Source organism: Choloepus didactylus, chromosome 12 (genome assembly GCF_015220235.1).
Source record: "Choloepus didactylus isolate mChoDid1 chromosome 12, mChoDid1.pri, whole genome shotgun sequence".
NCBI classification, from domain to species: Eukaryota; Metazoa; Chordata; class Mammalia; order Pilosa; family Megalonychidae; genus Choloepus; species Choloepus didactylus.
In genome coordinates, this window is record NC_051318.1 from 81,534,782 (window position 1) to 81,606,870 (window position 72,089).

A 72,089-nucleotide genomic window follows, 5' to 3' on the forward strand; every position below is an offset into this window, starting at 1 on the left:
ATGAATACAGATGCAAAAATCTTCAAGAAAATACTTGCAAATTGAATCAACCACCACATTGAAAGAACTATATACCATGATCAAGTGGGCTGTATCTCAGGTATGCAATGGTGGTTCAACATAAGAAAATCAGTTAAATAATACACCACATTAGCAACATGAAGGCGGAAAAACACATGATCATCTCAATTGATGCAGAAAAGGCATTTAAAAAATCCAGTATTTCTGTCTTCATAAAAACTCAAAAGATAGCAAAGGAAGGAAACTTCTTCAACACAATATAGGGTATATATGAAAAACCCACAGCTAGCTTCATACTCAATGGTGAAGACTGAAGACTTTTCCTTTAAGATCTGCAATAAGACAAGGATTCCCACTGTCACCACTGTTACTCAATATTGTACTGGAAGTTCTAGCCAACAGTTAGGCCAGAAAAAAAAGGCATTGAAACTGGAAAGGAAGAAGTAAAACTTTCACTACTTGAAGATGACATGACTCTTTATGTAGAAAGTCCCCCTAAATCTACAACAATGCTGCCAGAGCTAATAAATGAATTCAGTTTTGCAGGATACAAGTTCAACACCCAAAAATCAGTGGGGTTTCTACACACCAGTATGAGAAATCTGAGGAAGAAATCAAGAAAAAAATTCCATTTACACAGGAATCAAAACATATAGGAATAAATTTAATTAAGGATATAAAGGACTTGTACACAGAAAACTAAAAAACACTGCTAAAAGAAATCAAAGAAGACCTACATAAAGTTCCATGTTCATGGATTGGAATACTAAATGTCATTAAGATGTCAATTCTACCCAAATTGATCTATGATTCAATGTAATACCATAAAAATTCCAACAGGCTACTTTCCAAAATGGAAAAAAGCCAATTATCAGATTTATTTAGAAGCATTAAGGGGCCTCAGATACCCCCCCCCAAAAAAAAAAAAATGTCTTTTAAAAGAATTAAGTTGGAGGACTCATGCTTCCTGATATTAAAACATATTTCAAAGCCACAGTGATCAAAACAAAGTATGGTACCGGCATAAAGATAGACATATTGATCAACTGAATCGAACTGAGAGTTCAGAAATAGACCCTCAGATATATGGTCAATTGATTTTTGACAGGGCTCCAAAGTCCACTTAACTGGGACTAAACAGTCTCTTCAATATATAGTGCTGGGAGAACTGGATATTCATATTTAAAAGAATGACAGAGCTTCCTTATCCCACATCATACGAAAAATTAACTCAAAATGGACAAAGACCTAAATATAGGAACCAGTAACATAGGACTCCTAGAAGAAAATGTAGGGAAGCATCTTCAAGCTCTAGTGATAGGTATAGATTTCTTACACCTTACACACCAAAGTACTAGCAATAAAAGAAAAAATAGATAAATGGGACCTCCTCAAAATTGAATACATTTGTTCCTCAAAGTAGTTGAAAAAGGCAGCCTACTCAATGGGATAAAATATTTGTAAACCACTCTTTACAATATCTATAATATCGACAATATATAAAGAAATACTACAACTCAACAATAAACAGACTAACAACCCAATTAAAAAATGGGCAAAAGACATGAACAGACATTTTTCTGAAGAGAAAATACAAATGGCTAAAAAGCACATGAAAAGTTGTTCATTTCACTAGCTAATAGGAAAATGCAAATCAAAACCACAATGAGATATCATCTCACACCTACTAGAATGGCCATTGTTAAAAAAAACAAAAAACAAAAAACAGGAAAGTATGATTGTTGGAGAGGCTGTGGACAATAGGCATACTTATTCACTGCTTGTGTTGAAACAAACGGCGCATCCACTGTGGAAGACAGCCTGGTGGTTCCTCAGGAAGCTAAGTATGGAATTGCCATATATTCCGGCACTCCTGCTACTAGGTGTATACCTAGAAGAATTGAAAGTAGAGGCTTAAGCAGACATTGCACACCAATGTTCATAGCAGCATTATTCACAATTGCCAGAAGATGGAAACAACACAAGTGTCCATCAACAAATGACTGAATAAACAAAATGTGGAATATACATATGATGGATTATTATTCAGCTGTGAAAAGGAATGAGATTCTGAAGCATGTGAGAAGAATGAACCTTGAGGACATTATGTTGAGTGAAATGTCAGACACAAAAGGACAAAAATTGTATGATCTCACTAATAGGAACTAATTATAATAAGTAAACTCAAAGAGTTAAAATCTAGAATATACATTACTAGGAGATAGATTGAAGGTAAAGAATGGGGAGTGGATACTTAAAGTGGTCAGAATTTTTAACTAGGTTGAATTTAAATGTATGGACATGGATAGAGGTGATGGTAGTACATTCTGGTGAGTGTTATTAACAGCAATGAATTATGTGTGTGATTGTTTAGTGTTGTGTTTGTCACTAGAAGGAAAGCTAGAGGATAAAACATGGGACTATATAACACAGTGAATCCTGTGGTGGATAATGACTGTGATTAATAGTGCCAATATGAAAACGTTCTTTCATGAACTAGAACAAATATATGTCATTATTACAAGGAGTTAATAATAGTGTTATATGGGAAAAAATGCACCTATTGCAAGCTATGGACATAATACTTTAATATTCTTTCACCAATGGTAACAACTGTACCATGCCAATACTAGGGGTAAATAATAGTGGATAATAAGGGTTTTGAGAAATTTTTTTTTTTTTTGGAGTAATGAAAATGTTCTAAAATTCACTGTAGTGATGAATGCACAACTATGTGATGATACTGTGAGCCATTGATTGTACACTTTGGGTATGGTATGTGGATGTATCTCTACAAAACTGCTTTAAAAAGTATCTATAAAATAAAAATAAAAAATAAAATGAACCAGAATAAAAAAATAGAAGCCAACGATCTTCACTGCTCACTACATCTTTCTCTTGTATTTCCTTTTCATAAACTCTACATTTCTTTTAAGATCAGGGTCATGTTTCTTCATCCTTGTGAAATTTCTGTCTTCCAATCAGTGCTAGTCTGCTCTCTATTGGCATTTTGTTCAAACATCTATTATAATACTTCCATTATTAAACTGCATTTATTGACATCTATACCCTCCTCCATACACCCATGTCCCCATTCTGCAATTAGAACATGCATTATTTCATAGAAGCAGCAAGGCCTATAGGCTTATCGGGGTTTGGGTTTTTTGGTTTTTTTTTGCCCAAATTTGGGAAATTTCCAGCCATTATTTCTTCAAATATTTTCTCAATCTCCTCCTGCTCCCAAATTAGTCTCTCCTTCTAGGACCCTTATAGCACAAATATGAAATCTTTTATTATATTCCTACATGCTCCTGAGGCTCTGTTCATTTCTTTATTCTATTTTCTCTTGGTTGTTTATATTGGTTAAATCTTACTGTTCTAATTGACATCACTGATTCATTTGTATGTCCTTCCTATTCTGCTATTGAGCCCCTCCCTTGAGTTCTTTTAATTTAATTATTTTGGTTTTTAGTAATTAAGTATCCACTTTGTTCTTCTTTGTATCTTCTATTTCTTTGGTGAGACTTCTATTCTTTCATTTGTTCCAAGATACCCTTGTAATGTTTATTGAAGTGTGTTTTATGGACAGGTGCTTTAAAATCCTCATCATGGAATTCTAACATCTACGTCATCTCAGCGTTGAAGTCTGTTGATTGTTTTGTTTCATTCAATCTGAAATCTTCCCTATTCTTGGTATGAGTGATTTTGTTTTTATTGAATCCTGGGCATTTTGGTTTTACGCTATAAGACTCTGAATCTTATTTACATCTGGTGTTCTAGCAGTCCTCCTCAGACACTGGTTGGTGGATGAAGGGGAGGGATCTGGGTGGAATGGAAGCCCAGGTTTACCACGTGACTTCCATTCCCATCCAGGTGGTGAGGGGCTCCTGTTATTGCTGGGCTGGGGTGGGGTTCAGTATCCCCAGAAAGCCTCCGCTGAAACTACTCTGTGGCCAAGGGGTAGGAATACCTTATTACTGCTTCCCACTGTACTCAAAAAACTCTCGTATGAGGGGGACTTTTTACCTTCAGGCTGGGATGAAAGTCCTAGCTCTTCAATCAGTCTTCTCTGATACCATCCGGGTGGAGAGGTGAGTCATCTTGTTAACAGCCTAGCAAAGGAAGGATTCCAGGCTCTCAACTTGCTCTTTCCTGGAATGGGTGGGGTAAAGCCAGTTTTGTCTGTGGTATTTGACTGGAGTAGCGCAGTTGTTGTCTAAAAATCTTCTGTCTTGCTAGTCTGCCTCTTTCATAACTTTTTGCTAAGGGTAACTGGCTTTTTTGGGGACTTTATTTTGTCTGCATCCATTGTCATTTCTGGGGTGCTGTCTTCTCCAGTATCCAGCATATGGAAATATGATGTATATGCCTTATGATATATGGGGCAAAAAGGAAACCCAGAGAACTCACCACTGTGTCATTCCTTGGGTCTTAGGTTCCTAGCAGATCTGACATCTATTCACCTTTTAGAGTTTTGTGTTTGTTGTATATATAATATCCAGGATTTTTAGTTGTACTTAGTGGAAGAATAAGGAGAGGTACATCTACTCCATCTTCCTGAGTGGAGACAATGTCTCAAGAACTGTCCATGAAATTTTCCTGACATTTTACACAGTGGCTTCCAGGCAATAAATATTGGATAGTTGCTAAATGAACAACTTAATACCAGAACTTTATATCTACAATTTTGAAAAACCTGGACTTAGTTCCATCACTTCTGTTTCAGGGCCATATGAGGTTTCCAGAAAACTGCATTCTAGATTAAGAGAGGTATCAGTAAATTTCAAGAATTTTTATAATTTCTGTCACAATATTGTATTCAAATAAAATATTTGATTTGATATAGGATGAACTTTTTTGCTGCTGTTGGTGCCATCATTTGCGTTTTGAAATCCCTCACTTTACTCTTCAACTATGTTATTCTCTGTTGTGCTGATTTACAGCTTCTAAATAATTTAGAGAATGTAATTTGTAATTAAGGACATTCTCAGTTGCATATGCAAATTCTAATGACTACTTGTTATGATCTTGCTATTTTTATTAATGTTAGTACTGCTGGGCTGAAATTTGTTAAAGATCAGACTAATTTTAATAGGTCAGTGTTCTTTTTATAATTGCCTAAATCATTTATTTTATTTGTCATTGCATGAATATTGGTTTCTTTAATATTACAGTGCTTACAGAATATAAAATAAATACCTTGGCCATTTTGATGCACTGAGCAATTATCATTTACAGCCTCTGTAGTCTTGGGAACTAGAAACAGAGTTTATTTAAAAGAATCCTTCAGTGTAATGCTTTGACCCATGGGGCCTTGATTGTAGCATTTCTGTATCCCTCAGGGCCTATAACTAGTTTTAGTCCAATGTGAACATTTCAGATGATATTCTTAGCATCACCATTGAATAAATCAATTAAACCAAGTTCAGTTCAGGTAAGCTTGCTTCAAAGAAAATCATTTGCCAGAAAATCATGTGGTTACAGTGGTCATACTAGAATCAGAGCAGCAAAAGATATGTATTATATAAAAGATCTATATATCTTTTAAATATATCAAAATATAAATATAAATATTCATGAGATTTCAAGACCAAGAAAACACTGTTGCAAGAAGACATCTCCGTGGAGCATCATTAATGAGGTGATAAAATGTAAGCTGAAAATGGAGCGCAACTATTTCTCATTCTATAAATGGAGAAATAAAAGCACAAACACCAGTGTTTACCAGTGTTACTTTTCTAAAAATCTTAAAACAGTGGCACAATAATAAGAGTTGAATATTTACTTGGTGTCAGATGGTTTGTTCATTTATCTAGCTAGCAGAAGCCAATGAAGTAGATATTATCATTGCAATATACAGAATAGGGAACTGAATTTCAGAATGGTTAAACAACTTTTCACTACCCCACTGATAATAAATGTTTCTGTAGGCCCTATGGTTTTAAGCATAGGTCTATCATTTGCAGAATTTGTGTTCTTTCCATTATTCATGCTTGTTTGAAAGTACTAGGATTAGAACCCACTCACATTTTTAGATTCAGAATCTTTCCTTGTTGATGATGTCTCTTCTTTGTTTTTGTTTTGCTTTCTCAGATTCTGGGTCATGGTCTATGTAAGTGATCTTGGAGCTTTAGGAGCTCTTTTCACTGGCCAAGGTTATATTGCATCAAGTCTAAGATGCCATACACTTCAAGACACCAGGAAAGAAAGAAAACGCCTTGCCATTTAAATTATGGCACACCATCAATTGTGGAATACAGCCAGATATCATAAATGTTAACATGTAAAAAATGTGTCTTGGAATCAATAAAATACGTTTTCTTCCTGGCGGGTGCTTGGCCTTCCCATAGCACTGTTTATTGATGTAACCCTGTACAGAGAAGTAGCGACAGAGGGAGGAGGTGTCAGAGGACAATTTGTTTCATCTGAGGAAGTTCTCCAACAGAGGCAGATATTTAAAAATTTTTAAGATAATATTTTGACATGTTGTTAAAATCATGATAAAAACAGGGTTACAGGAAGCAGTGTTGCCTTAAAGCTCTAACACTTGAAGAGCATGACACTCTCTTTCCTCTAATCACACTCCCTTAACCAGTGGTCATTACACACACACCCCAGGTGCCCCGTCCCCTTGAACCATTCCTTTAATGTCAGGTCTCAGTTACACCTCTCATCCCTTGTCATTGGTTCCCATGGTTTTTTAGGGTGTTAACACTCCTATTGACTTAAACTGACTAACATGAATTTCTTCTTGACACCTGAATTAACCCAGAACAGTACATTCAAGAGAAATCTCAGTAAAATAAAACATTTCCTACTTAAAAATATCAAAGTAGTATAATGTTCTAAGAGAGGAATTTTGAGGTGCTGCCTTGGTTTACCCACAGTGTGCCCTGATAGTCCAGAGCCTGCCAAGCAGAGGTGACGCAGAGACCCCATGGTGTTTTCTTTTGCCAAAGACTAGTCCAGGGACTAAAAATTTTTAATCCTTGTCCCAACTGTGTTGTTCACAGAAATAGAGTGTTCTCTATATTTTTTAAGACTGACATCATCCTAATATGCTCAGTTATATTATTGTACAGTTAGTGAAAAGGGGAAATGCATTTGGTGATATATATCAAGGACAAGTAAAGGTTAAAGAGGTATGATGTGAATCAAGACTTGAGTCCAGCCCTCTAATTCTTAAAAGCTATCCTATATTTCTTTCAAGGATGCTAACTTCTATCCCATAGGGACTGCTGAATATCCTACAACATGGGGAGGTCAGGGTGATCCATGTAAACCAGTATAAGTTGGGACTTAGTAATTTTGAGGCAGGGACAGGCTATATTCTTAGTTAGATCTAAAAGGCTGCTGATGGGAAGCTGTGTCCCAACAGTGTTAAGAAGAGTAAATAACATGACCACTAAGCACGGGCTACATTATGTGCTCACTAAAATGTCAAATGATGTTATAGATATACTGGCTGAGCGCCTCAGTTCTCCCTGGCAATGGCAAGGAAGTGTTTGGGGAACTCTCACGGCTGACTCTTCTCCCCACAGACTCACCACTGTCCCCCAAAATTGGATCTCCTGGGAGGGCTATCCACAAAATGCCCCTTTCTCACTCCAGCCAAAGGCAGGGTGGTCTGGCTCTGCCTGGTTTATCTTCTAAACTCTTCCTATGCTTTCATTCATTAATAATTAATAAAGAGATTTCCTTTTTGTGTCCCCAAAGCCAATTGTGAGTCAAAAGTTGAGCACTGCCTGTCTTTCTCCTGAAATTATAACAACCTTAATTCACCTAGAACCAGTGTGGCTACCTCTGCCTAATTAAGAATAGGCTCACGTGCAGGGAGATAGGAAAAAAGACAGAGACAAAGACAAAGAAGATTCTTTAAAAAATGATCTTTCTACCTTCTCTCTAGTGAATTTTTGAGCCTCTAAAATGATCTTCGATCCCATCTAGGTGCCCTGTCGCCCTGTGCCTGACCCCTTCCAAGATGGAAGACATAAATAAGATCTCACACCTAAATCTGGTTGGGGAAAGGTAATTCTGTTTCTCCTGACCATAGAAGGAATAGATGGTCCTATCTCTTTGTAGACATTCAAAATTTTGACTATCCTTGGACATATTCCCTACCCCAAGGGATTCAGAAAAAATTTCTAGGCTCTGGATGAAGATTCTATCAAGAATTCCAGGTTATTATCTTTAGTTCTTCATTCTGACCATGGCTTGAATGACCATTTTTTTCATCAAGAATAAGGGATAGTGACTTTTATCACCTTGGAAGGCAGTCTCCATCCCATTTCTTAACTAAATAGAATTCAGGATAGGTTTTCCTTTAAATTTTCTCCTTAAATAATAGATATCCCCTCTAATTGTCTTTGGAAAAAGGTCTGACTATGGCTGATGAGCCATTATCTGCTTTCATCCATCAGCTTGTATCCCTTGGTTATTTAAATTAAGTTCAAGAGGTAGTTTTAAGGAGCCATCAGTTTCCAAAGGATATGATAAAAAGGAAAAATCCAATTCAGGAGTAGTATTTTTTTCTCTCTCCATGAATGGGATACTCTCTCTGTTCAGAGTAGAACAGAATGACCCATAGTCTTTTCAGGAAAGATCTAGTGTTATAATATGTGGAATTATTAACGTGAGATAGTATGTTGTTAATTAATGCTATTATACCTAAATCCTAGAGTTCTAATGCATCCTTCATCATGATGGTGTGAAAGAAAACTCTCAAATTATTCCAGGGAATAGGCCTAATGTAATGTATATGTGCACTGTACCCTAAGTTCCAGATTCCTTATATTATAAACCAGTGGTTTTCTCTGTTAGACTTGAGGACTAGGTATTATCTGGCTTTGTAAGATAGATAAAAATGCCCTTCTAAAACTTCAAACTGAAGTTTTATCAATTGAAAGAATACCACAAAATATGTTGGAGACTTTGCTCCTTTTCAGGAATGACTGGAAAAAAGAAAATAGACTGCAATGTTAGCCTATTTAGGTCATATGATTATTTACAGAACATAAGTGATGACACTTTAAGGAGGATTGGAGATGTCCTTAAATAAGTCCCGATTTTGCCAAAACACCTTGAAATATATAGGAGATGTAGTGGGACAACGTACTGTATAGTGGTACAACAGTGGCCTTAAAACAAAACAAAACAAAACAAAACAACCTTAAAATGGTTCATAGAACTAAATGTGAAACACAAACTATAAAACTCCTAGACGGTAACAAGAGAAAGTCTTCATGAACTTGGATTTTTTGATGAGTTTTTAGATAAAATGCCAAAAGCAGGATCCATGAAAGAAAAAATTTAATACATACGTTTTTCTAAGACACCAGAGGAGAATGAATATGTTCAGCTGAAATAATTTAAATAAATGAGAAGGTAAGATTTAAATTACACTTTGAAATAAATCAGCTCTATACTCCTAGAGATTAGTTAGGGTAAGAAAATTCTGACAGAAGATTACAAAAAAACTGTTCAGGCTTCCATTATAACTATATTCCATGTATTACACCTATTTTGAGTATTTTTGTTGTCTAGTTTCTATTGCTCCCAAGGTAATGAATTCTAAAAATGTACTAACATTTTGCTGTATGATTCCCCCATCTGTAAAAAATGGAAAGAATTGACCTAAATAAATGCCAGGACAGTAGGATTAGGTGAATAACACCATGTTCATATGGTTCATATTGGCATCTCACATTTCAAAAACATCACATCTTTTAACAGCTCTCATTTTTCCAGACTGCCTAATTTAATAGTGAGTCCATATCCTTGCCCACTGAACCATTTTTTTTTAATCATCATTTTATTGAGATATATTCACATACCACGAAGTCATACAAAACAAATTGTACTTTCGATTGTTTACAGTACCATTACATAGTTGTACATTCATCACCTAAATCAATCCCTGACACCTTCATTAGCACACACACAAAAATAACAAGAATAATAATTAGAGTGAAAAAGAGCAATTGAAGTAAAAAAGAACACTGGGTACCTTTGTCTGTTTGTTTCCTTCCCCTACTTTTCTACACATCCATCCATAAACTAGACAAAGTGGAGTTTGGTCCTTATGGCTTTCCCAATCCCACTGTCACCCCTCATAAGCTACATTTTTATACAACTGTCTTCGAGATTCATGGGTTCTGGGTTGTAGTTTAATAGTTTCAGGTATCCACCACCAGCTACCCCAATTCTTTAGAACCTAAAAAAGGTTGTCTAAAGTGTGCGTAAGAGTGCCCACCAGAGTGATCTCTCGGCTCGTTTTGGAATCTCTCTGCCACTGAAGCTTACTTCATTTCCTTTCACATCCCCCTTTTGGTCAAGAAGATGTTCTCCATCCCACGATGGCGGGTCTACATTCCTCCCCGGGAGTCATATTCCACGTTGCCAGGGAGATTCACTTCCCTGGGTGTCTGATCCCACGTAGGGGGGAGGGCAGTGATTTCACCTTTCAAGTTGGCTTAGCCAGAGAGAGAGGGCCACATCTGAGCAACAAAGAGGCATTCAGGAGGAGACTCTTAGGCACAAATACAGGGAGGCCTAGTCTCTCCTTTGCAGCAACCGTCTTCCCAAGGGTAAAACTTATGGTAGAGGGCTCAACCCATCAAACCACCAGTCCCCTATGTCTGTGGTCATGTTAGCAACCATGGAGGTGGGGTAGGCAAATACCCCTGCATTCTCCACAGGCTCCTCAAGGGGGCACTACATCTTTATTTTTTTTTTTCCTTGTTTGTCTTTTTTCTTTTTTTTTTTTTTTTAACTTTCCCTTCTTTTTTAAATCAACTGTATGAAAAAAAAGTTAAGAAGAAAACAAACATACAATAAAAGAACATTTCAAAGAGACCATAGCAAGGGAGTAAGAAAAAGACAACTAACCTAAGATAACTGCTTAACTTCCAACATGTTCCTACTTTACCCCAAGAAAGTTACATAATATAGCAACATTTCAGTGAACTTGTTCCTACTACATCCATCAGAAATTAACAGACCATAGTCATTTCTGGGCATCCCCAGAACGTTAAATAGCTTATCTGTTCTTCTTGGATTATTGTTCCCCCTTCCTTAATTGCTCTCTACTGCTAGTTCCCCTACATTCTACATTATAAACCATTTGTTTTACATTTTTCAAAGTTCACATTAGTGGTAGCATATAATATTTCTCTTTTTGTGCCTGGCTTATTTCGCTCAGCATTATGTCTTCAAGGTTCATCCATGTTGTCATATGTTTCACGAGATCGTTCCTTCTTACTGCCGCGTAGTATTCCATCGTGTGTATATACCACATTTTATTTATCCACTCAGCTGTTGAAGGACATTTGGGTTGTTTCCATCTCTTGGCAATTGTGAATAATGCTGCTATGAACATTGGCGTGCAGATATCTGTTCGTGTCACTGCTTTCCGATCTTCCGGGTATATACCGAGAAGTGCAATCGCTGGATCGAATGGTAGCTCTATATCTAGTTTTCTAAGGAACTGCCAGACTGACTTCCAGAGTGGCTGAACCATTATACAGTCCCACCAACAATGAATAAGAGTTCCAATTTCTCCACATCCCCTCCAGCATTTGTAGTTTCCTGTTTGTTTAATGGCAGCCATTCTAACCGGTGTTAGATGGTATCTCATTGTGGTCTTAATTTGCATCTCTCTAATAGCTAGTGAAGCTGAACATTTTTTCATGTGTTTCTTGGCCATTTGTATTTCCTCTTCAGAGAACTGTCTTTTCATATCTTTTGCCCATTTTATAATTGGGCTGTCTGTACTATTGTCATTGAGTTGTAGGATTTCTTTGTATATGCACGATATCAGTCTTTTGTCAGATACATGGTTTCCAAAAATTTTTTCCCATTGAGTTGGCTGCCTCTTTACCTTTTTGAGAAATTCCTTTGAGGTGCAGAAACTTCTAAGCTTGAGGAGTTCCCATTTATCTATTTTGTCTTTTGTTGCTTGTGCTTTGGGTGTAAAGTCTAGGAAGTGGCCTCCTAATACAAGGTCTTGAAGATGTTTTCCTACATTATCTTCTAGGAGTTTTATGGTACTTTCTTTTATATTGAGATCTTTGGTCCATTTTGAGTTAATTTTTGTGTAGGGGGTGAGGTAGGGGTCCTCTTTCATTCTTTTGGATATGGATATCCAACTCTCCCAGCCCCATTTGTTGAAAAGACCATTATGGCTCAGTTCGGTGACTTTGGGGGCCTTATCAAAGATCAGTCGGCCATAGATCTGAGGGTCTATCTCTGAATTCTCAATTCGATTCCATTGATCTATATGTCTATCTTTGTGCCAGTACCATGCTGTTTTGGCAACTGTGGCTTTATAATAAGCTTCAAAGTCAGGGAGTGTAAGTCCTCCCACTTCGTTTTTCTTTTTTAGAGTGTCTTTAGCAATTCGAGGCATCTTCCCTTTCCAAATAAATTTGATAACTAGCTTTTCCAAGTCTGCAAAGTAGGTTGTTGGAATTTTGATTGGGATTGCATTGAATCTGTAGATGAGTTTGGGTAGAATTGACATCTTAATGACATTTAGCCTTCCTATCCATGAACATGGAATATTTTTCCATCTTTTAAGGTCCCCTTCTATTTCTTTTAGTAGAGTTATGTAGTTTTCTTTGTATAGGTCTTTTACATCTTTGGTTAAGTTTATTCCTAGGTACTTGATTTTTTTAGTTGCTATTGAAAATGGTATCTTTTTCTTGAGTGTCTCTTCAGTTTGTTCATTTCTAGCATATAGAAACATTACTGACTTATGTGCATTAATCTTGTATCCCGCTACTTTGCTAAATTTGTTTATTAGCTCTAGTAGGTGTATCGTTGATTTCTCAGGGTTTTCTAGATATAAGATCATATCATCTGCAAACAATGACAGTTTTACTTCTTCTTTTCCAATTTGGATGCCTTTTATTTCTTTGTCTTGCCGGATTGCCCTGGCTAGCACTTCCAGCACAATGTTGAATAACAGTGGTGACAGCGGGCATCCTTGTCTTGTTCCTGATCTTAGAGGGAAGGCTTTCAGTCTCTCACCATTGAGTACTATGCTGGCTGTGGGTTTTTCATATATGCTCTTTATCATGTTGAGGAAGTTTCCTTCAATTCCTACCTTTTGAAGTGTTTTTATCAAAAAGGGATGTTGGATTTTGTCAAATGCTTTTTCAGCATCTATTGAGATGATCAATTGATTTTTCCCTTTCGAGTTTTTAATGTGTTGTAATACATTGATTGTTTTTCTTATGTTGAACCATCCTTGCATGCCTGGAATGAACCCCACTTGGTCATGGTGTATGATTTTTTTAATGTGTATTTGGATTCGATTTGCAAGTATTTTGTTGAGGATTTTTGCATCTATATTCATTAGGGAGATTGGCCGGTAGTTTTCCTTTTTTGTAGCATCTTTGCCTGGTTTTGGTATTAGATTGATGTTAGCTTCATAAAATGAGTTAGGTAGTGTTCCATTTTTTTCAATGTTTTGAAAGAGTTTGAGTAAGATTGGTGTCAGTTCTTTCTGGAAAGTTTGGTAGAATTCCCCTGTGAAGCCATCTGGCCCTGGGCATTTATTTGTGGGAAGATTTTTGATGACTGATTGGATCTCTTTGCTTGTGATGGGTTGGTTGAGGTCTTCTATTTCTTCTCTGATCAGTCTAGGTTGTTCATATGTTTCCAGGAAATTGTCCATTTCTTCTACATTATCCAGTTTGTTGCCATACAGTTGTTCATAATATCCTCTTATAATTTTTTTAATTTCTTCAGGATCTGCAGTTATGTCACCTTTTTCATTCATTATTTTGTTTATATGGGTCTTCTCTCTTTTTGATTTTGTCAGTCTAGCTAGGGGCTTGTCAATCTTGTTGATCTTCTCAAAGAACCAACTTTTGGTGATATTTATCCTTTCTATTGTTTTTTTGTTCTCTATGTCATTTATTTCTGCTTTAATCCTTGTTATTTCTTTTCTTGTACTTGGTTTAGGATTGGTTTGCTGTTCATTTTCTAGCTTCTTCAGTTGATCCATTAGATCTTTGATTTTGGCTCTTTCTTCCTTTTTAATATATGCGTTTAGTGCTATAAATTTCCCCCTTAGCACTGCTTTTGCTGCATCCCATAGGTTTTGGTATGTTGTGTTCTCATTTTCATTCGTCTCTATATATTTAGCAATTTCTCTTGCTATTTCTTCTTTAACCCACTGATTGTTTAGGAGTGTGTTGTTTAACCTCCAGGTATTTGTGAATTTTCTAAGTCTCTGATGGTTATTGACTTCTAATTGTATTCCATTGTGGTCAGAGAATGTGCTTTGAATAATTTCAATCTTTTTAAATTTATTGAGGCTTGTTTTATGTCCCAGCATATGATCTATTCTGGAGAAAGTTCCGTGAGCACTAGAAAAGTATGTGTATCCTGGTGATTTGGGATGTAATGTCCTGTAGATATCTGTTAAATCTAGTTCATTTATCAGATTGTTTAGGTTTTCAATTTCCTTATTGGTCTTCTGTCTGGTTGATCTATCTATAGGAGAGAGTGATGTGTTGAAGTCTCCCACAATTATTGTGGAAACATCAATTGCTTCCTTTAGTTTTGCCAGTGTTTCTCTCATGTATTTTGTGGCACCTTGATTGGGTGCATAGACATTTACGATTGTTATTTCTTCTTGCTGAATTGCCCCTTTTATTAGTATGTAGTGGCCTTCTTTGTCTCTCAAAACATCCCTGCATTTGAAGTCTATTTTATCTGAGATTAATATTGCTACACCTGCTTTCTTTTGGCTGTAGCTTGCATGAAATATTTTTTTCCATCCTTTCACTTTCAGTTTCTTTGTGTCCCTGTGTCTAAGATGAGTCTCTTGTATGCAACATATTGATGGTTCATTTTTTTTGATCCATTCTGCGAATCTATATCTTTTAATTGGGGAGTTTAATCCATTTACATTTAACGTTAAAACCGTGAAGGCATTTCTTGAATCGGCCATCTTATCCTTTGGATTATGTTTACCATATTTTTCCCTCTCTCTATTAATATCCTTTATTGTACCCATACCGAATCTCTTTAGTACTGAACCTTTCTCCAAGTCTCTCTGTCCTGTCTTTGTTTCTCTGTCTGTAGGGCTCCCTTTAGTATCTCCAGTAGGGCAGGTCTCTTGTTAGCAAATTCTCTCAGCATTTCTTTGTCTGTGAAAAATTTAAGCTCTCCCTCAAATTTGAAGGAGAGCTTTGCTGGATAAAGTATTCTTGGCTGGAAATTCCTCTCACTCAGAATTTTAAATATATCGTGCCACTGCCTTCTTGCCTCCATGGTGGCTGCTGAGTAGTCACTACTTAGTCTTATGCTGTTTCCTTTGTATGTGGTGAATTGCTTTTCTCTTGCTGCTTTCAGAACTTGCTCCTTCTCTTCTATGTTTGACAGTGTGATCAGTATATGTCTCGGAGTGGGTTTTTTTGGATTTATTCTATTTGGAGTTTGCTGAGCATTTATGATTTGTGTATTTATGTTGTTTAGAAGATTTGGGAAGTTTTCCCCAACAATTTCTTTGAATACTCTTCCTAGACCTTTACCCTTTTCTTCCCCTTCTGGGACACCAATGAGTCTTATATTCGGACGTTTCATATTATCTATCATATCCCTGAGGTCCATTTCGAGTTTTTCAATTTTTTTCCCCATTCTTTCTTTTATGCTTTCATTTTCCATTCTGTCATCTTCCAGGTCACTGATTTGTTGTTCAACTTCCTCTAGTCTTGTACTATGAGTGTCCAGAATCTTTTTAATTTGGTCAACAGTTTCTTTAATTTCCATAAGATCATCCATTTTTTTATTTAGTCTTGCAATGTCTTCTTTATGCTCTTCTAGGGTCTTCTTGATTTCCTTCATATCCCGTACTAGGGTCTCATTGTTCATCTTTAGTTTTTTGAGTAGCTGCTCTAGGTGCTGTGTCTCTTCTGGTATTTTGATTTGGGTGCTTGGGCTTGGGTTATCCATATCGTCTGGTTTTTTCATATGCTTTATAATTTTCTGTTGTTTTTGGCCTCGTGGCATTTGTTGAACTTGATAGGGTTCTTTTAGGGTTTGTAGACCTATTGAAGTCCTTATCTCTAATTTATCAGATCTACAGCTTCTTGGAGTACACTTTCTCTAACTAACCAGCAGGTGGCGTCCACGAGCCACCTGTTCTCCACAAGCCAGATCTCCCCTGCTTAGCCTTTTTGGTGAGTGGGGGAGTGAGTCTTGTGTGGCCCAATTGGTGTACCAAGCTTGCGTGTGTAGTTGGTGTTGCCTGCCCTGTATGTGGGGCGTGTTTCTGGGCAGTCGGGGAGGGGGGGTGGCCCTAACAATCAAATCTCCCTGATGATCCTAGAGTTTTAAAGCTGCTGGAATAGTCTAATCCTTCAGTTCAGTCCTGCCACAGTTTGTCTCTGCCACTGACCCACAAGTCTTTGGTATTGGCGTATGGCTCCTGAGACTTGCAAGTGGGCCCCTCTTCCAGGCTGTGCACCCCGGGTCCTCTGTTGAGGGATGACTGTGCTATGTCACAGGTGAGTGCCATCCCCCCAGGGAAGTTCTGGGCTGCTGGGCTGTGTAGGGAGGCTCCCAGTCTGCTCAAATGATGGCTGAATGGGGCTTTGTTAATTCACACTGCTCCACCTTCCCAGCTCTGGGAGATTCAGCTGAGGTTGCAGGGAAGGCTAATGTCCACGCCCAGTTTTGTGGTGTGTGCCTGTTATTTGAAGCACTTCCGTCACACTGGGTTGTCTGGGGCAGCTCTGGGCTATGGGGCTGGCGATGGGCAGGAGTGTTTCCTGTCCACCAGGATGGTGGCTGTGAGCGGACACCCCCCTTTTCTTGGGAAGTTGTGTTGTTTAGTGAAATTTCTCAGCCACTGGATTATTGCCTTTTGTCTCAGAGCTCTCTTAGTTCTGCTCTTGACTTGACGTGCCCAAATTGCAATTCTTTGAAGCTTTCTGTATTGAGCTTCTTAGAGTAATTGTTTTAGAAAAAGCAAAAAGGATTTAAAAACAAAACAAACAAACAAAAAAAAAACAAAAACGGCCCTCCTCAGAGATCTAATGGGTTATTGAAATGCTAATAGACAAAGCAACCAGGGCCATTAAGGAAAGGTGCACAGGGCAGAGAGATCAGCTTTGCTTTGGGATTTGCATATGCGCCTCAAGGCCTGAGCTCCGCCCTTCCCCTTTCTGTGTTCACCAGAACTCCAAAAATCCTCTGCTTTTATTTTGGAGTTTTCCGTGTTGTTTTTTTTCTATGCCTGTCTCCTCTCTGCTGGGCTGGCTGCTCTCAGAGTCTCTGGTGTCTGGTCTCAGTCTATCTATGGTTGGAGTTTGAATCAGTAGAATGAGTTTTCTATAAGAGCAGCCATTGCAGTTCTCCCTTCTCCTTCCCGGAGCTGACAGCCCCTCCTCCCCCGGGACTGAGCCTGGCAGGGAGGGGCGCGAGTCCCCTGGCCGCAAAAACTTACAGATTTCGCTGATCTCAGCAGTTCCACGTTTTCATGAGTGTTGTATGAAGTATGCCCAAAGACAGATTGCTCTGTGGTGTCCAGTCCACGCACTTCCTGGCTTTTTACCTACTTTCCTGGAGGAGTAACTAAAACTTACAGCTCACCAGTCTCCCACTGAACCATTTTTACTGCCATTTGCCTTTCTTGAATATTATGAATTTGCTAGCCTTAAACTCTTTGCTGTTATCTTTGGATATGGGTGCATTGCTAAGGATTAAGATTCTCTGCAACTGCCAAACCCTTAAAAAAACAAAGGGATTTATCATAAGCATGCTGGTCTGTCTAATGGACGCAAGGGGTAGAAATGCATCGGGGCTGCAGGAAAAGAGGCACAACTAAAAAGCCTTTATATCTTATGCAGTTTTCACTCTCAGGTCTCATTTCTATTCTCTCTCTCCCTCTTTTTCTCTCCCTGCACCACCTTTCCCTCTCCCTTTCTCTCTCTCTCTCCCTCCCCTCTCCCTCCCTCCCTCCATCCCCCCTCTCTCTCTTTCTCTCTGGCTGTTTTCCAAACTACAAGGCAGAATCATACTACCGCAAATCTCCATGATCCTTCAAGACTTGATTAAGGGCTCATATTTCTTTAACACCCATACCTCCCATTGCACCGGTCACCTATAGTTATTTATTTATTGTCTACCTCATCAAGGGCTTCTGAGTTGTTCAATATGCAGGACAGTTCATTCTCTTACCAGTGACCATACAGTTCAAATGAATGTTTGTGATGTATGATACGGACACATAATCTGAGGATGGGGCTGCGTATTTGAAATTACAACTGTCCTTGAATGTCTGGTTGATCTGGTCCCATATTATTTCACCACCTATAGAGTGCTATTTATTCTTCCACGAAGCTCAGGGCTCTATATTTTCCATTTTTTCCTGCTGTTTATGTCCCACTTATTTGTTAGGTCTGAGCATAATGGTCTATTCCATGTTTTGTTTTCATAAAATGCCACTCAGTGCTGAACTTTTCCTCTCCTTCCCTGTCGCTGTTTGTTTTTGTGTTTTGCCTCTGTCCTGAGGCTGAAGCAGGGGCCATTTCCTTTTTGTTATTTACTACTGTGCTGAGTGCACCATTAGCACTCAATGAATTAAAATAATAATGAATCAGCTCATCATCATAATTATCTCTATTCCCTTAGGCAGATCCAGCAGGGAATGAGAAAATTCAGAGGATGCTCTGTTTTCTATAAATGCCCTCTAGAATGTCTCAGGACATGAAAGGAGTCTTTCACTCCACTGATTTCTCATCAAAACAATATCAGAGGAGAGATCATTGGGGAAGCACTATTGGAGGTTTACAGACAAATCTGGAAACACGGTCTGATTTCTGTTTCCAAACGCCTGAAAACTCATTGCCTTGATTATGTATGTGATGTGTCATATTAAACTTCAACTTTACTTGTATGGGGCAAATAAGTTACTAACCCCTTAAGGAAAGGAGAAGAAATTAATTCCACTTCTTATATCAAAAGGCTGCCCTTAATAGACTTTCAGTAAAAAATTATTGCAAATTTTGGATAAAAATAATGGTAGATGGAATGTTCATTAACTCATTTATATGGACTACCTTTTCTATTTAAGATATCTGATAAATTGTGAGCTCCTCAAGAACAAATAAGACATTTTCTTATTCATCTGTATACGAACAGCAAATAACCCATGAACTAACAGAGATTTCACACTGAATAAAATTTTGAACTAAACACAATCAAATGTAAATTTAAATTGTAATGAGTATGTTACATTCAAATTCTGCATAATTTGTCCTTTCCTTAAACTGAAAGGACTCCTTTCTCCAAAATATATCTGGGGTCAAGGAAAAAACTTGCACTGGACAGTGTGAAACAGGCAAAGATGACATTATTCAGAGCCACCATGGTTGGAGAGAGAGAGTAGAACCTGACTCTGCTGAAAGAAGGGTTTTTAAGGCCTGGGGGGTGAGTCAGTGAAAGAGCACTGGGAGATGGTAGGAGGGTCCATTACTGGGATGGGTGAGTGATTTACTGAAGTTGCAATTAGGACCCCTTGGTTTGGAATGTTTTCCTTTGCAGTAATTAGGCTACCTGGAGACTTTAAGGGTTGGGAAGGAGGAATAAGGTGATAAGGAACTACCTTAGGAGCCTCACAGGCACTGGGTTAGTGTAAGGGCCCAGAAGAGAGGGAGATCAGTGGACTGGAGCCAGGGAGAAGCTGTCAGAAGTTTAGACAAGCTAAAGGTAAGCTAATCACTGGATTGAGTACCCTCTTCTCTCCCTGCCCCAGGATCTTCCCTATCTTGATTCTACCCTCATGTAAAGACTTTGATGCTCACGACATTGGATTAGACCACCAGCTCTGCTTCCTGATAGAAGTTTTAACTCTCATGACTGGCTGAGCCTACCATGGACACTTTGCACTTGGCTCATTGACTTTTTTCTATTTCAATCTCTGCTGCCATTTTGATTCACTGTTATGTCTACATGGAGAATTCCTCTAACATTATATAGCTTCAATAGTCCCTTGATTCATCCAGTTCCAGAAATCTTCACCCCTTGTAGATTTTAGCCACTGGCTTTCCATAGCCACACCCTGTGGGTTAAAAACTTATTCCACCTCAGATATTTAAGGTGCTAATTGATCACTTGCTGATCAAATCATTTATCCCTTTCATTTTATACCCTCAGTTTTTTAACCCTTGCTCTTTAACCTAAAAACCTCAAATTGCTTGACCATTCCCTTTTCACAGGGCCAAAAGTCTTCTTATTCTGGCTTTATTCCCATATTATGAGCATTACAGAAGATCGTCAGAATTGCTTTCTCAAGCACAGTCTCAATTCCCTTGTTATCGTAGCTCTTCTGTCTCAAATACCTAATCCTTAGAATTATATGCAATCTATCTTCTCTTGTATATCTAGTCTTTGAAATTATATATACCTATGTGAATGAGTGATGGTATAAACTGATGTTTTTAACCTCAGACTACACTTGAGAACTGCCCATCAATTGTTTTAGTTAGGATTATCTTATAGTTCATTCTCTTCGTCTGAAATTTCACAACTTTTCTTAAGATCCTTAGCCAATATCCTGCTTTCTCACTCTCAGGAAATTGCCCTGGCTTCTTCTGTTAAGGAATGTAAAATATATATATAGTCTGTTACATTTTGGAAACTTCCCCCATATGCACTTATCTGTGTCACACCCAAACATAATCCATTCCCTCCAGACTCAGGGGATAAGACTGCCACACTTTTGTTCCTGATCCCATACTCTCTCATTTCTTGGACCTTGTTACATAATTTTGCCCTCCACCAACGTCCTATATATTCAACTCTTCATTTTCTAAAACTGGGAACTTCTTTTCAATTTCTACAAAGAAATACAAGAGAATAAAATCTCTAAATCCTATATTCCTCTCTAGCTATTAGTCAATTGTTTTTCTTCTCCTTTCAGCTCCCTTTCTGGGAACAATAACGATGAATCAGTCACTCTCTAAGTCTGAATGTCAACACGTGATTACTGAAAACTTCCTCGTGCCAGGCTCTGAACTTTTCCCTGAGGATATTGTGAAAAACAAGATAGATCTAGACTACTTTCACGGCATTCCAAGCTCTATTTTCTTACTTCCCATTCAATCTTCAACCTACTGTTATTATAACTCTATTCCTACAACGCCTCTGAATCAGTGCCACTCATGAATTCTTTATTGCCAAGTTGAGTATACTTTTCAATATTTATTTGTACATTGTTCAAATGTTTATATGTTTCTTCTGCATTTTATGCTATTAACCTCTCCTCATACCTTGCTACCCTTTAAATATAGTTAACCCCAATTTTACCTTGTTCTCTTTCTGACTCCTGCTTCTCAGTGTCTTTCATGGGCTCCTCTTTCTCAGACCATAATTGAAAAGATGACATTCCTCAGGTTTCTGGTTCTAATCTTCACTCTACCTGTCTTCTCAATTTTCATGGCTTCAGCTATTAACTAACAGGAGATTCCTATATTGAAAACCTGATTCTTGTTTTCCCTTGGGGATCCCAGGATCACCTTAAATTCTGAAAACTCATCATGTTTTCTCCTCTTTTTGATCTCAGTGAGTGGTACCTTCCAAATCTTGCTTATTTTTGCTTCTACCTATGTCTTATGTGTTGGCTCCTCTCTATTCTTAGTGTAAATATTCTAGTTCAAGAGTGGATGTTTCTTATCTCCTAGCTGGTCTCACCACTGCTCTTGTCACAAAAGTGTCCTCGTTAAAACTCAAATTTGACCACATCGAAATATAACTTAATTTTTTCAGTAGTTACACATCATTTATTATTTAAGAACCAAACACTTTAGCACAACAGAAATGCACTGCATTTTTCACCTGCTCAATTATTGCTATCTTTATAACTTTATCTCTCAGTATTCCCTGCCTCTTTCTTTATTCTTCTTCAGTATTTTATTTACTGTAGTTTCCATATTTTCTCTCTTTTTCCACTGGTGTGTATTTGTATATGCTCTTTTCTGTGTTGGAAATGTCCTTTAGCTCACATTTTTTTTTTTTTTTTTTGCCAGATTAACACTAAGTATCTTAAATACTTAGAGAAAAAATATATTTCTGCTGAGATGATTTTATAACCTCTTCAGTCTAGATGAGACACCCATCTTTGTGATCTACAGAACCAAGTGCAAAAATCTGTCATAGGATGTATTGCAATTGATCTGGCTGACCAATATTTGTATTTCTCCTCTGTTAAAGCATATGAATTACTTAAAGGCTATGATACTGTTTTACTGTTGTTTATATCCCCAAGATCTTGAATATTGCTTAGTATATGAGACCAATGAATATTTATTTTCTACTTGATCTTAAGAAATGGACAATCTTTGATGCCTTCTTAAATGTGCTTTAATATAAAAGGGTCTGTGTAGACAGTATTGTTAAAACGTACCTTACTTTAGCACTTAGATCTCATTTCTCCTATACAGATTTCTAAGAGATTCAATCTAAGAAAAAAAAATATGAAGGATGATATACAGCTTAATGTTGACTAATGATATATACATACCATATGCTCTCTCTTTTGGCATTCCTTTGCAGTCAAATGGAAATCAGATTAGACACACTATGACATTTTAAATTTCCCAAAGGGAAATGATGGCCTTCATCCTTTGTGCATGTACAAAAGCCTTTACTTCGTCCTGAACAAAACGTAAGATTTCTATGACTATGCTGCAAAGTAGGACAGCTTACTTTCCTTATTGCCTGGAGTAATCATTATATCCTGACAAAATTCAATGACTTTTAAGTTCTTTACCAGTTAAAATTCAGTGATTCTGTGGAGCCAAAGATGACTTTGGTCACTTTGTTCTCACTGCGTGATCTGTGCAGTCTATCTAATAAGGTCAGATGATTCCTTTTTACCTCCTGATAACATGAATGTTATAAACAAGAAATTACTGGTACAGGAGAGTATTACATCATTTAATTTTTAATTTTATTTCAGGAAAAAGACTATTAGGTAGAGCAGCATTAACAATTCTCTATAACTAGAACATTTAAACAAGTTATATAGTCCTATTAACTCACAAATGGACAAATGAAAAATGTTAATAGCCTAGAAAATCCACCACAAGAATAATATCTTGTATTTAAAATTTCTATCTGCAGTGAATTTTTGTGGCCAAGTTACAAAACACTCAATCTAGATGCCTATAATGGAAATGCAGAAAGACCTTTAAAAATAAGAGCAAGAAGAGATTCGGCTGTAATACAAAAGGAATACTTTTCCAACAAAAGACTGAATATATAAATCCTTGTTATGAAAAATACTTTTCTTCTTCATTTCATTCAATCTGCAAATCATAAACTCATTCATGCTAGCAAAAAATGGTTTGAATTTGATCTTGATGTTGATTTTTTTTTTTCATGCTTCTCCTCATTCTGTATCTGTTCTGACTCTTCCTTTCAATCATTTCCTTTGTGATTGCTAAGCTTCATGCTTCCTATATTTTGTTAGACCAAAATGTAATGTGCTCAAGGTTTATATTGGCAGGCCCATACCACTAGTCAGCTCTGAAGGTGGTTTTCGTCTCAAATGGGCAAGGCAGGGGCAAGACTGTGAAAGGAGAAGGCAGGCAGCAACAAATGGAGGCAGAGAGGGAGAAAAGCCCCATTTATATTTCTGAAGTGGCTAATGTTCCTTGTCACACAAGTTATTCCAGAAGAGAATAACTCTTCAGATAAGTACTAGCAGCTGTGCCATCTGCAGATCAAGATACCTGTTTCAAAACTTGCAGCTTCGATTATTTTTAAAGATGTGATATCTGTCTCCTGTTTACTTTTATTCGGTAAAGGATCCTCAGGTCTGCTGACTTCATCAGCTCCCATTTACTCTGTTTTTGGCTAACCCTTGTTCTGCTGTCAACATGTAACTAATGGGCCTTGGGGAGGCAGCTGGTCAGAAAATCTTTTCCATGTGCAGCTCTTTAAGATGTGCCAAGTTGTTTGGTCATCTTATTAAACAATGAAAAAAAAGATTAGGTTTTATTCTACAGTTTTATTTTTGATATAATAGGTCCATAATAAAAGTATAACAAATGACTCTCTATGCACAGACAGAAAAGACTTTATTTTTATTCTTCCCATTAAGAACCTCCTTGAATTTCCAGAGATTGCCTGAGCAATAGAATACCAAATTCTACCTGTTTATTTGAGCAGTAATTATATATTCTGGGTGGCAGTAAGCCCTTGGTCGGGCTCTGAGGAAGTCTGTTAGTCATTTCATCATTTTATGCAGCATTGATCTTGCTGACTGCACAGAGAACTAATAGAACAAGTTAATGAAGTTTATTCTGTCACAAATGCTGCCAGTTAAAGAAGAAGATTGCCATGTATGGAAAACCAAGCTCTCTAACTTCTTCCTAAAGGTACACAGAAATGTTAAATCTGTTATCTTCTATATAGGAAATACATAAATATTGCTTTTCGAATATAAGTACAGAAGAACTTCATTATTTTAAAGTAGAAATTGCTGAATTTTTGGCAATCTATGGTTATAACACCTATGGTGAAATATAGCTACTTGTTTTTTCATTAATAAATTATACAATAGCAACACAATATATTTTTTACCTGAAAGTTAAATGATCTTAAACAGAGAGATGAGAAATTCCTATTTTATGAGATGAATTTAAACCAAATTTTACTGTTTAATAAGAAACTTGCTGCCTTGGAATGATGTTGATAAAGATGTAAAAACCAAATGCTGTTTCCCAAGCTGCAAAATTGCAGGTTATTCATACTAACATATGAAGCTGATTATAAGATTCAATGGTAATCAGACTGAATTAATAGAAGCCCTTTAACAAACTTTCATTTTCTCAATAGTACTGACAATTCAAATAAATAAAAATTGAAAGGATGTCTCAGCTTAGAAAATGAGTTTACCATCTTACTTAGTGCCTAAAATATTTCTTTAAATGATCAATAAGAATTCATAACTAAAATATTATTTTACAGACTGGAGTGTTTTTTAAAGAATATGGATTCCCTGTTATGTGGTCTTAGCATTAGTTGAACCTAACCAAAGTGAAAGAGATATGTGATTGTTGCTGCAGTGTAGGATAAAGAATCTAATTTTGATTTGCACAGTATCACATTTTAAATTTAATATTATTCTAAGTAAGACCACAGCATTTGAAATTCTACTGGGAAACCAAAACTGGTGTGAAACAGTTTGTGAGAACAAAAAGGCCTAAAGTTCACACATCTTTAAAAAGTTATGCTGTTTATTATGTCAGTTTCTAAATGTTTCCAGTTCAAACCTCTATCAGTTAAAAAATATAATTGAGCACACAAACTAAATATATCTCTTTCTTTTTTATTCATAAATCTTATAAATTCACTTCCTTGCAAATAAAGTATACATTATAATACATACATAACTAAGGAGATGCAAATGGATTATTTATAAAATTTTTTGTTGAAAATCCAGATTTAGAACTGTACACATTTAAGATTTATAAGCAGTACTCATCCAAAGGAAGAAGATCATTTTAGTGTATTCTAATAACTTCATCCTTCAAATTCCTAATTTGTGGGCCATATTCTTGTCTCCAATTCAATATAGATTAAATTTTAGATTCATCAGTTTAGAGGCCAACAATTTAAATAATTCAGCCTTTAAATGAGGTATACATTAAGAATGATGATAACGGATTTGAATTTGGAGACCACACAGCCTATTAATACAGTTAAAAGGTATACAGCTCACTTCTGCTTCTAGATATGATGGAACATTCCAATGGAATAATCACTGAAACAAAAGCAACTCTAAAAGTCAAATATTTTTTACAGTTATTCTTCTAATAGAATTGAAAGGCACCAAATTTATAAAAATTCTTCCAGCAAGTAGAAAAGAGCGGTACCTTTTCAACTTGACCAAAATGTGCCAAAGATATTAGATGAAAATAAAATTATAAAGCAATATCTATCATAAATACAGATGAAAAATCCTAAATGAACCACTTGTATGATTTTACATTGGGCATCAATAAAACTAAAACTTCTGTTAATCAAAATATTCTCCTGGAAATGAATACAGGCAAGCCAAAGTGGCAAAAGATATATGTAATTTGTTGTATCGAAAATATCCTCCTATTCAGAATATATAAAGAGTTCTAAAAACAAATAACAGAATGATATCCCAATTAAAAATAGCAACAAAACACAACAAAATCAAAAACAAAGAACTAAAAAGTGTCTCTTAAAAATCAATTCAGATGAGACTTTCAGGCAGATAGATGGCAGTGGGGAACTCCAGGACTCATTCTTCCTCAGAAACAGCAAGTGGCCAGGCAGGAAATGTCTGAAACAACTATTCTGGGGCTCTGGAGGCCAGAGGAGCACTGCACAGCATCCAGGGAGGAGCGAGGAGCAGAAGGAAGGGGCTGAGAAACTTGGTAAAGAACTGTGAGTAATTTGTTGTGCAGTGGCTGCCAATGCCCATCCCCCACTCTGAGGCAGCTGGCTGCTGTGGACAATGAGGAATGAGGAAGACATCATACCCAAGAATGGGGTGGAGGACATGGCTGAGCACTGATAAAGGCTTTTGATGGGTGAATTCAGATTGCTGGGTCCCTGATGTGAATTGCTGTTTCAGCCCAGCTGTCCCATAGCCACTGCTTCAATCCTGCCACCAAAGGAGCAGAGAAGGTGGAGATTTAAAACACAGTGCCTACCTAGGGCTGTGGGGAACAGTTTGCTGAAGAGCACCATCTGCTGGGCAGGCCAGGGAAGCACAGCTTCAGGGACTTGTCAAAAAGATTTCTGGCACCTTTCCTAACCCTGTCCCCAGGGCTCTTTGGAGCTGATCTACACCCTTTTTGTGGGTACCAGACCTTGTTTGGGCTGGGAACTACTGACTTGGGAACATCATCCCAGAATTCAGCCTCCAGGAAAAAGCATCTAAAGTCAATGAAAGAACTGTTTAAAAAAAGATAAGATCAAGAGTCCTGGAGAAGGAACAGAGAAAAGGAAGCTTTCTTCTGAGGGTGAAACAATTGCAAAAAGGTGTACTCTTAAAAACTGTACCACATATCCAGGGCAAGAATAAGATGAAGATCTGGTAAAATCTTATCAGTTAAGCATGGGCAATTCTAAAAAATCTAGAATAAGTTGAAGTGGGATGTCAAAGAAGAGCCTTAAAACAAAGCCAATCAACAATAAAACTCAAGGCAGACGAGAAACATTGACCTTCAGAGTAAATTCATCAAGATCGTCAAATGCCTAGACATTAGCAAAAAACAGTAATCCATACTAAGAAGCAGGAAGATATGGCCCAGTTAAAGAAACAAATTAAAACTTCAGAGGAGACACAGAATTTGAAACAACTAACCAGAGATGTTCAAACAAACATCCTAAAACAATTCAAGGAGATAAAGGAAAATATGGCTAAAGAGATAGAGTATTAAGAAAATACTAGAGGAGCATAAAGAAGAATGTAAAGTATAAAAAGAAACATAGCAAAAATTATGGGAATAGAGGCATAATACAAGAGCTTAAAAATAACTGGAGGCATACAACAGCAGATTTGAATAGGCCGAAGAAAGAATCATTTAGACATGTTTCCCAAGAGGAAAAGCACATGAAAAGATGCTCAATGTTACTAGATAATAGGGAAATGCAAATCAAAACCACAGTGAGAGATCAATTCACACCAATTAGTATGGCCAGTATTAACACTCAGAAAAACTACAGGTGTTGAAGGAGATGTGGAGAAATAGGGATGTTTATTCACTGCTGGTGGTTCTTCAGGAAGCTAAGTATAGAGTTGCCATATATTCTGCAATCCTTTTACTAGGTATATACCCAGAAGAATTGAAAGCAAGGACTTGAACAGATATTTTCACACCGACATTCATAGTGGCATTATCCACAATTTCTAAAAGATAGAAGCAACCCCAGTGTCCAACAACTGATGAATGGTACACAAAATGTGGTATATACATATGATGGAGTATTATTCAGCTGTAAGAAGGAATGAAGTCCTGATGCATTGGATGATATGGAAGAATTAGGTTAAGTGTAATAAGCCAGACACAAATGTTAAATATTGTATGAAATCACTGATATGAAACTAGAAGTCGTACAGTTATAATCTAGAATATAGGTTGCCAGGTGATAGAATGGGGTGGAGGATGGGGAGCTGATGCTTAAATTGTGCAAAATTGCTAATTAGGTTGATTGTAAATGTTTGGAAATGGAAAGTGGTGTTAGCAGCACATTATTGTTTGTATAATTAACAGCACCGAATTATGCTTGTGAACATGGTTGAAAGGAGAAATTTTGGGTCATGTATGTTACTAGAAGGAAAGTTAGAAGATAAAACATGGGACTGTTTAACACTGTCAACTTGTGGATGATGAACTATGTGGTTAACTGTACAAATATAAGAATGTTCTTTACTGAATTTAACAATGTACACTATTACAAGGTGTTAACAATAGGGTCGTATGTGGAAATAAATACATCTAATGTAAACTATGGACTATAGATAACAGTAATATTTCAATATTGTTGCATCACTTGTAACAAAGATACCACAACAATGAAAAGTGTCATCAATAAGGGAGTATGTGGGAATATTGTATTTTTTACATGATGTGTATGTAAACCTTCAACTTCTCTAATGAAAAAAAATTAACCATAATTAAAATAAAAAGCACTTTGCAAAGTGAAAGATACAAAGTACAACATATTGTATGATTCCATTTATATAAAATGTAAATATAAATAAATCTATAGAGACAGAATTAGATTAGTGGTTATGTAGGGCTGGGAAGGGATAGAGGGCTTGAGAGGTGACTACTAAAGGTTTTGTGTTTTTTCTTCTTTGAGTAAGGAAAATGTTCTAAAATTGATTGTGTGATGAAGCATAACTCTCTGATTATACTAAAAGCCACTGATTTTACACTTTGGATGGATTGTCTTGGTATGTGGATGTATCTCAATAAAACTGCTTTTTATAAAAAAATTAATTCACATGAGAGGATCCCAAAAAATCAATAAACATCAAGAACTGCAGTAAAGTATATCACATCACCAAGAATATCTAAAATTAAAAACTATTAACAAAACTAGCAATACTAAGTGTCAATAAGGAAGGATGTAGCGCAATCAAGACACTCCTACACTACTCTTAGGACTATAAATTGGTACAAACTCTTTGAAAAATTATTTATTAGGGTATCCTAAAGTTGGATGTTCACATACTCTATTCCCTATGAATTCTATTACTAGATATATACCTAACAGAAATGTGTTTTGTGCAACAAAAGATGTATATTATAATATTCATAGTAGCTCTATGGATAATCATTCAGAACTTGGAGTAAACCAAATATCCATCAACTTTAGACAGATACATAAATTGTTCTGTATTTCTATAATGAAATACTAAATATCAGTGAAAACAATTGAAACACTCTACCTCGAAGCATGTGCAGGAAACTCACAAATACACTATCTGAGCAAAAGAAGCTTGATCAAGATTGCATATTATATTATTACAATTTTATAAAGTACCAAACGAGACTTCTATGTGGTGATTCTAGTCAGAATAATCATTGGCTGTATTGACTTGGAGGATACACCAAAGACATATTCTGGAATCCTGGTTATGTATCTTCCTTGAAGTGGAGGCAGATCAAGATCTTGTCTGTTAATTTTCTAAAAAATCCATGCAACTCTCCAAATCATGTTTGCACTTCTTTATATGTATATTATACTTCAATGCAAAGATTGACTTTTAAAATTTCATTGATTACATGCTTGACTTTTCTAACTCTTTTTCTGTTAGTCATGTCATCACTGCTATGCCTGTAGAATAGGTGTGAATCATTCATTCATTTCATGCATGTGGATTGCTATAGGACCGATTGAACCAAAATATAAATTGAAGGCCTAAATAAATGGTATAGTGTACTGAAGACTATTAATTTATGCATTCCTTCAAAACAAGAAAAAAAGTACCAAGGTTGCACTATGCTAATAGCACTGTGTAAGTATGGTATGAGGGATTGTGGAGACTCAGAAATATAATATCCCTTGCCTTCAGGAAATCTATAACTTAGCAGGGAGTTAAGAAAAGGTAGGATACATAAAAGAACAGGATATTTGTTTCTTGTGCATATACTCATACTATAAATGTATTGATTTTTAGGCTTTATTAAAATTTCATCTCTCACTTGATAAATATATTGCAATGGTTAGTACAGTATTTTTGGAATATTTCCAAGGTTTCTTTTCTGTATTCCCTGTAAAGCATGGTATTAAGTAATATGTTAGAGATGCAAACTTAACCTTTTATTTGTTTTTTAACTAGCATTACCTCATTCTGATGGGAAAATGCTGGCGATCTCATGTGCACTTTAGAATAGTAATAGTGTTAGTTGGTCACTGCAGCATTTAACAGGAGGAAGTGGAGAAACATTGTAACCCTTAAAAGGAAAAGCTTTTTGCCTTATAGCTTGAATAACTATTAATGTGGTGTCTGTTGTTTTAAAGGCTAGAAAATGGAGAAAAAAATGATACTCTGAAGACAAGCCTAGAATATATGTTCCTTGCATCCCTTACACACCTGATACCGAGGGTTCAATGGATGTTCATAATATTCTATGTGTTGCCAGATCGTCTCTGTCCTTTCTAAAGTACCCAGGGGCCAGAGGGAGACAAAGATTGCAAGTAAGGCTCTTTCCCATTGCTATTGTATTACAACAAGAAGGGAAAAACATGAACTTCATGTAGAGAAGTTGATGCTGAACCTTCAGTGAATCTGACACCCCTGCTAAGTGACTCACCTCTGGAAACCTGCCTGACAGCAGGCAATTCAGATATGTGTCTCGACAAAATTATAAATTGCCACATGTCATGAACTTTCACTGTTGATTGAATGTAGTCTAATCACAAAGATTAAATTTTCAAATTCCAAGAACCCATTGCTTGTGAATATCAGGAAAACTAGAATCTCATTTCTTTTTCTATTTCTTAAAAAGAACTTTTCTTACATGAAATCATCTAAAATAAGACTATAAAATAAGAATATCAGAAGTTTCAGAAGAGTAGCTGGTATACTCTAACATTTCAATGAGGGTATCTGGAAGCTTTGATAATAAATAATAAATACTTTATTATAACTAATTTATTATGATGTAAAGATATTTGAATGCTAATACTGATTTCAGAATCATGGAGTGAGAAAGGGCAAAATTTCACATAGTCCCCTCCATAGGACCTATAATTTACATAGTCCTGAGTATATACTCTACATGTTTCCGTGGGATGGGATCACAGTGCCAAAGAGGAGAAATTCCCAAAGATATTAACGATGAGGAAATTATACTGCTTTGCTAGGAAGTGTTAACATAGTTTATCACTGAATGTCACTGGCACATGGAATGTCTTTTGAGGTGGGGCAAATTATTATTATTTTAAAATTTGATTAGAACCAATTTTGTTGGCATTAAAATTTAGAGGAATTTTAAATTTGAATAATGGATATAAAAAATAGAAATTAAGTTTGGTAGATATAGCCTCGATGAAATTATAAATTGCTACATGTCATCATGGTGTGAGGTTAGGTTCATGCATTAACTTGGCCAGGTGTTGGTGCCTTGGTGTCTGGTCAAGCCAAGAACTGGCCTGTTACTGCAAGGACAGGCTGGTTTATTACATCATCAGTCAACTGATTGCATGTGTGACTGATTACATCAACGAAGGGCCTTAGTAAGAAAATTCAATCAGCTGTATTTAATCCAATCAATCAAGGACTTTTATGGGGGAAGAGAGAGAACTTTCACTTCTTCTTCAGCCAGCCAGCCTCTCCTGGACTGTTCATCAAAAACCTTCATTGGGGTTGCCAGCTTACTGCCTGCCCAAAGGAATCTGGACTTGTGCATCTTGTCCTTTGGAATTTGGACTCGTGCATCCCCACAGTTGTGTGAGATGCTTTTATAAAATCTCATATTTACAGATATCTCCTGTTGATTCTGTTTCCCTAGAGAACACTGACTAATACATATGGAACAGGAGTTTTCCAGTGATTAGATTAGAAGGCAAAAATCAATTTAGAGTAACATAGACAAACCCCACGTTTACGATGATTGTGCCATAGATTTAAATTTCAGTAGTGCTGTTCACATTTAGAGCTTCACCTTGAGATTAGACAGCTGTTTCTTGAAAAAAAATCTCTCGGTACCTTGTACAAATAAATTGGTCTTCCATGTACCTTAGACATGACAAAACACACATTTTTCTTTCAACAAAAAATACACTGCTGTTAATAAAAAACAGCTTCAAGAGGTGAAGATAAGTACTTATTATCTCAATCTGCTTTATGTACTTATCATTATTTATTGTGAAGTGTTTAATAAAACTTTACCACAAAGAATAAAGGGGAGAAGAGAGCAAACAAGTAGAGAGAATATTTATTGTTGAACTTCACAAGTGGAATTTCACTATTTTTTTTGCAACTAATATTTTTATTGTCAATTCAATCTTCTTAAACAAATCTTAATCATCTTATATAGTGATGACTTTCAGGTGGGGGTAAATAGGACTCTGTGTCTCCTTCCATAGGCCCTTGTGTTGGCTGGCCACTGACAAAGGAGACCTGTTTTCCCATCTTTTCGTAAGAGAATACCACTGAGTGGCAGGGTTGGGTTTCACCCATTAAGGAAATTGACTAGTCTTTTTATTTTCCATAGTTTCATTTTCTGGCAGTAAAATTATCTGCATATGAAAAGCTACGTATAAAGTCATGCTGAATAACTCAGATGAATAGCACAATTTTTAAAATTACTTAAGGATGTTATAGTCATATTGACCTTTAAAAATAATTTAGTTTTCAGAAACAAGTCAGTCTCCATCCACATCTAACATATTACAATTCCTAGAGTTATTTCCCCCACCCCTCCCTTAAGTTAAACCACCTAATATTTTACCTTGAAAATCATGTAAAGACCACCTGACTTTGGGTTCCACCACATGTGATTTATCATTTCGGTGACCTTTTCATATTCTTGGCTTCTCTAACAAATGAAGGTGAGGTACTTTGTGGATTAAATACCTGTATAGTCAAAGTAGAATTTCCATGAAGCTAGAACTAATGCTAAATAAAACAATATGACTTCTGAGGCCAACTACCAAAAACACAGCATTTTTTGTGCACACATTTACCCTTCTCCACCCAGCAAATACACCCCATATATCAATTATTCTGGAGGGAATTACATCTCAGTTTATTCATGTGATAGAAAGTAAAATCAGTACAAGTTTGCTAATGCTAGTTATTCTTCGTTATCTTTCACTTTCTCCCAGCAAAGAAGTTATGTTCACTTTTAAAGAGAAAGTTACACTGAAATACATCTCAGGGATCCATATGCTTCCATAAATGCTTCTGGGAACCTAGTCCTGATGAAGGAACTGCCCCCCAAATTTTACTAAAATGAAGGACTTAATTTCTTACTACACAACTGTTATTGTGATTGATGGAAAGTGCCCAACAGTCAAAGGCAAAGGAGAGAAATATTTTTAACACACATAAAGGATACACAATCTTAACTATATAAAGACAATCATGGAAAGGAGGAGACCCAGTAGAGTTCTCCCCATTAGAGGAATACGCTTCCTTTCATTGTTTCAAGTCCCAGCAGACTGCCCCACTTCTGATGATACCAAACCAGTCTGGGGCAAGGATTGTACATGGACCATCATACTTATTTTTAATCTAATGGGGGGGGGGATCTTTATTCCTTTGGGACCCTTCCCACTGCTTTTTGAATCATGGTGTATTTATATCTATTTGGAGGCCTTTTGTCCAGTGCAGTCAGATGGGAAACTCAGCTATGTCAGGGATCAGGAACTTTGACCTGAGACTATTCTTATCCATGTCTTATGATGTATCCAATAGCAAGCCAGTAACTGCATGTTACATACAAACACAATGACTACTTTCCCACACAGAATTTCCAGTCATTCCCAAGCTCTGCCTAGCCAAGGTTGAACTAAGTCAGGATACCCAATGGTCTTACCTCTAAGCCCACTTTCAGAGAAGTCCTTGACTCCTAGCTAGCTAGCTATCTCTTTAAAATAATATCTCAAAAGAGAGAAATAAAATCTTCTTGGCACTTTCTCTTGATGTCATTAAGCAAATCACATTTCACATGACTTACTTCCATAGAAGTAGAGATAGTAAGAAAAAAAGAGATTTTAAAATTTGGCACTCTTCAAAATCCAGGTACAGAACAGATGAAGGAATATATTTCATCAAATAAGAGACACTATTGCATGTAAAGACATGTCATTATTTTAATACTACTAAGAAAAAAACGATGATGCCAGCAATTAAACTATGGCCTGCCATGTTGATGTCAGAAAGATTAACATAAGAAAAATTGTGAATCTTTGAATGCAAGAAAAAAAAAGTGTGTCATTATGAAACATCCTTAAAAATGAAGGCTCTTTTCCAGCAAGTCATTATAATGCAATAATGGCAAATGTCTATACACCTTTAATTTGACATTTGCCAACTAAATGCATATCAGAATTAATTTCTACATCTTGCAAAACACTATATTTATAGAGTTTTAGTAGGCAAAGTAAAATTTGGAGACAAAATTTTAAAGAATACTAAATTCCAAGGCTGTAAAATTTTATACTTTATGATATTTTTCAACTATTTACAACAGACATTGACAGGGTCCAAGAAACAGGGCAAAGGTATATTTCTGCCAAGATTATAAATCATTTAAGAAATATTATATGTTATAAGGCAAATGAAAAGCAAAATATCTTCTCTATTAAGAAAGAAATTATTGTAGAAAGTGACTTCCTTGTAAAAGTCAAATAGGCTTTCTAATATTGAGCCCCAGATTAGAGAGACTTATTCATTTGGCACTGATGGACTGACCAGAAAAGCCTCAACCCTTCCTTTTCATGACTAGAACCTGCTACTGGACTAGCAGAGACTGAGTTCCTTGAGGCAGCCTTTTATAAGAGGAAAGAGAGAATAAAAGGCTGAGCTATCCATGCCCAGTTTCTTCTTCCAAACTTGCTAATCACATAAATCCACCCACTTCCTCTGGGAGAAGTCAGTGAGGGGATCAAGAATGTTACACTAACAGTTGTATCTCTACTTGGAGGTAAACAGAGGCTGCAAAGAAGGGGGCTGAACCCCACCCCAAAAATGCAGACGGGTTGTGTATTTGTAATCGTATGCATGGGAAAGTAGAGCACTACAAACCTTCCTGGCTTAAACTACCCAAAAGATGTTCTATCACCAAAGCAATTCAAAGGTCTGACTCATGCTTGATAAGGTGGAATGTGTTGACTTCATGTTGACTTTGAGTGTATGCTAATGTGGTATAGCACTGGGCATTTGTAGAATATAGAATCTTAACAGAGGCGGGAAAAGAAAGGTACATAGACTTTGGCAGGGAGATATGCTTAGGAAGAGATTTTAGAGACTCGCACACATAAAATAGTAACCTATATAATTTTCAGTTAAATTAAATTTTGAATTATCTGTAAATTGAGTTAAAACAGAAAAAAGGTAGCCTCCCATTTAGTTTTATTTTCAGAACAGGACTCTGAGAAGGCCAACTATAATAACTTTTAAAAATGTGCAGATATGAGTAGTTTGTAATATGAATAGGAATCATTTTATGCAAATGAAAATTAGAACCTTTTGAAAAGAGATTATATGCTATTTTAAGATAATCCATTAAAACAGAATTTTAGTGATGGAATAAATCTCCTGATATTTTTGAAAGATAAAATAAGAGTATTTTCTTTAAAAGGTATATAAACATTATAGGATCACTGAAAAATGCCAGACAGGAAAATGCAAAGAACAGGAAAAATGTCATAGAATTTCTGACCTCTCAGAAATTTCTCTTATCAACATTTGGTGAACATAATAGCTGATATTTCTTATAAACAAATTCATATATAAGGAGAGACAGACATGATTTTATGAAAATTTATTATCTCTGTTGAAATATTACCTGTGAAAATATGAAAATATATCATATTTGTTATTTTTATAAAATTAATTTTAATAAAATTTAATATATAGAAAATTGCATATGAAAATATATATACCCATGAAATATGAAATATGTATACCTGTTATTTTTATAAAAATATTAATTTTAGTAAGATTTAATTACTATCACTGAAGTATTGCTGAATTTAAATTAAATATCTATTCACATGCACAAAAGTAGATAGTACTTAAAATATCCCTCTAAAATTAAGAAAAATAATGAAAATGTTGCCAATATCACCATCCATCTTTTAATTGTGTATTTTCAACCTGTACTTTAATTATTGACTCCTTGCTTTAAAAGAAAGGAAATTTTCACAGCCACATTTTATCCCATCTTCCTCTTTGTTAATTTACGTTCCATTATATTAAACATAATGCCAATAATTTTTAGCCTTATTCTACAATGAAATTGCTTCCAAGGGTCATTTTGAACACAGATTCTCCATTCCTGAGTTATTTTATATAAATGATATCTTTAGGGGCTGTACTTTTTGGTTAGTCCCCAGATCACTTCACTCTACCTTCAAAATTACCCCCAAACCACCCAAAGGATTTTTCATTCCCTGTGTTTTTACATATTGAAAAGATGTGCTTTTTTTTCTGTTTTTTGTTTTCGTTTCTAAGCCCTGAGACATATCTCCAGAGACATTCTAGTATTGATAATTTTTATGGAAGAATTGAATGCCATTTTGAATTTTTACCCTGTACCTGACTTGTCTTTTCATACTTTCTTTACTCTTCAAATTCAATAGCTTTGTGAGAGTTGTCTTAATTGTCTTATCAAAAATTTTTTTTCTTGGGGAATAATTTTCCTTCAGATTAGAAAACAAGCCATTTAAAAAAAAATTCAAGTAAGATGTGTGCTGTGTACACTGAATATTCATTTGCTAAGTTTGATTGGTCTCCTATTAGGATTAAGGCTGATGTATCTCCTTGATCCCATTTTGCTGTCCTCTTCCACTTTCATCACCATGGGGTCCTTCATACCTGTGATCCCCTCATGTGGCTCTTTTTTCTCCCTGATGGTGCCACTCTATTTTTCCAGCATAGAATGCAGCTCTCATCCCTGTAATATCTTTACTTTCATCTTTCAGTTCTTCCCTCTGCTTTTCCAGATTGATTTCCTCTCCTTTTGTCTTATAATCACTTCCTTACACCTCCATTTCTCTTTTCTGAGCTGTGAATTTGTTTAGAAAGGTCATATTTTCTGTAATCTTTTGAAACTGTGGAGCAGAATTTGTTTGAACTCTCCTACAACTTCTCTTGTACTTCCAAGTAATTTAGGACTGTTCTTCAGAGGCCATTTGCTTAAAATCCTCTTGTCCTTTTTTTCAGGATCTTTGTATGTCTGATTCATGATTTTGGTTTTGAAAGAGACAGTGAATTGATGAAGAATAGAATGGGATCTAATGGGTGAAGACTCAATGAACCTGTGCCAAACTGCAGCTGTGATTTGGGGAGTTTGTAGTCTTGGAGACTTTCTCACCAACGCTGTGCTTTCTTTGTCCTGGGGATGTGGGTCCAATCAATTTCCGTGATGAAGATGTAAATGGGGTTCCTAGTGAAACTCCTTTGGGCCTGTGCCCTAGAAATTGGGTTCTGGTGCATTCTCTTAGCTGCAAGCCGGGATTATAGGAAAATAAAAATCTCAAGCAAACTTGAGCACGAATTTTCCTTTGGCATTTCTTTCCTATTCTGTAGTAGGGTTCTGCTGGGTTATCACAGAGATGGGTCAAACCCAGGTTTGCTTAACTCATGCAATACTGCTTTTTCATTGTACTTTGCTTTGTTTTTGCCTTAGGCTCCAAAATTCCTTGAAAGTAAATCACATAGCAAGTTTCAATTAACTAAGATACTTGGAGAATGGAAAACTGTGGTAAATTATATTTCAGTTTAACTGAGACAAGCAGGAAACCCTTTGATTTCAATATGTATTATTGAAAACTCTTTTAAAATGTATTAGTCAACTTCTCTGACCTTCATACTACATTATGCAAAAGGTAATTGATTCTTTCTTGGATGATTGAAGGTCGTTTAGGATCTCAATATTAATATAATATGCTGTGACTCTCAACATTGTGTACAGCAGATGTGGGTGTCTGTGCCCAAATCATAAGAACATAGTCTATATTCTAACAAGCTAGCATTAATCTGTAATATCATACTTTTGGGTAATGAGTTGTTTTTCTATGCAAAGAGATTGAAGATTTTATACACACACACATACATATATGAAATGCCCTCACTGAATTTACAATTTTATTTAAATTATTAATCATTAATGTTTTAATATAAAATTATTTTCTTCTCTTCCTGGATTTTAAAGTAACAAAACTAGGCATTTATATAAGAATGAGCTGAATCCATCAAAGCTGGCTTCAGACGTAAGTCTTATAAGTATTAGGTAAATACATATTGCCAACTAAAATAAAACAAGGGACATATCTATTATGCCATAGATTATTTCTAATGCACCCTCTGATATATCTCAACAGCCTTTATACAAAGCATTCTAAGGTCTCTATTTTGACATAAAAATATCTGGAAACATTGTGAAAATAGAGCCAATCATGCTGTTGTTTTTTACTGCTAGATATTAAGAAATTTCTGAAAATTTGACTTCATTTCTCATTTTTCTTTCACGTTTGGCAATTTGAAAACACAACTTATATGCAATCTGATAAACCGTAGTTTGCTCTTTTTTTGACAGTATTTCAACTGATGGATTTCACATCCTATTGCTTGATAAAAAGTTTCACCACCATATACATTTTAGGTTATTTGATAGCTCAAAGGAAAAATAAAAGATTGCTAAAAGTATCTGAAAATTTCCTCATGCTCTTATCTTTCAAAAAGGAAAGCATGTGCTGAGTAGATGAATTAAAAAGAGAGAGGGAAGCCCAGACTGCAGTTCAACAGAAGCCATTGATCTTTACAAATTAGACTGACAACAGAGATCCATTTAAGTCCACAGTGTAATGAAAAAAATTTCTTTCTTTTGGCCTTTCTTTTATCTCCACTCTTTCTAACTCTAGTTTGTCTTTTCCACATTCTCCTGTCCTTCAGAAGAGAACTAAATGCTGATGAGGTAATAGCCGTTATAAACCTCTTTCAATCTCGCTTGAGAAATTACTCTGATTCCAAACATTAATTTTTGGTACATATCTGAATAACAATAAGCTTGCTATATCATTGATTATGCAGAGGAGAAAAATGAAGACAGGAAAAGAGGGGGTGGCTCATTTTAATATCACTCTGCCAATGCAATGAAATGCATTATGACTAAAACTGGACATCCCTACCCTTGCTTACACCACTTATCACAATACGTACAGCATTCATCACTTTCTGACTTTCAATATTATTATTTGTAGTCTTATATCGTGCTCTAACTTCAAGCTTCTTAAACACAGGAACCAGGTCATTCCCTGCCTTCCCTTCTCAAACAAGATGAAGTCACAGTACCAGCCATCTGCTCAATCAAGATACATGTTTGAGATGCTTGCAAGAAGGCAAGAAGGCTTGCAGCTGTTTGTTGGTTAAAAGAATAGGTTACTTAAATAAGTAATAAAATGGAGTAATGAATGTGATTGAATATAGTCCAAAATGGAGAAAAGGTATGCAGTGCAAATGCTATTTCATTCTCCAATTCCTACAGACAAAGGAGGAAATCATTCCATCCCTGTGCTTCCCAAGTATTTTCTTCATCTCTCTACTACAGAATTAAACTGATAGTGTTATAATTCATCTTGTCTTCTTACCTAAAGCAATCTCCTACAGGGAGGAATCTTGTCTTATACATGTACATATTTGGGGGCTTGCCAAGAGGAGATGTATCCCTCTGTGTGCATAGTGTATCAGCACATATTTTTATTTATATAGAAGGCAAACATCAAACAAACAAAACTGTTGGAAATATAACACAGACTCTTAAAGTCTGTTTCTCACCTGACCATGCCACTGAAAAGGAAATCCTTTCCCAACAATCAGAAGCAGGGGTTCTGCTTCTGGGTCATGTGCTTGGTATCATGCTTAGTATCCTCCACACAAAATCTCATTTATATGAGGTAATTTAGGAAGGTATCATAGCACATAAGAGCATTGGAGTCAGTGAGTCCTCAGTTTTACGTTGCCTCCTTTCTTATGAGCTATAATGATTTGGGAAAAGCATTTAATCTCTCTGAGCTTGGATCTCCTTACGTGCTGATGGGAATTATAAAGCTTACTCCTAAATGTGTTAAGTAGATCTTAATTAGAATATATGTATTGAGCAGTTCGCATAAAACCCAGCATATAAGAAGCACACAGTTAATAGTAGCTTCTGCTGCTCCGGGCCTGACCTGTGGAGGAAGAAATGGATAGCTGACCCTACAATTACGGGAGGGAGGCTGTGTGGTAATTGTATTCGGAACGAAGGCAGTATAGGCAGTGCTTCATGCTCCCTTCAGGGTCAGAGAGATGATTCTAGTAATCGGGGGCTGGCGAGTTTCCCCAAAGAACGGAATCATACAGCTCTGCCTACGAAGTGGAAGTTGGGGAACTGAGTCATACATCACTTTTGCTTTTCAATACTTACCTGAATAGAGCTATCTAATTTAATTTGGGACTTAGACTCTGACTTGTTCTCTTCAGGATATTACTGGAACATTCCAAACCACAAACGTCTTGGGTCTTATAGTATAATACATTTGTGCTACATTTCTAAATCTCAGAACTATTGATAGCATTTTGTTTTACTTTTTTCTGTAAATGAAACACTTACGTGTTACAGAAATTCTCTACTTTGTATTGCTTTCTCTTTTCACCTTAATCCTGGCATGTATTTTAGTGACTATTCTCTAATTTCTCTACAAGGCTCTTGAGATATTTCCACTTCCATTTTCTCCTTGGAGACTGCATTCTTGGCAATTTTCAGTAGTACTTCTTCAGAAGCAAAAACTTCTACATAGCATTCACAATTTTTTTTTTTTAATTAGGGAAGTTGTAGGTTTGCAGAAAAATTATGTAAAAAATACAGTGTTCTCATATAACAACCCCTTCCTTTTCATAAGACTTTGTAATAGTGTGGTACCTTTGTAACAAATGATGAAAAATATTATAATTATAGTATTAACTACATTCCATAGTTTACATAAGGGTGTATTTTTTTTTCCCAACATTCTGCCTTATTATTAACACCTTGCTCTAGTGGGTACATTTGTTGTAATTCATGAAAGAACATTTCTATAATTGTACTATTAACTATAGTCCATCATTTACAATAGGGTTCACTGCGTTTCACCGTCCTAATTAACTGTCAATTTTTAGCCTAGTAACATATATACAATCTAAAATTTCCCCTTCTAACCACCTTCACATATGTAATTCAGTGCTGTTAATTGCACTCATAATTAATACTCATAATGGTGCTTCCATCACCACCATCCATTTCCAAAATTTTACAATCCACCCAAACAGAAATTCTGCTCCAACTAAGTATCAACTCCCCATTCCCTACTCCAAACCCAGCCCCTGGTAACCTGTATTCTAGATTCTAACTCCATGAGTTTGCCTATTCTAATTATTTCATATCAGTAAGATCATACAATACGTGTCCTTTTGTGTCTGGCTTATTTCACTCAACATAATGTTTTCATGGTTCATCCATGTTGTTGTGCCCCTTTCCCAATCTCTGAGTAGATTATTAATAAAGTAGGTAATAATCTATACAAAATGTGGGCCAAAGATTCATGGTGAAAAATTCAACTTTCTACATAGGAATGCTGATGCATATTTTTTCTCTCATGGTGTAAAATACTAAAGTATTCCCTTGAATTTGGCCTCTCTGCCTCCTCTTCAGGCTTGGAAAAATCCTAATGTTGTATCTATTCAGTGTCAAACATCTGAACACAAATTGAAAATTAGCTATAAATGCAGGTATTTTTCCAATTCACAATTTCCAATTCTTAATTTCTAATTTGGTATTAAGTATAATAACATGTTGAAACAATTTAAGTCTTTATAGCAAACTTGTATAAATTAAAATGCATTCTTTAGTTGGGATCTTGGATCACTGATGCAAAGGATCTAGAGTGATATCACTAATGAATAGGTTAGAGCAATGATTGACTTTATGAGCAGTACAACTGTTTTATCTACAGAAAGACAAATTTTGAGATAACTTTTAAAATATCAATGGCAAATTAATTTCCAAATATCTATCTCCTAAGACTCTGTGGACCAAATCAGAATTTATATCATTTTCCAGTTTCTTCTGGATAGTCAGTGTTACTAGGCATCTTCAAACAAGAAAAGTACTGGAGTACTTCTGCAACAGGATATTATATGGTACCCTCCCTATCTCATTTTTGGCCGAGACCTAAAACAATCGAAGTTCATTCCAGAAAAGTGAAGCTTGCAAACATTTAAAAGTTTTAAAGGAAGCTGAGGACTAATTAGACGACGCTTAAAAACTTCAAACAGAGTGTATTATAAAACAAGTCCAAAGCATGAATATTAGGGCATATTTGGTGATGAAGCTTTCCCTGAAGAGAGCTGTAGTGTGGTGTTAGTCTCACACCTACCCTCCCACCAAGAGGGAAAAGGATGAAAGCGGCCTCCCCTGTCCTTTCAAGTTAAGAATATGGGCTTCAAGAAATTACTTTGAAGAGCTTATGTGTCCCCTGATGTTTGAGGTGGGTGGGGATGCAATGGACACTGGGGATACAATGGACAGATTCCACCCCTGAGAAATCAGAGGTGTGGCAGACAGGCTGGAGAGCTGCTAAGAGACAAGCTGGGGGAAAGGTTTCTGCACCGCAGTCAGCTTGCCCTCTTCCAGTTTGTGTAGGCAAAGTAGAGGTGAGTGTTTCCCTTGGCCACTTGAGTGTCAAGAGCACTGGAAGTCTGAACAAGCCTCAGCTTAGGACTCAGCACAGACCGTCTCAAGGAATCACTTAACTCATAGGCGCTGCAGAAGTAGTGTGTGTGTCCAGCAGGCGTGGGCATCAAATGCGTGCAGAGACTGAAGGCAAGTGGTACCAGTGATGGGGAAGACTCTCTGCCCTAAAAATCTACTTGAAACACTCGAAAGCCCAAAGAATGCCGAGCTGTTTTATGAACGTAGAAGTTGAGTCCTTTCCTGCTCCCTTTATTTCTCCTCCCTGGCCTCTACTCCAACCTCCAATGAGTCAAGCAGTGTGGTCAGCCAGTGGAGGGAGAAGGTGTAGGGAGAGAAGTTGGCCACAGATCACAGTCCCATTCCCAGTCTTAGGCTCCCTATATGGTGCAGACCCTAGCTGATGAGTGGGGAAAGATGTAACTTCAAATAAATTTCAGAGAATTGCTTATTATACAATTGCTTGCTGACTTAACGTGACCATAGAGCTCTATTACCTAAGTGTGAGTAGAAACGGTATGGGCCTGTGTTATCTTCCAGAGGCAGGGGGAAATTGTCACCCCTGAATAAATACAAAGGAGACAAAATAAACTTGCTTTATGATCACACTTGATGAGTCCTGCTTACACAATGTACTGTTTAAACTCTCCATTGCCAAAGTAAATCATGTACTACCCTTAGGATTATTTATTTTTAAAATTATGTATAATGAGGCCAATCTGCAGGGTCATGCCATGAGTTGTGTAAACACAGCTAATGAATTCTATATTTCCTTTCCACCAGCATTTCAATGTACTTGGAAGTAAAATCCATGCTAAATTGTTACATTCACTGGCAGTAACTATTCTGACAGTTTACCTGAATGGGTATGTGTGGTTTCTCTCTCTTAGTTTTAAGGAAAACCATAGGATAGAAATATTATTACTCTAAATAAGCTTTGTATAAACTTGCATCTTCAGTATAAATGTGTAGGAATTTTAATGATGTGTAATAGGGCTTAGAAATCTTTTTTACATTTATTTACAAGAAATTACTATCATATCATTCTCCATTGCCCATAATCTAGGAAGCCATTCAGTGTTAGATTTCTTTCACTCCCTGATCAATATTTCTGGGAAACATTACTTTTGAATGTTTTCAAATGAATTACTTTTGAACTGGTTGAGACTTTATTTTTTTAAACAATTTTAAGTGTAAAACATACACCCTACTGGTTTTATTTTCATTCTGAGTCCATTTTCTTTAGAAGTTGGAAGTCAATTTTATACTGGCATTTGTATGACTTCTTCCCATTGAGATACCTTTAATTCTACAGAGTTGACATGTTATTTTTAGATACTGAAAATACATTTCTCCTAGGTAATGGGACACCATGAGGTGTGCTCTTGCATATTACTTCCTTTACTAATTAAAGGGAATGTGAGAGTGAAAGCAAGTTGACATTGTAAAAGTAAATGACCCAATGCTTGGGTAATGAAGACACATCCAGGCTGAAGTTTATTGTTTTAATTTTAATCTTGAACAATTTTAGCCCTACGAAGTAGGTTGCTTTGTGTCCTGCAGTGCATGGTTTCCATTGTACTACACTGCAACCCACTGAATCTATAAAAACAAAACTACCTATAATGAGTTGTATTTTAGAATGAAGTGGTTTATTTATATGTAAGATGAATAGATATTGGACATTTATTGAATCTGGTTTTTAACAGGCTGTGGGGTTCTTCAGAGGGCAGAGATATCAGAGAACTAGAAGTTGCTTAAATTATGCCCCATAAAAATATAGATGAGACTCAGATGCCTTTGGATTAAATATTCATTACTGAATATTTACATAATGCATGGGAAAGTGCTTTCAAAATAAAAACTCCCTTTATATAAATGGAAGCTATGGCCAGATTCTCCCCGTTATACCCTGTGGAGCTCTTCAAAGGACTCTCCGGAATCTCAGAGGGGAGAAATTCCTCCTATCACTTCTACAAAGGAAGGAGAAGACTGATTGTTCTACATTGTCCAAACCTCCTTTATTTAAATTGTTTTGGCCGTCTATAACTGTTCAAACTTTAGTGGGTATCTTTTTTCTGTGACATATAAATATATAATTCTATAAAAAGATAATATGACAATTTTTTATATTTCTATCCTCCATTGAGAAGTGTTGTATGCTCACAAGCCCTTCTCAATAAATTATGTGTAATTACTTGAATGCAATGGGACAAACATAGGAAATTGGCTCCATATCCCACCTCCACTATTTTCTTGGATAAATAACTCTGTGAATTACTGCTGTTGATTTATTCATGTGAGTTTCTAATGTCCACCTCAAAAGGTTACTGTGAGAATTAAATGGCATAATTCAGACAAATATACTCAAGATCTGATACAATGAAAAGGCTGAAAACTGGTTAGTTTCCTCCTATGTAAATATACTATTATTTCCAAATTTAAAGGAGCCAACTCTCAAGCACCCATATTAATATACTGAAATTCCTGTGTAGCTAACTAAGCATGTGAACTTAATTTTTCATGCATAATTGTGTAAATGTATTTTGATATTTCCATTTGAATATGATTCTATCTGGAATTTTATGTTTCCAATATTTCATTTTAGAATTCAGACATGAAAGGAGAATATTAGGAATTGCGTGGTTCAACCCTCTCATTTTACAGATGAAAAAACCCAGGCTGAGATAAATCATAAATGTAATACAGTTATTTAGTGGTAGAGTTGGTAGTGAAGATGAAATCTCCTTTTTTGCTCTGTTGTGTAATTTTCCAGTACCTCAAACAAAATAATCAAACTACTATTCAACATGTAGATGTCAATTTGAATTTGCTGAAAAAGATGTCCACTTTCACTACCACCATGCTACTTTTTACTTTACCTCTGACAATGTCACCCTGTGGGTGAACATCATAATCAGTTACACTTGTCCATCATATAAGGGTATAATTCATGAATAATTCTAATCAAAATTTTGAGTAAGTTTAAACTTTTAATAATTCTAGTCAAAATTTCATATTTAGGACAATTCTGGATATAAAAAAAGAACCACTGGCTGAGATTTAAAACACTGATTGGATCTTTTTACCCCATAACATACTGAATTGTTGATTTCCAGATGTTACAGATAGAGTAATGATAAGGACTATTTTTGAAGCTGAGCACATGGGCACTATTTTAGCTCAATAGCTTAGCTTATAACTTCCCCAGAGGCAAAGAAGTAATTAAGTGTTTTGTTGTAAAAGTCCTATTCTGACTCCTACGCAGGTGAAGCTAGCATGTGGGAAGAGTGAGCAAAGCTGCTAATAATAACATATAAGTGATATAAGAAGAGCTGGTAATAAATTCTACAAGAACTGGAAATTGAGATTTTCTTTGGAAAAATCATAAAACAGAAAATTTTCCAGGGAAAGGGACTCATTTTCCATTACCCTCCATGTATACTTCTCTAATGGAACTTACTTTCTATCTTGGAATGAGTTACTTAAGCTCATATCTTGTCTCTTTGATTGTTCCAAGACAGCTTGAGGACCAAACCGCTTTTAGCTTCATTTACAGTTTCCAAGGCACCTAGACTATTATATCTTGCAGATAGTAGGGATTAACCAAGTATGGATTAAATTAATTAATAAATTGTTCTGAAAATATTGGAATTATATTCAAAATAATGAAGAGGGGAAATAATTATGAAGTAGGTGCAACCCTTCTTGAAGGAAATGGAAACAGTCTCAAATGCTTTTTCAGTAAAACTACTAAATTGCAACAGTTTTTCCAAAGGTCTCAAATAGAAAGGAAGAAATGAGTACCTGAGGTAGTGGCTTAAAATGAGGTCACTTTAAAATTCCTTCTTTCACAACTCTATAATTCATTTAAATTATTTCCAATAAGATAATAATAAATAAAACATAAACTGAATATATTTTTAAAACATATTTTCATATGTGCATATGTTTTATTTCCTGATTTCTGACTGTGCCTGTATATAATAGACACCAGAGGCTGCCTATACAATAACTCCTTACATACTTTTAGTCCTACAAGAATTCTAATCCTGTTCAATGACCCACCCTATGCCGACGAATCCAAGGAGATGCAGAAGAACCTTCCTTGACGAGCAGCAGAAGGAAAGGATCCTGATAAGTCTATTCCAACCACGGCATGCCATGGTTCTCGCCTGTGATTGGTTAATATCGCAGTTTGAGTCAATCAGTACACTATGCCCCCTTCCTAAGAATTACGCGCCAATCAGTGTAATTTTTGAGTCTCTGTCTTTCACTGTTTCTCTCTCTCCTCCCCCAAATCTTCCCACCTTCCTCTCTCTCCAGAATATGAAAACGGAGGCAAACCAAACAGCTTTGCAGCCATTTCACCCCCCACACCCAAAGAGAACCATCCTGAAAGGCACTGACCTTGAAGGTATGAAAGCTGAATGATGGAAATATTCTGGATAGAGGATATCACCCCTCAAACACCATATTGACCAACCCTGATGTGCATGCTACATCTGGACTTCTATTTTCTTAAAATGATAGATGTCCTCATTGTTTAAGCCAGTTTGTGTAAGTACTGCTGCAAACTAATTTTGATGCACTCCTTAACCCCATTCTTCCAGCACGTTTTAAAATTTCTTTGCCGACTTATTTTTCTCTGGGCAGCATTATTATTCTTATGTAGAGAAACATGTCTAGCTTTATGATACTAAATAATTACCATTAAATACTGACAATAGCAGGGGAAAATTGTACAAACTCAAGTGAAATGCTAACAACTAAAAGGTAGATTTTATAATGTGCATTTGTAGCAGCCATTTGAGTGAGTCTACATAATGGTTTTAAAGGACTTTCAATAATGTTTCCTGCAGCTGTGCACACTTTTAACTTTTAACTCTTCATTTAAAAATACATCTAAATATAAATCAAGCACTATACACTTCCAATTTAGCTGTTTGAATGGAAAGAGAAAGTTGAAAGCTGGAGCAGTCATGAGTAAGTGCTATAGAAAGCTATAGTCGACAGTTGCAATTTAAAACCAATCAAGTAGGCAGGAGAAGGGGAACACAGAACCTGAAAATAACTGGAAAGCTTAGAAATAGTTTTAAAGCAATAGCTTCACTAATAATGCTTATGGTTAATTAGTGATCCAAGGGTACCACCCTCTCAGCAAGGAGAGCTTTGAAGCTAGGAAATAATTGAAGCCCAGCCCTTCAGTTTCAACTGGCAATACTCACCTGGCTCAATCTTCTCTAACATGGAAGTCTTTGCCTTGATTCAAAGTGTAGAGCATATGGGCTTCAGGGTGGGGACACCCATGTAGTTACTTTTGTCCACATTGCCACATACTTTGACTCAATCAGGCATGAGTCTGGAAAACTAGGAGTATTTGATGTGGACCTATATTACAGGAGAAATGGCATTGAAGTATTATGCATCTGTGGTGGCTTGACACTGTATGTACCCCAGAAAAACATGTCAAAGTTAATACATTATCGTGGGTGTGGACTCACTGTAAGCAGGACCTTTTGATGAGGCTGTATCAGTTAAGGTATGACTCATCTTAATAAGGATGGGCATTAATCCTATTACTGGAGTCTGTTATAACAGAATGAAGTTCAGATACACAGAGAGAAAGCCACAGGAGGCAAGAAGCTGAGCCTGGAAGAGAAGGGAGAGAACAGCAGATGCCACCACGTGCTTTGTCATGGGACAGATGAGCCAAGAATCACTAGCAGCTGGTCTTCAGGAAGAAAGCACTGCCTTGATGCCTTGATTTGGCCATTTTCCCAGCCTCAAAACCAAGAGTGGACAGCTTCCCATTGCTTAACTTGTTTATTGGTATTTGCCTTGAGCAGCCTGGGAAACCAAAACAGCATCTAAAATGTGCAAACATGCTGCCTATATACTTTTATTGTTGCCCATTACATAGTGATAAAGGAGGTTGAGGTAAGTTTAGGTCTAAAATAATCCTTTTCATTTAGCACCATGAATGAGTGCTTTGCTTGTTCTTCTTGTTTATTATTTATAATCTAGGCAAGTCATTAGAGGTCTTTTTTCTCCTCTAGAAGCAGAGGATATTAGCCCTGTCCTCCTTACCTCAAAGAGCAGTTTGTAAAACTAAAATTATTTAGCATATATAAAAACTCTTTCTATATGGGAAAGCATTATATAGATGCTAATCATTGGCCTCATTTCTTATTATAGGAGTATCACTTTCAAGCAAGAAAGAAATTAGTGCACGTTTCAGCTTTAGAATTTACTAGACTATAGATCATGAGAATGATCACTGCTTTGAAGAGCATAGAAAATTGAAAAAAAAAAAACAAAAGAAAAACACCTTGAAGTGTAATATCATATGACTAAGATTAATGAAGAAGTAGGTTAGCACTTTTGTGTTTCATTTATTTCTTTTTGCACATACGTAATCTCAGTAATACTTAGATTTATTTTCTCAGAAGCCTTGGTAGAAAGCAACAAGGGCCAACTTAGATTGCACTCTGTGCTTCACTCCCAAATTGCCACTTGGGGATCTTTCCTAACTGAGGATGGAGATGGAGGTGGATAAGTATAATAGAACTTCACAGTCTTTGGGAATATCTTGGGTCAGTGGTCACAAAGAACCTAGACTGACTCGGGCAGCAGTACAGAATAAAGGTAAGATGGAAAGGCAATGACAATGTGAAGTGAAGTCACAAGGACAGCTTTGTTGATCCTTAGCTTGCTTTATTTGTCTTTGCTTTGCCTTTAGCTAGGAGGAGAAAAGGAAGCATCTTTTTTTCTCTTGTTCTATTACAAAGGTAATGTGTGTTCATTATTTTAGAAAGAATATTTGAAAAATACAGTAAAATACAAAGAAAATAAAATCCAAGCAAAAAACTCATAACTACTGCTATGGGAAGAAACTAGTTAACATGTTGCTGTATGTGGTTCATATATAATTGGCAAGGAAGAAATGGCCCTGTGACAGATTGCATTTTCCAAAAATAGCACAGTGGTATTTCCAGTCCCACAAGTTATTCCAGAACTACGCCATGCTCCATCCTGAGGTGGAGTCTATTTTCCCTCTCCTTGAACCTGAGCAGGACCTGTGACTGCCTCAACAAATAGAGTATGTTGGAAATAAGGCTGTGTGACTTCTGAGCTGGGTGGTAAATGGTGATCTGGCTCCACCTGGCTTCTCTCAGGATGTTCAGCCTTGCACTCAGCCACCATGATGAGAAGAAGCCCATAGTGGCCCACACAGAGGGATGCAGGGAGAGGCCTTTGGAGAGGCCTTCAAGGAGAACTGAGGACTTCTGCCAGTGTAATCACCAGGCATTTGCATAAATGAGCTATCAGATGATTCCAGCTCCCAACTTTCACATCAGCCAACTGAGGCCTACAGCTCCTGAGAGAGAGATAACAGTCCCAGCTTCTCCTTTCTGAACTGCTGACTTAGAGAAACCATCAGCAATAGTAAATTATTAGTGTTTTCTTTAATCCACTGTAATTTGTTATGCAGCATTAGATGACTATACCAGATATATCCAGTACTAGATCAGTCTTAGCATCTCTTATTGTATAAAATGGAGAAAATTATAGAACCTAAATTGTAAATTTGTTTGGAGGATTGAATGAGATATACTACATGTTGAACACTTAAAAATGCTCTGCATAAAATAAGCATTCAGTAGTGATAGCTCTTATTATTAGTGACTAATATTCTTTCTTTTATTTTAGTGTCCTGGTTTCTGCTTTTAGCTGATCATTCTGTTTTTTTAGATTTCTAATAGTGGTCACTTGCAATACAAGATTCTTTTGTGGAGTCATAAATTATTTTTAAAAAGAAAATGGTTAGATAGAAAAAAAAATAGTGTCCTAAAGTAGGAGATCATTTCAACACCCTATAGTGTTTAAAAACCTCAGTGCAATTACATATTTGGAGAGCAAAACTTACACAATTAAACATATTAAGTCAAAAGAAGGGTTTGCTTCCCTCTGAAGGATTCCTCAAGAATGTGGACCCAAAAGGGTTAAGAGCATGTTACAGGGTCCACAGAATGCATCAATTTTGGCCACCACCATCTCCATTTTGGGTCTGCACAATTAAGTATGGTATTGACGGGAAAGGAACTTAATTTGTACATATCAAAGTATTTCTCTGTTAACCAGTTTAAGAGCACACAATGACGTTAACTGACAAGGGCATGCATATAGAATAGCATATAATGTCTATGGTAAAATGATCATAACGAATATCCACTGATTTAATCATGGTTAGTCTCTTATTATACTATATGTTCCACAATGTCTCAAGGACAAAAAGGAATGAAAGTATTAAAATAAAACCAATTGCAAATGGGATTTCAAACTTTCAGATTTTATCTTTGTGCTAAAAGTAATATAGAGAGAGCTTTTATGCAATGCATTTTGCTAGAACTGGGACTTGGGGGTGTGAATGGGAGGTTGATAATCTGAGATTAAAAAGACAACTCCTGTCCTTAAAGAAACTTATAATTTAGTGTGGTAAGACAAAACATGAGGAAGTACATGAAGAGGAGTTGGACATAAGAATGAGTTATATATATAAATATCCTGCTCATAGAGCTTAAATAAAACATAAAACTAAAATTTTTCTAGGTAAGTGGGAGAACTGAAGTTGTTCAAGGTCTTCTGGATACCTAATAAAAAATAATTAGGGGTAAGTAATTTTTAAATTCCATACTTATGATACCCTAAGCATTATAATTACTGGAAATCAGGAAGAAAAGTTACAAGTTAGAATTCGTTGGAGCACTTTATAATTTTGTCCTGGTGCCATTTTTTGGTGAAATATCAAGTGATACCAGTATTTTTAAAACTCATTTTTTTAAGATTTACCTCTCTTATTCTGAGATCTATATTTCTTCTCCTTGAGATTTTGTTTAACCTTTTGAATCCCTGAAAAGGAGCTACTGGAAACAAAAAGGCTTTTTTTAAAAAACCATAGTACTTGAGGATGAATGTGAATGAAGACAATATTTTGGTAAAACTGTAAGAACCAAAAATGCATTAATGTGTTTGATGGTTACAAAGGCCGTGATGGAAAAAACTTATTCTCATAGATGCTAGGTACTTCCACACTCTAATTAGGGCCTCCAACTGGGACTTTGTTAAGTTGTAGCCCAAAGTGTCCTGTTCCCATTATCTCACCAATAGATATAAACAGAGGACTAGAAATTCAAAGGAAAGAATTTGCTGAAGCTGGAGACATTTGAGGAGTTGTAGGATTAAGGGGATAGTGCTATGACGTTTCCCTTTCTCTCCTCATGAGGAAGGCTCCCCAGGCCAAGGTGGATGACCTCCAAGGGGGTTCCTTATAGATGCTGGGTTGTCTTCTGTGACAGTGCAGCAGATATCGTTGAGCCCTGCCTTGTATCTGCTCTCCCTTCCTACGGCAGGGACAGCCCATTGTACGTCCAATTGCCAGCACCTGCATTGCTTTCTGAGTGCTTTTTCTTGCCCCTAGACCCTACTTTGCCACTTGCATAGCACACCGGAAGTTCCTGGAATTACTACCTCATGAGGTTGAGGTTGTGAGAAGCCATAAAGAGCACTCAACAGTGACTAGCAGGAGTTCATATAAATATATCAGCTTTCCTGATCCTTGGGTGGAATAATCTGAGGTATGTGTTTTATAGTGACTCCTAAATTTTCTCCAGTGGGAAAGGTACATTGTCCCCAGGGGGCAGCTGGCTTGATAAAGCACACTTTATATGCTGCTGCTTCTTCATTGTGCCACATTCCACTGCTCTACTTGCCTTCAAATCCCTGTTGGAGGACTGGTAATAAAGTAACTGAAACTGAACAAAAGATAAGCAGCAAACAGGCTGATTCAGCTTGGACCTATTTAAGCAAGGAGATAAATTAGTTGGTAAGAGAAAGCAAAGTCATGAGTGAGGGACAGCTATGGGACAAGCTGGGTCACCCTAGTGTTCATGGTGGCAAATATATGTCAGTTTCCTGTGCACCAAAACCTGTGGGCCAGCGAAGTTGGCTGGTTTGAGCAATCTTGGCAAGACCCAATCCAAGGGCCAGATCATCACGTGGGATGAGGAGAGTAAAATAATGTTGAATTAATTGGATAGAAAATTAAAGTTGTGGTTTATACAGGAAAGGATTTTTTAAAATCTGGAGCAGGCCCAAATCAAGCAGTTCTTATAATCCTGGAAGCTCTGATTTACCAAGATTATCGACAAGAGTAGGGAAGGGAGATTTGCTATTACATGGTTGAAGGGAGGAAAAGAAAACCATTTTATGCTTGTCCTCCACCTAGTTCAGACTGTCGAATAAACTAATTGATTAGACATGGCACAAATTCCTTCCCAATCCCTGCTTTATCCATGAAAAACATTGCTGAGCAAACACATCACTGAGCTCACACTGGTGTTCAGAATGCTCCAACAGCAGGGGTTGTCACTATCAATCAATCAATTGGAGTTGGTATGCAAATGAAAACCCTTTCTCAATCCCTAACCTTGAGGAAAAAAAAAAAAATCCTTAGCATTGTGCTCAAAGCTTTTGACATCTGGCCCCAGATGTTTGCGGCTTCTCCACCCATACTAAAATTAAGCCATAACAACATGCTTAGAGGTCCTCAAGTGATTATTAACTCACAATCTTGCATTTAATCCCCTAATTTCTCTTCCATTTTTCCCTTGGTAAAGTTCTACACATAACCTTCAGCACAGTTGAAATGCCAACCTGCCTCTACTTCCTTAGCCAGAATTGATTTGTCCTTTTATTTCATTGCACACTCATGCATTTTTTAAATTCGCTATAACGCTTAAATCAACTTACCCTATATGTGCCTGCATGTCTTGTGCATTATAATTAACTTAAAGAAACCATTATATTTATTCTTTATTTAATCCCCTATGGCACCTAGAACATACTTTATATACTTTACTGAATAAAATTAAATTTATTTTTAAAATGATTTAATTTAGGTGTCATTTTACCTTCCAGATATTTCCCCCCTCATACTTCCTGCTATACTCATCCTGCCAAGTTTTGTGTTCCTTGACTTGAACAAGAAACTATGCAATTAGTTGATCCAAGAGGTGTAGCAGATACAGACTTTAATTTTTTTCTGAGAAATTAGTACAGATATTTGAGATTTCTAGATTAGAAATTAATGGTTGCCCAACTGGGCCTGTGTCTTCTATCATTCATAACACACATTCAATAATCCAACTTAACCATATGTAGATAAACTTGTTTTAAAATGTGTTCTGAAGAGTAAAATAGAGGTTGCCCTGGTTTGTTTTCTTAGTACTTTAGATTTAATTTCTCTTAGATTTCAGAGACTTCAATAAAGGTCTGTGTACAGAAACATTAAGCCCTAAATATTGCCTATATTGCATATTGTTAGCAAGTCTGGGATCACTCAGCCCTTTATTTTCATCTGAGCATTTGTCCCTCACTAGTTCTAAACTTTAAGCAAGTCACAACATTTCTCTGAGTCTTAGTTTTTCCATATGTTGTTAGCATGTATACTAATCCTACCTATTTACCAATATCAAAGAGCTACTCTGATATTGCTTCACTATTTGGTTTATAGATGATTGGTAGGGTCCTCTATGCTGTGTTCAGTAGCATTCATTCCAAAGTTCTAAAAGTGTACTCTTACATAAAATTGGGCTCAATATTATTACTGTAAGGCAATTCAAGTTCTGACTCCTATGAGGAATTTATATCTCTTTGTAGACATGTTTTAATCCATGAAATTATCAGAAATTATTAGACCTGGCTACTGGGGATAGCGGCAGTGTACCAAATAAAACATTTCTTAATCACTTGGGTAAAAGATCTTTAGAAAACAATTAGAAATGCTGACAAATTGCTTGTTACTAGACAAATACTTTGTGGATCATAAATTCTCTTAGACAGCTTTGGACGAACAATTAGATTTTTAAAAAAACTACTAAGAATAATTGATCCTATAATTAGGTGGTCTCAAAATAAAAAGCTTGGCTTTATTAGGTTTATCAATTATGACCTGAAATATTTCTCTCCTTTTGCTGAGAAAAAAAATCTTGTGCTGGAACTTCAACAACTTGAAGCAGGCTAGGCAAATCTTCATGCTACTTGAGTTCGAAAGTAGCAGCTCTTCTTACTTCTCTCTGCAGTTTCATTCTCTCAGATTGAGAGAATTGAGAAATTTCTCAGATTGAGAAATTGTGGTGTAGCAGATTTCCATTTGCTCTTGCAAATAGTCTGAACTTGCTTATTCAGTCAATCCAGGTAAACTGTGTAGCCTGGAAAAAGGTGGAGGGAGTGGAGATGGGTGGAACTGAAATTAGATGACACATATTTGGAAGATAAAAATACAAGTTGCAGTTGGATTTGAAATGGCAGGTAGAGAGGTCAGGGGAACTCTGACATGTATAGCTTACACAATAGGAAAGGTAATGATGACCATTTACTATGCTGGAAAACAGGAGGCTTACCATGGTTGTAAGTAGACCAGCATCAAAAGAGGTGATGGGTTCACTATGGAATATTTTCTTTATATAATAACCAGCCTAAAATATCTAAATTCTACAATTGGAGAATCATTTATATATATTAAAATGAAGTTGTCTCTTTTTTTCTCATATGAACCCTCCTGGAAAGATAAGAGTGCCACAGGGTGACTTTAATAACTTAAGGTGAATAGATAAATGTATCAAATAGTTATCTTATGGAATAATAGTGTTCAGGTCTTGTACAAAATAAGAAAAAGATACTAGAGTGAAAATAGGATAGCCAAAGGAAAAAAACTCTACCTACTTAATTTTACCTACCAACTGTTATCTTATCAGTTACCTACCAAAACTGATACTAATAAAACTGATAGAATTGGGTAACTTTTACATTTCTTGAAGTTGGACTCATTGAGATGTAAACTTTTTTCATAAATTTTAACAGTTTTTCCAGGGGTGTGATTATGAATGCTTTGCCTTAGATCTCTTCTCAGGTCTGCATACCATAAATTTTCTTTTTCAACTTTGTTTAACAATCAAATGGAACAACAACATTCTTTTCTACATAAGAGGATTTTTCAGTCCTGAATTTAGAATTTTAAAGGCGTTGTTTATTTAAGGGTGTGGTGGAGTTAAGATATTTAATCCTGATGTGAAACATATTTAAGTACTCTAAGAAAATATGGATGGATAAACAATATTGAGATGAGTAAGTCTTGCATAGAATCATACTAAGCCAGACATAATTTTATTGATAGGTTAGATGACACAGAAATGAAAATTTTAGTAGTATAAAAATATGAATTAAATTGTAAGACATAAACTGGCACTTAAAATATACACAAGTGTTTTTTCATTATTACATCTAAACATATTTTCTCTCCCACACATCACTAGGAGTTAGAAATGCATTCAATCTGCTTTAAAATTATATGTAAAACAGCTATTTTATTTTAATGTGTTTTCTTTTGATTATTGGTGATAATGAACTCTTGATGTTTCTGTGCATTTGCATATTTTCTTACATGAATTTCCTATTACTGTCTGTTACTGATAGATTTTTATGAGTTCTTTATAAATGAAAAACAAACCTTCAGCTGTTCAGTAGGTCGTAAGGTATTTTTTTCCCAGTTTTTATTTTCCTGGGGACTTTATTCATGTTTTTTCACTATTATTATTAAAGAGAAGATATTACTTAATGAGGACAACAAATTTACCAAACTTTCTTGTTAAGAAGAGATAAGCACTGGATTCTAGGTCCTACTGAACATACTTGGCAATGCCTTAATTAAAGTCATGTGAGTTTATTGATTTGAGAACCTACACATTCTATATGAGTTCCTCTATCTTATCTCTTATATGATGTTAGATCTTGTATATTCTGGTCTACCAAGGAAGGCACTTACCAGCTTAGTTGTCTTTTATTTTAGATAAATAATTCCTTGAACTTTCATCCATCCAGTCTCTTCTGATATCCTGAGCCATCACCTAAGACTATACACCTTCCCGTCTTCCCACTGACTGCTCAACTTACTTTTTAAGCAAGGCTATCAGTCACAATTCAGGTCACAGCTTAAATACAAAGCAGTTCAAGTTCTTGGAATTTTTTACTTATGATAAACAGCAATCTAGCACATTTTGTACATGGTATTCTGCTTGTACTTGCTCTGCCTTCTTGTGGTTCCTACCTCTCTCATGTTTCACTTCTCATGTTGGAAGCACACATTTATTTGTAATTTCCTGATGATTCTCCTGATATTACCAATAATCAATAATCATGCCCACTTTGTGCCTCAAAGAAGACTAAGATGGTTCATAGCTACAATTGGTAACCATAAAGCTCGTCGTCTTACTCCCATTTAATGGTTGCAAGTTAGGAACAGATGGATAACTTTTTAACACACTTATTCCTTGGCCCTGTGCCAGGACATTTACATGGAGACGAGTTCTGGGCATCTATGTTTTCAAAAAATATCCAGATGATTCTATTATGCAAGCAGGGTTGAGAAGCACTGGCTAGCCATTGGCTATAGTAGTAACTAACCTGGTTAATATAGATCAGTGAAAGAAATGTTCTTAGACTTTTTGTCCATTTATACTTATATCCTGTCTCTAATATACAGATATTAGGAAATATGTAATTTTTAAACACCAGTCCTTAAAATCGTTAAGGAAAAAATTCAAATAGGGGAAAATGTATAAAATAATGCAATTAAATAGCTCTCACCCAATATTTTAAATTGGATGTTATCTATTTTTAAAAAGCAAAGTGTAAAATAATTAGGATTCATTACATTTTCATCATTGGAAATAAACACCATGCTCTCATTGATGATATTCACAAAATTTTCCAGCTGTAAATACACATTTGTTTCATGTTCAGCTGTCCTTTAATTTCCTTAAAAATAATTTTCAATGATTCACAGCAAAATTTCATTATATTTTGTAAAGAAAAAAAGAATATAAAAATAGATAATTACGGAATAACAACCTTTAATATTTTAAAGCAGTAACTTTGCTATTATATACTCATATACAAATAAATTATATAATGTGATGCTTGTACACAATCTTTATAGAACTGCAGACTTAAAAATATATACTGCTAGATATTTACTCCTTCCCATATTTCCTTAATATAATTTGCCATGGTTTATATGAGAATCCTCATATAAGTCCCCCAAACTGATAGCCATATTCATTTTCATAATATATTGAGAGATTTATTTCTCCCATTGTTGATAATTCTAAAGATGTACACATAAATTCACAAGATTCTAGAAAATAGTAGTACTGAGCTCAGCTTTTTTCTAATTCCAAATGCAGCCACTTTAATCCTTTGAAGCATTTGGAGAATAATTGTTATGATATGCTTGAAGACCTTCTTAACATAGGTGGAGACAGAGAGAAAATTCCAATGTATTACCCTTACCTCAGGGCAAAACTAACTAGCTCTGAAGACAACCATATCTTGAAGATTCCTAAAAACCAAAACTTTAGGCCATTCACCCTACCATACATTTCCACTCCCACCCCATGTTTACTCTGGCCTATAGACCCAACTTCCTCAGCCTTCAAAAATCATGCAAAACCCCTTTCAAGAAATCTGTGAATATTTCCTTCGCTGAGCACTTTGAAAGAAAATGGAAGGTAAAATAAAGAGCACTTGTTGAACTTGCGTGAATTGACTGAATTCCTCAGGTTTCACACAATGACTTTTCCTAAAACACTGCATTCAAACTTGTTTCTGGATGATATCTCACATATCCCTGATTTTCAGTCACTTTCTGTTATAAAAATGTTCTCATTCAGGCATTAGAAAGCCTAGTCTGAATTAATGTCAAAACTTTAGTTTGTCATCTAATTTAATGTGCATTCTATTCTCAGCAAGAGCATAATGTAGGATTCTGCAGATTAACAATGCTAATCTGTCTGGCCTTTCACTCTCTGAGCTCCTTCTTCTTCCTCTGTCCATTGGTAGCTTCTCAGTTCTCTACGGTTGGAATCCATGGTAGGGACAATTAGAGAAAAAGGCCTTTTTTGTTTTTTTTTTGACTGGTGCTAACCTCTGGTTTGTTAGGATAAGTGCCCAACTACTCCCTACCCCCAATGTATTTGTGGGTCCTTTGGAGAATCCCTCCTCCCTCAACCCTAAAGAACACTCCCCACATCTTTCCTTGAGGCAAAAGATGGACAACCACTACCCATCAAGTCTCTCACTCAGGCTCTAAGCAGTACTCTACCCAACCTCTTCCTGCTAGCTACCCAGGAAGCAGGACTCTTGGGCTTGTCCTGTCAAGATGACTTTGAGCACAGCTACTATATCAATCAGGGTTCTCCAGAGAAACAGAACTAACAGATTTATTTTGAATAATTGGCTCACATCATTGCAGAGCTGGCAAGTCCAAAATCTATAGGGCATGCCAGCAGCCTGGAAATTCCCCTTAGATTTGATGTTGCAGTCTGGAGTCCAAAAACTGCATAGGAGACTCCCAGGGGTGTAAATCTCTCTAGCAATGCAGGACATGACTCCCGGGGGTGAATCTGGACCCAGTATCATGGGATTGAGAACATCTTCTTGACCAAAAGGGGATGCGAAATGAAACAAAATAAAGCTTCAATGGCAGAGAGATTTCAAATGGAGTCAAGAGGTCACTCTGGCGGACATTTTACACACTATGTAGGTAACACTTTTTAGGTTTTAATGTATTGGAATAGCTAAAAGTAAATACCTGAAACTATGAAACTCCAGCCCAGTAGCCTTGACTCTTGAAGACAACTGTATAACAATGTAGATTACAGGGGTGACAGCGTGATTGTGAAAACCTTGTGGATTGCACTCCCTTTATCCAGTGTATGGATGGATGAGTAGAAAAATGGGGACAAAAATGAAATGAAAAACAGGGTGGGATGGGGGGCGTGATTTGGGTGTACTTTTTTATTTTTATTTTTTGTTCTTATTCTGATTATTTCTGGTGTAAGGAAAACGTTCAAAAATAGATCTGGGTGATGAATGCACAAATATAAGATGATACTGTGAACAGTTGATTGTATACCATGGATGACTGCATGGTATGTGAATATATCTCAATAAAACAGAATTGAAATCACATAGACACAAAAAAGAAACTGCAGTGGAGACAAACAGGTTGGAAACTCAGAGAAGATTTGATGTTCGTTTTGAGGCAGAATTTCTTCTTCTCTGAAATACCTCAGTTTTCTGCTCCTAAGGCCTTCAATGAATTGGCCCACCCACACTATTAAGGGTAATCTGCTTTACTTAAACTCAACTGATTGTAGATGCTAATTGCATCTACAAAATACCTTCACAACAACATCTAGGCTAATGTTTGACCAAAAACTGGACCCCATAACCTAGCCAAGTTGACACATGAAATTAACCATCATAGCTACCTCCTTAGGTATCCCTTCCAGCTCAGAGGACAATGCAATAAAGAAAAAGGAAGAATGGATGTTTACCTGTCTCGCTCTCTTTCTTCCATGTGTTATCACAGATTGTTTCAGACTTATTCCTGTTTTTAAAGTGAGAGTCACAAACCTATCTCCATACTCTCCTCATAAGACTCCAAGAAACACTATTCACCTTTTTCCAGCAGATTTTACCATGCTCTGCTCTAGTCACATGGAGGCACTGAGTCTGCACACATCCCTGTCCTTTGATTTGTGGTAGGATAGGGAATTAACTGTTACATTGAAAATCCTTTTTTAAAGAATGACAGATTATAAGATCATCTTGGTCATGTATTGCATACGTGAGTCTGTTAACCTTAGGTAGAATACATGAATACTTCTTGCCTAAGTTTTTTAGTTAGTTATTAGATTGTTTTTAACCCTTTGGAGTATGTGCAAGACTCTGTGACAGAAGAAAGTATCTATTTAGGATCATCTTCAAAATAAATATTATTAATTCAAAATAAATTCCAGTTTACAATACCATTGATTATTTCAGTGATGCTGCATTTTATATATCATTATAACTTGAAAACTGACTTCTTAGAAGTCAGAGAGTCTAAATTATTAAACAGATATCAATAGTTAGTCTGACATTTTGTGACCTCAGCCTTTTTAGTGTTTTCTATAAATAGCACAAAAACATTTTCTGTATTTGTATTTGTTTATACCTTTGTTTTTTGGGACAGTGGAGGAGTTCACAGAATTCAGTTGATAATGTTTCACATACATACAATAAAAGCCTCCCAAGACTTTATTTTCTCTCTCGTCTTCCCTCTCTCCTGTGACTTCCAACAGTTATTTCTCCCATTCTTCCCCCACTCCTCAGTGAACACTCTGAAATACTTGGTTCCTATTTCCTGTTTCCAGGATTAATTAGGAACTTAAAATTTTTAAAGTACACTCACATTTTATTATGTGATTAAAAGATCATCTTAGTCCCAGAAGCAAAACAGATGACTGTCACTTAAAGAGTTAATCCTCCTTAGAAAGTGGCTTGAAGGTTATCTATAACATGCATTTTTAGAAAAGATTTAAATTCAATTAACTTTTATGAGAGCTAATTTTTCTAATTTAATAACTAAGTTGCTTATTTAGAGAAGGCACCAATTCTTCAAAGAAGCCATTTTGAAAAACACTTAAGTAATTTTCATGCCAATCCCACTTGCTCCCCAGAGACAAATTCCTTACCAGGTCAATTTTAACACTTCCCTCAAAATTAAAACTATAACCAAACAACAGATTATATAGAAGAGAGACCTTAAATTGATTATACAACCTAAGAATATGTTCTATAAATGTGAAGTAAGGATTCTTGAAATAGAAATGACATAACACAAAGGAAATTCTAATAATATTTTACAACTGAAAGTAATAAACCATCTCAGCAAAATCTAAGTGTTGTTTGGGGGAAGGGATAGGAGAGATGTTGAAAAAGTACACATGTTCTAAAAGCTCATCTCTCTGGGGAAGAGCAGAGAGGAGAAGAAATGTAGAATTTGAGTGTTTTGGTGAGAGAAATTGATGGAATCTTGTTTCCCTAAAAGAGAAGAGAAATATGGGCCAGTTTATGAACACTAAGAACCAACCGTAAGAAGCCCATTAAAATAATGGGATGGTAAAGTAGAACCTAGTTAACTCAGGAAAAGGGAAATAAATACCAATTTGTTTAAGTCAGCAAATAATACAGACAAAGAAAAAGAACAAGTGTAAGGTAAGAAAATACATAAATTTTCATAATGAACCTCACAGGCATATTAATTATTACATTATATACGAATAAATTGAATTCTTTTATTAAAATTGATTATCAGAATGTACTTTTTAAAAATCAGAGTTCTTAGCTGCAAAAATATATAATTAACTCTTACTGTTTTATTTTCAAATGGGAATTATTTAAAAAGCAGCAGTTTTCAAACTTTTGGGACTGCAGAACCCTTTACAACACCACATAATTTTACTAGGATCCCAAAGAGTTTTGTTCATGTGGGGTATACCTTTCAATATTTACCATAATGAAATTTAAAACTTAGACCATGTTAAAACAGAAGAATACAGAAGCATGCCTTCCGATAGCCATTAGAGGGATGACATTATCACATTTCATGCAGCTCTGGAAAACTCCACTTTATATTCAGGAAACAGTGCTAGTGAAAAGACAAAAACTATCTTACTATTATTAAATAGTTTCAATCTTGCAGATCTTCCAGGTCTTGAGGATGCCCCTGGTTTCCTTAGAAACACACTTTGAGAATTATTGGATTAAAGGGTACCACGCAGCTCACAGAGTCTCCACAAGGCACAGAGAGTCAGCCTCTGAGCTATGGAGCCAGAGACGACACTCAAACTGCCAAGGGGCTTCTTAGCTACACCTTCAAGGCTGCTACCACCACTCAGCACTTGTTATCCTTAGGACTGTCCACCAGAAGTTCTAAAGTTGCAAATTGCCCAAAATACAACTTTCTGATGACACCAAAGCCTTTACACTTGCATTTCCATCTCCCTAAAAGAAACTGCCGTCTCCCAGTATTCTCTGCCTATTTATGTTTCTGCCTTGTCACATGACTGCATATTAACTGAAAAAGAGGCAGGAAGTAGTGGTTTTCTGTTTCATTTTTATTCCATCCTGGAAAAGAAGTATGCTTAATGCAGAGAACTTTCAAAGTTTGAGAAGACTGAAATCTAGACAGCGTGGTCAAAGGATTTGTGCCAACCACAAATGACAGAAGGACATTTCAGTCTACTTCTGCACAGCCGAGTGCCAACGTGATGACTTAAAACTTCAACCAATGATAGCAGCAACCTTATTTCACCTAACTTAAGTAGCTGCCGTATTATAAATGAATACCCACCTCTCTCAAAAGGAGGAAATGCAGTCTTATCAGTACATCCATTACTGGGTGATGTTCATTTCTCCTCTAGTGTATTCACAAGCATACTATAATATTCTGTAATCTGGGGGCTAAACTATAAAGTTGATCAGCCACATTGAACCCTGAACCCCTGGGAGAAAGGGAAATGAAAATTGTGCCCAACATGTATTTGATATTTGATATGTATTTATGTTTATTCCATATATATATATGATAAACATAAGTATACATCAACATATATATATATATCAATAACAGAGGGCATTTCCACTACAGTATCCATCTCTATAGCTAGTACAACTAGTCATAGCTCTGTAGTTGGTATTTATAACTTCCTTCCTTGTTACCTATTTGATTTTTCCTTTACTGACAGTCACCACCTTAGCTCATGGCAGTGTTCAAAGGGATGGGATGGCCCAAACCTTCATTTCTGAAGAATCTAACCCCTGCTTTTCTGCCAGTATTGGGTTGATATCACCTTTCATTAAATTTTTCATTAAATTTTTCCCCTTGATTTTGAATATTAGGAGGTGCCAAAGGAGAACCCCTGGATGCTCCCATTTCCATAGGGAAAAATTGGAAGGAAAATTGGGGTCACTGGATGCAAACAGTTCCAAAACCCTGTGGGGCAAACTCCCTTAGATTTGAAGGTTTGAGAGTCATCTATAAAATGATATTTATCCTCCAGGCTTAGTAGAGCAGCAGCCTTTCCACCCTTTCCAAGGGCTTATGCAGAGGCCTTGCTCTCTCCAAACAGTGGGGTGAAGGCTCCAACATCTCCAAGCACTGGGGAGACAGCCATGCTCTCAGCTCCACCCTCTTCAAGTAGCATCAGGGTAGTGGCCAGACTTGGCACAGGCTCAACCCCCTCAGAACAGTGGGGTGGTGGCCAGACTCTCCCCAATCCCCATGGAATATGCAACCCCCTCTCTGAAGCCTGGGGCAACAGCACTATTCCTGATAACAGGGCAGAAGCCCCTCTCTCCTCTAACTTTGGGGCAAACTCACCCTTTCCACGGAAAGAGGTTGGTCTGCTCTCCTGGCACGAAGTGTCTTTGCTCCAGATGTCGGTTTCCATGGTTCTTTCTGCCTTTGAAGACATTTTTCCTTCAATGTGTCCCTTTTCTGTCCCTTTTACTCCAGACTGGCAGTTGTTCCTTTCATACTGATCTCACAATAAACTTGTCAGTTTTGCATACAGCACACAGGGGTGCTAACCATCAGACAATAGGACTTCCCACAAATCTCACTCACAATAGGTCTGCACCCACAGGAATGGATTAAAAGAACATGTCCTTTTCTGGGGTACATAACAGCTTCAAACCACCACAGTCTCCAAACTGGTGCCATGAAGTTTCTTTAAAAAGCTATTCTATGTTTCGCAATGCCAACTGCTTCTGGGAGATGGGGTTCATGATAAATACAATGAGTACAGTGGTGTTCAGACCAATGAATTGCTTCTTTTCAGTGAAATAGTTTTTTGCTTTGAAGAAATATCATTCTGAATTGTCTAAGGTTGAATAAGGCATTCAGGAACTCCATACACAGTGCTCCATAGAGAAGTAAAATTGCCTATTCAGGTAAGATTGAATCTGTGCTCCTTATACAATAGAAGGAGTCCAATATCATGATCATGCTACCTGGTATTCTATTACACTCGGGGCTTAAGAGTTCTCCCTCCAGGAGTGGTGAGTAAGTCAGCTTCAGTGAGGGGAAGGCCAAGCTATCGGATACTGCATGACCTCCACTCTGTACACCATAGCCACTGTATTTTTTATCTCACTGATCAAGCAACTGAGTTGGCTTAGAATTAAGCCTGACTGATAGCCACAGTTCTGGTATCTTGTCCACTGGATTACTTAGAGTCTCTTCTGCTCAGGGTCCTTGTGGTGCTCATTCACAAGAATGCAAATATTCTCTCTCTCTGGACTCATTTAAAGAAGTCCATCCCCTCAACTATTTCCCAAACCTCCTTATCACCAATTCACAAATTTTATTATTTTCTTTCCCTGATCATCCAAACAAAAAAATTATCCAAAGTCCTTTACTTATTGTAAATCTATCACATATGAATATGCAAATGAAGTAGACATAAAGCATACTGCTCAACACTGCTCAACATTTTGCTCACTCATGCATTTCCGTTCTTTAGGGTCTTTCAGGACCAGGACTGAACTAGGCTGAAATGCCGCAGCAGTTCATTTGTGGCCGGTGTCAATATATGGTGAAACGACCTATTATTAAAAGGGCTGAATTTTTCTTTATTGCTTAAATAGGAGGTCCCCAAGCAGCATAGATGGGTAGCTATGGATTGGAGGAGGTTAGTCAACAGAAAAAGAGTAAGTGTACTGGAAATATAACTCTCACTCATAAAATCACTTGGGGCTTCAGGAATTATTCAAAACTAGTTCTATAAATCTTGACCAGAAGGGGGAAGCAACATGAAAATAAAGTTTCAGTGGCTGAGAAATTTGAAAATGGAGTTGAGATGTCACTCTGGTGGGCATTCTTATGCACTACATAGATATCTCTTTTTAGGTTTTAGTGAATTAGAATAGCTAGAAGTAAATACCTGAAACTGTCACTGCAACTCAGTAGCCTTGATTCTTAAAGATGATTGCATAACTATGTAGCTTACATAGTGTGACCACATGACTGTGGAACCTTGTGGCTCACACTCCCTTTATCCAGTGTGTCGATGGATAAGTAGAAAAATGGGGACAAAAACTAAATGAGAAATAGGTGGGGATGGTGGGGATGGAATGATTTGGGTGTTCTTCTTTACTTTTATTTTTTATTCTTATTTTTATTCTTTTTGGTGTAAGGAAAATGTTCAAAAATTGACTGGGTGATGAATGCACAACTATAGGATGATACTGTGAACAGTTAAATTTATACCATGGGTGATTGTATGGTATGTGAATACATCTCAATAAAACTGAATTAAAAAAAAAAAAACTAATGCTATGCCTAGAATGTTAATAAAATGATGAAGTAAGTGATACTGGCACACCCTGATAGACCAAATAATGCTTAGTTCATTATGGGCAGGCAATCAGTCTCTACTGGGTCCCAGGAAAAAAATCCAGCAGCTGTTTCTCAAAAGAATTTAGTTCTTTACCAAATAGGGTGTGGTTTTGCTCCAGAATCCTAGGGATTTCCATGGTGATTTTCCTTTAGGACTTGCTAATAGCTTCATACAACCTCGTGGTCTGCCACAGGCATTCCAAGCACCACTGGATCTGCTGGATCGCAAAGCTACTTGTACTTCATTTCGAACCAGTTAAATTATCTTCTCTTGTTCTAGACTCCGGTTGAAGCCGATAGTCTTATAGACCATTTGGTAAATAAGTCAGAGAACTATCCATGCACTTTCTACTACTTGATTACATGAGCACTATGATTCCATCACCATGGTGGACCTTTGAAACGTGGCCATCACATTTTGTGTGAACTAGATTTTGTCACGGGCTAGGAGTGTTTTTGTTGCTCCTAGCCAAGTCAGGTACCTATCTATACCAAGCCAGGTGAAAGCAAAGCTCTTCTGACTCTGCCTGGTGGGACAGAGAAATGCAGCACATTTGCCAGAACATTTGCTGCCCACCGGGGAGTAGAGGTTTTATTGTATTTCCTCCAAAATAAAGACTACATCTGGCAAAGCAGCAGCAATTTGGTCCCACCTGATTAAGCTTAAGATTATTCACTGTCATTTTCTGGAACAATCTTTCTTCCACACAGACCAAGCCCGTGATTTATATATGGCTGTGATATATGCACTGAACTTTTCAAGTTTATGATGATAGCGCTGATGATCCTGCAGGATTCTGCATTCCCACGGGTTTACGATTTCAGAAGGAGAGGGAGACTCAAAGCCTCCCAGTAGCCCGTCTAATGGCATAGCCCTTGCTGCACTGCACATATCGTCATCTTTCAGTTGCTCGGAACACTATTCCAAGCCTGTCTTAGGACCCAGGAGAAAAACAAACAACAAACCAAAACAATTTTTAAACCTAGCAAACCTTCCATGATATGGATTTGAATCAAAATTCCATTTCTTATCTGACCCTCTGGGAGCATTTACCCTAGGAAAGAGGTTTATCTCAGAGCCAGTCGCCAGTCTCTGGAAGGTGACGGTAATTCTCTTTACGCAGTGACCAGTTACCCTGCTAATGGGCAGAGCCCCTACTTGTAAAGACTAGGGGAATGATTTTAATAAGTACTTTTAAAATGGCGTAGGCTTACTTTAAGGGCTCAGGGTGTGTTAAATGTTAAATGACTCAGAACTATGTAGTACCTTAATTGACTGCCCATATATTTCTGTACCAGGGACTGTTGGATTGATTAACCACTGCCAAACATCCTTATGGGGTAAACTATTCTGGTTTTGACCCTAACCATGATTCCCATTCCAATAACAACATTTGCATTTCCTCTGGCAATTAAGTACTGCTACTGGCCTCTGTTGCCCGAAATCTCAATAACCACATTAAAATCAGAGAGCCCTGTTCAGGACAAGGGTCTCCTTTTTGTATTCTAGGCCCTCAGAGGATAGTTTCTGTTGGATTTTTCAAGTTTGTGGGTTATCTTCTCACAGATATATCCCCAGTGTCTCAGTGAAATGGCTCTTCTGCAGGCATTCTCAAGGGCTATGGGTAGGACGTGATTAAACAGGTGATACACGAGTAATCCACTCTAATATTCCTAATTCCATGTCTTTGGAGTCTGTCCTTTACATTATAACAAATAATTCCAGGCATTTCAACTTCATTTAGTTTAGAATGCCATTGAGATGCTGTGTCAATTAACAGGGTCAGCCACGATTAGACCCACTTCTAGTTACTCAAGATCACTCAATGAATCCAGAGATTCTGGTAAGTGCACATTTATACCAAAGCACCATTGGGTTTCTCTCTTCCTGGTTTCATATATATATATAAAATCTCCATCCTAGGTCAAAGCAGATACAAATAAGGAAATGTTTACAATCCTTTGTGATGTGTAAGTCTTACTCTGGATTTGATAAGGTAATTGGCCCCCTGGATCTAAAGGTAATGAAGACAGGACAAAATGGTATATAAGAATTGACTTTTCCTTGCAAGATAACTGCCTCAAGGAAAGTCATTACACACACTTTGAAAAAGACAAAGAAGCCTCACAAAACAGGAGAGGAGGGGAGGCCCAAGGGATTTGGGGACTTTTTAGTCATCTACATTCTCTCACTTGTCCACATTCCGATTACATGTCTAGCTCTTTCATAATAAACATCTTAAGTTTCACATAGGAGACATCATGAGATTCTGAATTTAACTGCCACAAATCAGCAAGCCAGAGGATCCTGCCATGGATTTAATTTTCAGCTACATTATCCCTGCAAGTACAAGATGTAAAAATATTATTTTACGAAGACTGACTATACCGAAGCCAAGAATTTAAAGTCTCACCTTGTAATTTCATTTAAGCTTCCCAGCATTATTTCAAGCATCTGGTCAACTCAGTAGTTTGTGTGTATTTCTTGTATCCATTACAATAGTCTGCTAGGAGCAAATCACTTGGCCAACACCTTGATTTCAATAGGCAATGTGAAAATTTCCTAGGCAGCTACTGCAGTCAGTGATCACCAGGATCCCATACTCCAGTACATACTATGTTCATACTGCTTTCAACTCAAACCAGTTCAGGAAATGAATCCAAAATTCCCATTTCTTTCAGATTTTTTGACTGTATGTCTTCTTATTACCAATTTCTTTCAGATTTTTTGACTGCATGTCTTCTTATTACCAATCACAATCAGGATTGTGAGGAGTGAGCAACAAAATTATTTCTGGCTGCTTTAAGCAGGAAATAAATTTATTAAAGAATAATAAATAGCTTGTACATCTCTCAGAAGGATAGAAAGCCAGAGTACAAAGTTACATAACCTGGAAACATTGTCAACCATCAGGGAGTTCTAACCAAAAACCATACTGCCACTGCTTTTAAGTATCTAAGAAACTCAGAACTGTGTGTCAGAATCACTTCTCCTGCCACCACTGATGTAACTGAGCACCAGTGCATTTTTAAGAAGGTTAGTCTCTCTATATTACTGATATTAACTACTTCCAAATCTCACTGTCGTGAGGTCTTTCTGCTTGGTGGACGCCAATTAACATTCATGATCCCTACTTGCAAGGAAAGCTAAGAAATTACTTGAATATTACTAAGCATGTTTAAAGAAAAAAAATCTTAACAAGCATTGTTATAATTGGCAAATCACTAAAATCATATTAATAAAATACCAGGAGATGGACAGAGATATGCATTCGTGTTATTAAATTTCAATATAATATTAATTGAATTATATTGATATTATAATTCCATTTGATATAAATAAGTTTGCAATTAGATTTCAGTAAAATTTAAATGGAATAAGATAATAAAATAAACGGAACAGTATAAACATTGCAAAGGAAAAGAGGGAATGTGGTGTTTTTGTTTTTATTTTTAAATTGTGGATGGTGTGATTATATACTTAGAAAACTCAATAGATGCTAGCAAAATTAATACAATTATCAATCAAATAAGTTGAGGAATACAAAGTTACCAGGCAGATTTTTAAAAATTAGTGTTTTATTTTTGTAGCAATAATCCTTAGGAAAGGTTATCAGAGGGAAATATTAATGACTGGTAATAAGAAAACTGTAAAATATATAGGGATAAGTTTAGAAAGAGATATAAATGATCTATATAAATATGCAAAATCTTTTGAAGAACTGAAAATAAGGCCTGAAAAAATAAAAAGAAATCTCTATCCTTGGAAAGGATTCTTAATATAATAAAAACATCAGCTGAATAAGACATGTTTGAATTTGTGACAATTCCAACAAACATACAGAAAAGGAGAATAGGGGGTTATGCTACCATATATCATAGCAAATTATAGAATTACTCCATCAAATTGAATTGGTAATTGCATAGGAAGAAATATATAAATTAATGAAACAGAGAGTTCACAAATAGTTCACAGAAAATGTGAGAATTTCATAAATAATGGAAGCAACATTTCAGTTGAGTGGAAAAAGCGAGGATGGTGAATTAGATAAATGGTGTTGACATCTGGTTATAATTCTGGAAGAAAAGTTTGGTATACCAAATTCATTTGCAACTGAATTATAACTAGAAAATATATAAATAAGTATCTTAGAATTAAGGTAGAATTCTCTAGGAGACCCTAGTAATCAAATATGGGAGAACTTCTTAACCAAGTTAGGAAATTGAAAAGTTATAAAATAATTTATAAAATAATCAATTAAAATAATTGCATGGCAAAGGATATTAAAAAGAGAAACAATATGCATAATTTGGAAAAAAAATTATTGAAATGTAGAAGATAGGCAGAATAAACATATTTGTATTATTCCAAAACTCTTATGAATTGTTGAGGACATAAATCCATAACACAATGCTATAAAGTTTAATGGACAAGAACATGAAAAAGTTTTCTTAGAAAAACAATAGCAAATTGTCAAGAAGGAACAAGAGAAAGAGAGAGAGAAAATAATGCTCATATTCATTAGTAATAATGAGAATGTGAAATAAAGTAACAATACAATGACAATACATATCAGTCTCATGAGATTTAGAAAATCCAACATCGCTCACTGAGAGTGAAAATGATGAGAAAATGATGCTATCATTGATTCTTGAAAGGAATGTGAATTGTGGTGATCTTTCCAGAAAAAAAAAAAAATTTGAAATATTTATCAACATTACAAATACAATTACTCTTTGACCCAGCAACCCCATTCATGAAAATCTATCCCACAGAAATATAGTTAGTTCACACCGGTGTGCTCCTTACTGCCAGTGTTTATTGCTATTGTTGCTCACACCATGTCAGTTGCTAATTATTCTGAATATCACTCTGGATAAAAGCACCAGATCCTAAGGATATATGTACATATTTCACAGTGTGATTGACAGTGAGGGGAAAAAAAGGAAACAGAGTGAACCTCATGCATAGGGGAATGGATAGAATAAGTAAATGAACTTGGATGCACACACATATAACTAAAACAGAGCATAATATATTAATTTTTTTATTAATAATAAATTTTATTTTGAAATAAGTTCAATCTTACAGGAACAGTTGTAAAAACAGTACAAACCCCCTACATAGAATTCCATCATACCCTGACCCCCCTTCTCCGATACCCTGATCCATCACCTTTAAGATCCTGTCACACCACTCTTTCTTTCCCTCCCCCTCTCCCTCCCTCCCTAACACCCATCATCTATTGCACTATCTTCTGAACATATGGGAGCAAGCTGCACATATCTTTGAATAGGCAATATAATTCACATATACCTTTCCCATGGACAAGAACATTATTTTATGCAATCTCATTAAATGCAGCTAAGAAGTTCAAGAAATTCAACATTGATATAAAGCTTACATTCTATATTTCCTTTTTTTTTTTTTTTTTTTTTCTTGTGTCCCAGCTGTGTGCCTTTGATCTTTGATCCTCCTCTCTTCCGGCCTCAGATCCCGTCCAGGATCACCCTTGGCATTTAATTGTCGTCTATTTAGACTGTCTTATATTTTTTTTCAATTTTGGAAAGATACATATATAGCCTAAATCTTCCTATTCCACCCCTCTCTAGCATTCCCTTAGTGGGATTAATCACATTTAGAATGTTGCAATGCTATCACCTTCCGACCATCCATTTCTAGAAGTTTCCCTTCACCCCAAACCAAAACCCCTACTCTCATTTCTTAACTCCCCATTGCCCCTTCCCCCACTTCTTGGAAC